We start from the raw sequence: 71,210 nt of genomic DNA, 5'->3' as shown, positions 1-71,210 counted from the left end.
TTTACACCTTCAGTGTACATCCATATTCACAACTCCAAACTGATAACCCAACACCCACCATATCTACAGGGGAAGGAAGAGGGGTGGCGACATAAAAGTGCTTGGACGTGCATGTGTCCTCCTGAAAAGAGGGAATAACGGTCCAGTGAAGAACCAGCACAATATAGAGTCTAGGTTACTATGATACAGGGTCATACAGGATCTACAAATGTACCTTTCAGTAATGATAATGGCGATGGCCTTGCACAAATGTCAAGGGTGGGTTTTTATCTTTTTGATTTGATGACTTGACTCTGGCTGAGTGAAGGGCCACTCTCAGAACCCTGGGGTGTATTCATTATGCAGATTCTGTTGCAAAACGTTTTGTCTGTTGCAAAATGTTTTCTAACAGAAACCGTTTACTTCAAACGGAAAACATTTTGCCCACGAAAGAGAGAGTTTCTATCGGACAAATTCAGGCAGGTCCCTGAACTGACATCTAGTTACAAAATGGTGCCAACATGGTGGCTGGGCAACTAATTGTGTTTGGTGTGTAATCACCAATGCCACCAACCAGCGACGTCTTCTGCAGGCAATGTTGACTCTTTCAAAGCCCACAGCTTGAGTACATCGTTTCCAACATCTGCCAACATCTTATGTTATCTTTGGTAATCCTGAATAGTGAATACACCTCAGATCAGATCTTAGTATCACTGTGATGAAATACTCAGTACATTCTTGGAAGAAGAATGCAATTCTAAAGCTTCTTTATGGATGAAGAGGGAAACACCATTTGGAAAGAGGTACAGAAGCTGTGCAAAACAGCCACAAAACCACAAGAAAACATAGCATCAATACAGAAAGAAGATATTACAATACAGTCATGTTTGACAGATTTATATATTATGGTAGCATTATCTTAGTACAAACAATAAAGAGAATTCCATGACTAAACCTTGATAAAGCACAACTAAAAGTACACTTGAAATTATCTTGAATTATTATCATATAGTTATAAATCAGACCTAAATTTAAATATTTACAGTAATTCGTCTCAGGTAGGGGATATAATAAATGATGACCTATCAGAACACCCTCAACAGGTGCAAAGGACAAACTTTGGTCTAGAACACACACACCGTTCTGTCTCTCTCTGACTAACTCCTTAGGGCTTAGGCTAATGTTGGCTGTGTCTGAGAGGAAAGTGACAGATTACCTGGCTCCAATGTGGGCTGTGTATGAGAGTGCAAGACTAGTTGTTCTGTTGAGGCAGGAATCTGAGAAGGAACTCTCCCACTCCCAGGAAGTAGACCACCTGTGCGATGCCAAAGAGGGGAGCAATGACCAGAGCACGGCAGTACGCCCCCTTCAGGAAAGCAGAGGGACCCTCTTGGCGCAGAATCTTCCTGTTAAACAAGAGGGTCGTGATATAGTGGTGTATCTACAGTACCAGTCAAAAGTTTGGATACACCTACTCATTCAAGGGTTTTTCTTTATTTTTTACTATTTTCTTAATTGTAAAATAATAGTGAAGACATCAAAACTATTAAATAACACATGTAATCATGTAGTATCCAGAAAAGTGTTAAACAAATGAAAATAGATTTTATATTTGAGATTCTTCAAAATAGCGACCCTTTGCCTTTATTAAAGCTTTGCACACGCTTGGCATTCTCTCAACCAGCTTCACCTGGAATGCTTTTTTGAAGGAGTTCCCACATATACTGTGCACTTGTTGGTTGCTTTTCCTTCACTCTGCAGTCCAACTCATCCCAAACCATCTCAATTGGGTTGAGGTCAGGCAAAGGGTGGCTACTTTGAAGAATCTAATATATAAAATATATTTTAATTTGTTTAACACTTTTTTGTTTATTACAAGATTCAATAGGTATCACGTTTCAGGTAAGACCCAGATGCAGGCAACGTCGAAGTAACAACAGTTTATTAATTCGAACAGGGGCAGGTCAAGGGCAGGCAGAGGTCAGTAATCCAGATAGGTGGGGCAAAGGTAAAGGATGGCAGGCAGGCTCAGGTCAGGCAAAGGTCAGTAATCCAGAAAGGTGGGGCAAAGGTACAGGACGGCAGGCAGGCTCAGGGTCAGAGCAGGCAGAATGGTCAACACCGGGAAAACTAGGAAACAGGAACAATCGAAAGACAGGCTCTGCAAGAAAAACGCTGGTAGGCTTGACGAAACAAAACGAACTGGCAACAAACACACAGAGAACACAGGTATAAATACACAGGGGATAATGGGGAAGATGGGTGACACCTGGAGGGGGTGGAGACAATCACAAAGACAGGTGAAACAGATCAGGGTGTGACAATAGGTGTTATTTCATAGTTTTGATGTCTTCACCATTATTACTATTAAAATAGTAAAATTTAAGAAAAAACCTTGAATGAGTAGGTGTGTCGAAACCTTTGACTGGTACTGTATATTCTGGTACTGTATATTCTAGCCTAAAATGCCTTCTCCGTTTATTTCATAGTACCAGTAGATGTTGTAATGTTCTACCATCAGATAATATGGATATAATTGATCAGAAAGGGCCTGTCAAAACCAGGAGGGAAGCAGTGGAAGAGTTAGAGTGAGAAGGAGAGGTTACCTGATGCAGTCTGTCACTCCGCCGTAGGTGTCCTCCTGACTTCCCCGTGTCATGGTCTGAATTCTGGTCTTAATCACTGTAATACACATACTGTATCAATTGGCTTACAGGGCACATGGCAGGCATAATCAAATCACATTTTATTTGTCACATGCGCTGAATACAACAGGTAGACCTTACCATGAAATGCTTACTTACAAGCCCTTAACCAACAATGCAGTTGTAAGAAAAATAAGAGTTAGGGCCTTTCTATGACACTGACTGGTATATAGCTCCTGGATGACAGGAAGCTTGGCCCCAGTGATGTACTGGGCCATACGTACTACCCTTTGTAGCCCCTTGCGATCGGAGGCCGAGTAGTTGCAATACCAGGCAGTGATGTAACCAGTCAAGATGCTCTCGATGGTGCAGCCGTAGAACTTTTTGAAAATCTGAGGACCCATGCCAAATCTTTGGGGGAATAGGCATTGTCCTGCCCTCTTCACGACTGTCTTGGTGTGTTTGGACCATGATAGTGTGTTGGTGATGTGGACACTATGGAACTTGAAGCTCTCAGCCTGCTCCAGTACAGCCCTGTCGATGTGAATGGGGACATGCTCGGCCCTCCTTTTCGTGTAGTCCACAATCATCTCCTTTGTCTTAATCACATTGAGGGAGAGGTTGTTGCTCTGGCAACACACTTTCAGGTCTCTGACCTCCTCCCTATAGGCTGTCTCATTGTTGACGGTGATCAGGCCTACCACCGCTGTGTCGTCTGCAAACTTAATGATTGTGTTAGAGTCGTGCGTGGCCACACAGTCATGGGTGAGCAGGGAGTACAGGAGGGGACTAAGTATGTGCCCCGTGTTAAGGATCAGCGTGGCGAATGTGTTGTTGCCTACCCTTACCACCTAGGGGCGGCCAGTGAGGAAGTCCAGGATCCAGTTACAGAGGGAGGTGTTTAGTCCCAGGGTCCTTAGCTTAGTGATGAGCTTTGAGGTCACTATGGTGTTGAACGCTGAGCTGTAGTCAATGAACAGCATTCTCACGTAATTGTTCATTTTGTACAGGATGGAAAGGGCAGTGTTGAGTGCAGTAGAGATTGCGTCATCTGTGGATATGTTGGGGCGGTATGCAAATTGTAGTGGATCTAGGGTTTCTGAGCTGATGGTGTTGATGTGAGCCATGACCAGCCTTTCAAAGCACTTCATGGCTACAGACGTGAGTGCTATGGGTTGGTAGTCATTTAGGCAGGTTACCTTGGTGTTCTTTGGCACAGGGACTATGGTGGTCTACTTGAAACATGTAGGTATTACAGACTCGGCCAGGGACAGTTTTAAAATGTCAGTGAAGGCACTTGCCAGTAGGTCAGCGCATGCTCGGAGTACACGTCCTGGTAACCATCTGGCCCTGCGGCCTTGTGAATGTTTACCTGTTTAAAGATATTACTCATGGGCCTCCCGAGTGGCACAGTGGTCTAAGGCACTGCATCGCAGTGCTAGAGTCGTCACTACGGACTCATGTTCAATCCCGGGCTGTATCAGAACTGGCCATGATCGGGAGTCCCATAGGGCGGCGCACAATTGGCAATGTTTCCTCCAACACATTGGTGCGGATGGTTTCCGGGTTAAGTGGGTGGGTGTTAAGAAGCACAGTTTGGTGGGTCATGTTTTGAAGGATACATGACTCGACCTTCGCCTCCCAAGCCATGTGGGGAGTTGCACCGATGAGACAAGATCGAAAAGGGGGTAAACATTTTTTTTTAAAGGTCTTAGTCACATCGACTGCGGCAAGTGTGATCATACTGTCATCTGGAACAGTTGGTGCTCTCATCCATGCTTCAGTGTTGCTTGCCTTGAAGCACGCATAGAAGTCATTTAGTTCATCTGGTAGGCTTGTGTCACTGGTCAGCTCCCCTTTGTAGTCCGTAATAGTATGCAAGCCTTGCCACATCCAACGAGCGTTGGAGCCGGTGTAATAGGACTCAATCTTAGTACTGTATTAACACATTGCCTGTTTGATGGTTCGTCTGAGGGCATAGCAGGATTTCTTATTAGCGTCCGGGTTAGAGTCTCGCTCCTTGAAAGCGGCAGCTCTACCTTTTAGCTTAGTGCAGATGTTGCCTGCAATCCATGTCTTCTGGTTGGGGTATGTACGTAATATTCCTCAATGAAATCGGATGAGTCTCGGAACATGTAACAGTCTTTGCTAGCAAAATAGTCCTGTAGCTTAGCCTGTTGAGGACAGAGGGCGCTGTTTTCACTTTGGGGGAAAATCGTGCCCAATTTAAACGGCCTCGTACTCAATTCTTGCTCGTACAATATGCATATTATTATTACTATTGGATAGAAAACACTCCCTAGTTTCTAAAACCGTTTGAATTATATCTGTGAGTAAAACAGAACTCCTTTTGCAGCAAACTTCCTGACAGGAAGTGGAAAATCTGAAATCGATGCACTGTTCTAGGACCTGACTATTAAAGTCCTTGATATTTATTAGTTTAGATGCACTTCATACGTCTTCCACTAGATGTCGACAGGCAGTGAGAGAAGAAATGGAGTGTGTAACTTTTTTTTATTTTTTTTTATTTTATTTTTAAAATAAATCAAATCCAGGTCCCTTCACGCGCTCTCCAGAAAACAGGAAATTGGTGACACGTCTTGCCGAGAGCTATTATTCGACCCCAGATCAAGTTACACACTCCGGCCTCCCGGGTGGCGCAGTGGTCTAGGGCACTGCATCGCAGTGCTAACTGCGCCACCCGGGAGGCCGGAGTGTGTAACTTGATCTGGGGTCGAATAATAGCTCTCGGCAAGACGTGTCACCAGTTTCCTGTTTTCTGGAGAACGCGTGAAGGGACCTGGATTTGCCTTTTGAAAAGCTGTCGTTATGGACGACTAATATCTCCGGCTTTGATTTTATTTGATACATGTGACAATATCATCGTAAAGTATGTTTTTTCAATATAGTTTAATCAGATTACTGAAATTTTTTCGGGAGTTTTGCCGTGTTCCGTTCTCTGAGTTTGTTGACGATGGAGAGTTCGCGCCACTTGGCAAGTGTGCTTGCTAAATCGAGAGGGAAAAAGGCCGTTCTAAAAACCAAACAACGATTGTTCTGGACAAAGGACCCCTTGTACAACATTCTGATGGAAGATCAGCAAAAGTAGGACCCATTTTATGATGTTATTTCATATATCTGTCATACATGTTAACTAGTAGTTGGCGGCCAGGTTTTGGGCACGCTCTCGCCATAATGTAAACTGCATATCGTAATGAAGCTATTTTTAGAATTCTAACACGCCGATTGCATTAAGAACTAGTGTATCTATCATTTCCTATACAACATGTATTTTTTTGTTATGTTTATGAATAGTTATTTGGTCAGAATATGTGTGTCAGAAAAAGTGTCAGAAAAATATATAGATGTTCACAGAATGTTGGTTCTGTGAGGAGCTGAGGATTTAACCTCCAGACCCTCTCGTTTGGTACGATGTCACCCAATCTCAGGGAGAAGGTGAGTGGACTGTGGTCCGAGATTATAATATCATGATACTTCACATTATAGGTATAGGGGAGTAGTTTAGCATCAACCAAAAAGTAGTCAATTCGAGTATAAACATTGTGAACATGAGAGTAAAAGGAGTATTCCCTACCCGTAGGGTTAGTGATCCTCCATATATCAAATAAGTTAGAATTCTTTATGTAGGTATTCAAGAATTCACTTGAATAGGAGGTGGGGGTTCGCCGGGTAGAGGATCTGTCCAAATATTGGTCTAGCACACAGTTAAGGTCCCCTCCAATGACCAGGTTAGTATGGGAGATATCTGGAATCAGGGCAAGGACTCTTTTGAAAAAAGAGGGGATATCAATGTTTGGCCCATAGATATTTAGTAGAGTTACAGAAGTAGAGTGGATCTCTCCTATTACGATCACATAACGACCTTCTTTATCCACAATAGTGGTTTTATGTAGAAAGGGAATTCCTTTCCGTACCAGAATCTCTGTGCCTCTCGTTTTGGCAGAGAAGTTAGAGTGATACACTTGCCCCACCCACCTACATTTAAGTCTGCTATGAGAATTATTTTTCAGATGGGTTTATTGCAAAAATATAATATCAGACGAGAGTGCTTTCAAGTGGGCTAGGACCTTGCCTCTCTTAATTGGTTCGTTTAAACCCTTGACATTCCAGGAAGTGAATGTGAGCCCCGCCCCCCTCTCAGTTGTAGTTCCTATGGTGGTCTGCATAACATGTAACTCAATAAAAAGGTAAGAAAGCGCACCAAACCATCACGATCAGCATATGTAGCAGCTACACCCGAGCAGTATCCAACCAGCCCCCCCCCCCTGCTAACACCTTTACTTCCCACCCTGTTCCCCTACTTTCCCCACTATTTACCCCCCCCCGATCAACCCACCTTTAACAGGCATACACAAATAGGAGAGAAAAAAAATAGAAAAAAATAAATAAACACATTGTCTGGCCGATGCCAAAAAAGCACGGCGCGACCTCGAACAAGAGGTGAAACAAAAATAAAATCCCAACTATACGTTCACCTCTCACTATCCTAGAACTTCTACTAACATATGAACTGAGGAGGCTCCCGCGAATAAAGTGTTCAATTAGCATCTAATAAACCTAAAGAGAATAAGTTGCAACTTAAACGTATTGCGCACTTAAGCGTCATCTTGGGTCAATCCCTGAGATAAGCAAGATATAGCATCACAAGATTATATTGCTAAGCAATGCCGGTCTAAACATGAACCATCCGCAACCGACTTAGACAGCCGTACATTTACATATTGTGGGTTAGATCGGAAACAAGAATTTTTCTAACTTAAACGTACCCCCCAGTCAGAAAAGAAATAAATAAAAAGGTTATATATATATAGATATATATATACATATATATACATACATACATATATATACATACATATATACATACATATACACACACACATACATACATACATACACATACATACACACATACATACAAACACATATACATACACACATACACACACATACATACACACACACACATCCCCAAAAAATACATATAAAAGTATATATTTAAAAAAACATATACATATACACACACACACCCATACATATATACATATGCATATATACACATACTTACACATACATACAGAAACATTCATGCCCCAGAGTAATAATCTACACTAATTTAAAATATACACATACATAATAGTAAAATGCTAAGAGAAAATAATTATAAAGTACAAATAATAATTATATGTACGCACACCTACACAGACACTACAGAGGGCTGGTGGGGATCTAATCGGGAGAGCGGCCCTCGGCTAAAACAAAGGCAGAACGGCACAAAACATCAACTTGCTATCCGGGTGTCTGTGTCTGCCCCTTCCCAACCATCACCCCCAGTCCCCTGCAAGCAATAAATAAATGGTATTGTAATAACAATAAATGTAAGAATTGAAAAATAAATAACGAAACAAAACAAAAAATGGGGGAATATAAGTATATTCATCCGAAAGTGTCAATGATCAAACCTGGAAGGCATCCCAAATAGGCATCGCTCTGAACACAGCCAGAATGAAAGTGACTTTAACTGAGAGCTCAGACCGCCCTCCACAGCATCTTACATGTTCGGTAGCCCTTGTTGAGAACATTCAATACGGTTTCACCCGTTATGGTATAGTATGGATTCGATTCCATGAGCAGACCCTAACACACAATGACAAGGCACTCTAACCTGTACGGGGGATTGGCGTATGTTCCCGGATAAACTTCTCTGCGTCCAAAACCGAGGAGAGCCAAATCTTCTCACCGGAAGGCGGGGTAATTCTTAGTCTTGCAGGGAAGAGCAAGGCTGGGCGAAGATGGAGTTTGTAGAGTTTGGTCATGACATCTCTGTAGCCGCCGCGGTGCTTTGCCACATCGGGCGCATAATCATCATAGACACGGAAGGGGTGCCCTTTATGTAACAGGTTGCCCCTCATTCGGGCCTCGCGCAGGATAAGATCCTTGGTCTTGAAACTGTGACAACAGATGATTACTGGGCGAGGACGTTGGCCCGGTCCAGGCACTGGGACAAGGGCGCGATGTGCACGGTCCAGCTGGGGGTCCGAAGCCAAAACATCCGATCCCATTGCATCCTTCAATAGCTTGGCGAAGAAGTCGGTGGGGCGAGAGCCCGCCTCTACCCCCTCTGCCAGACCAACAACGCGAAGGTTATTACGTCTGGAACGGCCCTCCAGGTCGACCACTTTCACAGAAAGCCTCTGCACACTACCCTGCAGTGTACCCATAGCTTCTCTAACTTGTCGATCCTACCAGCGTTGAATTCAGAAGCCCTCTCAAGGTCCACAATACTCTGGCCCTGCGAAGCGGTCGTTCGAATGGTGCTCTCGATTTTGGTGTCCAGTTCAGCAATAGTAGCCTTAAGATCCTCAGCTAAAGCAACACATAGTTCTCACAAAGCCTGGGTAAGTTCTTTAAGTGTCACGTTGTTGCCTGTGCCTTCCGCCATGTCTGTCTCGTTGTTTGGTGTGGAGTAGGCCTCCGATGTGGATTTATTGTCCTTTGGTCGCTTATTACTCGGCATTTTTACACAGAAAGTTACAATGTTGTATTAGAAAGAAACGTTTGTTGTAAAAAGTATCATAAAGTAGGTTAAGTTAGATTATTTCGCAAAAAAGTTGCAGGAGCCTCTCACACACCGCCGTTCACTCCAACATGCTAGCTCCGCCCCTCTAAATATGCACATTTCCGAACAAAACATAAGTGTAGGTATAACCTGATGTTATAGGACTGTCATCTGATGAAGCTTATCAAGGTTAGTCAAAAATTATATATCTTGCTGGTTTATTCGCTATCACTAACGTGCCTATTGCTATCGCTAACGTGCCTTGATGAATGAATGCGGTAGTGTGGTAGGCTATTGTAGTAAGCTAATATAATGCTATATTGTGTTTTCGCTGTAAAACACTTAAAAAATAGGAAATATTGGCTGGATTCACAAGATGTTTGTCTTTAATTTGCTGTACACCATCAATTTTTCAGAAATGTTTTATGATGAGTATTCAGGTATTTGACGTTGGTGTCTGTAATTACTCTGGCTGCTTTGGTTCTATTTCTGACGGTAGCTGTGATTGTAGCTGCAATGTAAAACTGATTTATACCTCAAATATGCACATTTTTCGAACAAAACATAGATTTATTGTATAACATGTTATAAGACTGTCATCTGATGAAGTTGTTTCTTGGTTAGTTTGGTTGGTTCTTGGTTAGTTAGGTTGGCTTTGTGCATGCTACCTGTGCTGTGAAAAATGTCTGTCCTTTTTTGTATTTGGTGGTGAGCTAACATAAATATATGTGGTGTTTTCGCTGTAAAACATTTTAAAAATCGGACATGTTGACTGGATTCACAAGATGTGTATCTTTCATTTGCCGTATTGGACTTGTTAATGTGTGAAAGTTAAATATTTCAAAAAAATATATTTTGAATTTCGCGCTCTGCCTTTTCAGTGGAATGTGGGAGGAGTTCCGCTAGCGGAACACCAGAGCCAGACAGGTTAGCATCTGCGTCATCTGACCACCTCTGTATTGAGCGAGTCACTGGTACTTCCTCCTTTAGTTTTTGCTTGTAAGCAGGAATCAGGAGGATAGAATTATAGTCTGATTTGCAAAATGGAGGGTGAGGGAGAACTTTGTATGCGTCTTTGTGTTTGGAGTAAAGGTAGTCTAGAGTTTTCCCCCCTCTTTTTGCACATGTAACAGGTAAAAACGGATTTTAGTTTCTCTGCATTAAAGTCCCCGGTCACTAGGAGCACCGCCTCTGGATGAGCATTTTCTTGTTTGCTTATGGCTTTATACAGCTCATTGAGTGTGGTCTTAGTGCCAGCATCGGTTTGTAGTGGTAAATAGACAGCTACGAAAAATATAGATGAAAACTCTCTTGGTAAATTGTGGGGTCTACAGCTTATCATGAGATACTCTACCTCAGGTGAGCAAAACCTTGAGACTTCCTTAATATTATGATTTTGCGCACCAGCTGTTATTGACAAAGAGACATAGACCTCCACCCCTTGTCTTACCGGAGGCAGCTGTTCTGTCTTGCCGAAGCACGGAAAAACCACACAACTGTATACACACTCATACCTGTATACACACACACGACTGTCCTTACCATCCACAGGATTAACTGCCACAGCAGCTGTACTGCCAGCGATGCAGCCTGATGCAAAGGACACATAAAAGGGAGCGGGGCCATCAGCTCCACGGCCACCAAGCCTGTTCAGATTGGCAAACAGGGGGAAGTAGATTATGGAGAATGGCACGTCCCTAAGAGAACAGAGGAATGGGCCATCAAATGTGAATCATCTTAATTTGTGTGTGTTCTTGTTAGGTTTCCATTGTGTCTTCGTGCAGATGTACCTCAGGAGTGTGGCCCCCAGGCCCTTGTAGAGCCCTGCAATGCCCTGGCTCCTCAGCAGCTCCCGGGTGAGCTGCATTGCTGTATGGGACCTCAACTCCACTGGGCCCCCAGGGGCCCCAACTGCAGCCTGGGACATCAGCTTCCTCTGAGCCTCTACATGTGTCATAACACACACAACATCATCAGTATCATCAGTGTGACATCATCAATCAGGGACAGAGAAGCAGGAATGCACCAGGAGAAGTTGACAAACAAAAATACATTTGAGGAGTCACAGGAACACAAGGAAGAGTCACAAATGTGGTCAAGCAATAAAATAACTATTGTGCATTGATATAATAACAATGCTGGCTGTTACTGGTTCTAACTGATCAGATCTCTGTGATCTGTTTGTGTTTGTTTGGCTGACAAGACACTGGTTAGTCATGAAACCCTGACTGGGAACAAGGGAACATACAACCTCCTCTCTCCTTCTTCTACCCATTTCTCACCTATCCGCCCTGCATCCTGTAACTGGATCTTTAGCATCTCCATGGGAGTGGTGATGATGACCTGCACCAAGAGATGGAGAAATGGAGAGACAAAGAGATGGAGACACAGAGATGGAGAGACAGAGAGATGGAGAGACAGAGAGATGGAGAGACAGAGATGGAGAGACGGAGATGGAGAGACAGAGAGATGGAGAGACAGAGATGGAGAGACAGAGAGACAGAGAGATAAAGAGATGGAGACACAGAGATGGAGAGACAGAGAGATGGAGAGGCAGAGAGATGGAGAGACAGAGAGATGGAGAGACAAAGAGACAGAGAGATGGAGAGACATGGAGATGGAGAGGCAGAGAGATGGAGAGACATAGAGATGGCGAGACAGAGAGACAGAGAGATGGAGAGACAGAGAGATGGAGAGGCAGAGAGATGGAGAGACATAGAGATGGCGAGACAGAGAGACAGAGAGATGGAGAGACAGAGAGATGGAGAGACATAGAGATGGCGAGACAGAGAGACAGAGAGATGGAGAGACATAGAGGTGGAGAGACAAAGAGATGGAGAGACAGTGTGACTGTGTTTCAGAAGAGTTCAAATACCCAGGCAGACACACAACTATTGTGCATAATTACTGTTGAGCCACAAGATGGTAGTAGAAAGCTGTCTGAGGCTGATACCCAAACTGATCTTACCTGACATGTACCAGCACCACAACCCGCCAGCATCTCCCTCAGCAGGGTGAGCTTCTGACTGAGAGAGAGAACAAATGTCATAATCATTTTGGTTCAATGACTTTGCTAATTTCTCTGGATGGTCTGGTGCTATCTCAAGTGATTTACATACATTAAACAAAATGCATACAACATAAAACTCTCTGTTTCTATACACATAGGACATGACCATAAACATGCATAAAATAATAAACATACCATTAGTGATACACATAAACAAACATACATAAACAAACACATACACACACAGACACACACACACGGATTCACACAGTCTTAGAAACTTGTTAATAATTCACCAGTTCACTAGCGCAGGTCACTCAATAATTTATCAGCCATGTTGTTGGTCCCCATGGAAATGTTGAGGGACGCTAAAGATAGCCCAGGTATGTCATGCGGATAATGTTGCAGGGGCCTGTGGGATTGGTCCTATCAACCATGCTGTATGTTTACAAAATATTTATACTTCTAACGTATTACCACTAGATCCCAGCACATAGTGAAGATATTATTAAAATCCTATTTGTGATATGTATATCAAATCCAAACAAGAAGTTAGTTAAAGCTGATATAGTATACACTACATCTTTCAAGTACATCTATTCAAAGAGATCAGAGTGGGCAAGAGGTTGGTGTACCAGTCAGTTACGACTGGTGTAGGATTGTATTTGACAGACAGGTGTTTGAAAGAGGTCTCTGAGCACTACTCACCCATCCTTGGACAGGTGCTGTCTAAAGAAGTCATTGGCAGCTAGTTTGATGGCCTTCTCTGGAGTGACCAGAGTCAGGTTCACAGCAGCACCTAATGGTCAAAGAAATATAGAGACACAGAGTCATAAACAAAGAACATGCTCAAACCTGTGTGCACACACACGCACGCATGAACACACACATGCACGCACGCACACACACACACATACGCACAAGCACACACACACACATAATTTTGTTCTACCTCTGTACATGCCAAAGTACCCCTCTGATTGGATGGTCTTGATAAGGCAATCTGACCTGTGTAGTGAACACAAAGGATTACTGTGCAAAGACCTCAGAGAATCAACCAGAGGTAAGCAGATACTACAAGCAAACTGCAAGTTCGTTTTAGATTTTGTTTACATTTTTTGACTGGTTAAAAGAGTGTGTTGACCAGCATTGTACATACATGCTGGTGTAGAGACGGGAACCATTTTGCTGGTTCTGGAGACGGGTCTTGGCTAGGTCAATAGGAAATACACATGTCACACCAATCAGTCCAGCAATTCCCCCATTGATCAATTTGGCAGGTAAACTGAGAGGGAGAGAAAGAGAGAAGGGTGAGACGGGATCAAAAAGGTGACAATGACCAATCAATAACAAAAAAAACAAGAACGAGAGAGCGGGAAAATGGTGGAGGAATTAGTTCAAGACTCAAACTAGAACATCAATTAAAACATGTGATAAAATCCTCTCAGATTCTTCTGTTTCCATCAATATCCTTATCCGCACTTACCTGATCTGCTTGTCAGCCATCTGTCTGTATATCTGTAAACGTGATCAGCAAGGAAAACAATGGATTAGTGGACGATAGATGGAGAATACCTCAGTCGACCAGCCAATGTTCAACCGTCAGTTTCAGTCAGTCAGTCAAGTAATTGGCCAGCTGTGGAGGAGAACTGGAAAAGAACAGAGTACAAATCCATATCAGAACAGTAGTCAGACACTCAGTTAAAGCTTTGAGAAACATCTGTGCATGGAACATACTTGGCTTATCCCTGGGCATAGTAGCATTTACCTCAATGTTGTGTTGGCTGGCTACCTGAAATGAAGAGTGTTCATTCATTGAGCCATGCTTTCAGAAGAATATGATTGTACAGCCACCCTCCTTCTGGACCAATCACATCAATCCTTCCCCTCCACTCCTCCCTCAACCCTAATTCTATCCCCAACTCTTCTATTTCCTCTACTCCTACTCCTCCCAAATCTCTCCTGATTTGTGTGTGTGTATTGTATTTGAATGGAACAAGAGAAAGCAGAGAAAGAGAGAGGGAGATGGGACATCCAATACTGGGATTAGAAATATGGGTGTATATCTCTTTGAAGTCTAGTCTGTGAAGCTCACAGCACTCCTTCTCTTTTTGCAGGTTTGTAACAATATATCTTTGACCGAATATTTCGCTTTGTTGTCTTTATAAAAGGATCTACTGTGTTGTGTTGTGCTGTGCTGTGCTGTGCTGTGCTGTGTGTGTGTGTGTGTGTGTGTGTGTGTGTGTGTGTGTGTGTGTGTGTGTGTGTGTGTGTGTGTGTGTGTGTGTGTGTGTGTGTGTGTGTGTGTGTGGACCTTGGTCGTAGAATAGTACCTAAGAGAAGGCACAGGAGTGGTCTGTCTACTCAATGTCTGCTTTTCATTTATATGTACAGTATGAGCTCATGTATTTTTCATTGCCAGGAATGGGTTACATGTGGTAATGGAGAGACTTACCACTTCTAGTTTGTTAATACATCATGAATAAATACTTTCACGTAACACTATACCCATTCCACCACCTATCTGCCTTGCACATTCAGATTTAAGTGTTATGATTGTTAGGTAAACCTGACTTAACATAATTCACCCACGTTAGCTACACATCATTGCTCACCGGGTGAACCTTCCACATAAATGTATACACAGATCAGGTATTCAATACATGATGCTTATGTTTTCCTCGCTGCATTTCAGGGCTCATCACATAGATGCTGAGTGCAACTGCTGAGGCTACTTATTTCCACTTGGTGAAGCTGAACCCTGTTGCTACCCATTTCACATCTCAGGTGAAGTTAATCATGATATAGCAAAATCTATGATATTTGATATTGCAAAATCTATTACTATTGACCTCACTTTGAGCCCTAAAGTACATATTTTCAACTTAAGAGTGACAAAAAAGAGAAAATCTAGGAAAACCATATACCTGAGTTACAATTCCTCTGTGTTACAATTTCTTAGCTCGTCTCTCTGTCTCTCTCTCTCTCTCTCTCTCTCTCTCTCTCTCTCTCTCTCTCTCTCTCTCTCTCTCTCTCTCTCTCTCTCTCACACTCACTCACTCACTCACTCACTCACTCACTCACTCACTCACTCACTCACTCACTCACTCACTCACTCACTCACTCACTCACTCACTCACTCACTCACTCACTCTGTTCAAAGTCTGTTCCAAAGAAGCTGGTACAGTACTTTGGACCATACTCTCATTGGTTGCTTGTGTGGAGGTGTGGTCAGGCTCATCAAAACATTGTATGTCTGTGCATATTTTACAGTACGCCTGTAATTCTGCATTCTGTAATAATGAGTGGTTATGTTCAAAAGCCTAGCTGTATGCTAATTGTATGCATATTATCTATCTGTGTTAACTTATACATAGCCTACTCATCTAACCTCCGGTCTCAATAGAGTTGCATAGTATGTTGAATTGAAACTCAATTCAAATTGTCATGTTCCATTGATTAACAGCAGGGGCATCCATCCTCTACCCTTTGCCCTCTCTCCCCATGCTTCTCTTGTGATGTCACAACAAGGATAGCCTGGCACCAGCTTTGTTCCAGAGCATGTCTCTATTTTCACAAAGATTTCATCAATGACACTCAATGATTAACAAATATACTGAAATGGACGTGGCAGATACCAATATTATAATTGTAATTTGTCATGAACTGACCTACGACTTTTTATCCTCCTGGACCAGCTGTTCAAGCCTATATGGTACCTGCAGGCCTCCTTACTTCCCCTGCACCACTAATAACAGGATTCCCTGCTATATCGTTACACTCAACAAATTGCCCTGGTGGATCGGTGGTCAATTAAACCAGCATCTATTGGTTGTAAGTGAGAAGGGGAGGACACGGTGTGTGTTGTGTTGGAGAGAGGGAGCTTAGGGATGGGTAGAGGCAAAGAATTGTTGTTGCACCCTCAAAGTTCACATCACCTCGTCATCTGCATTAATCTTAGCCTCTTGTCTCCTATGTTTTTCTCAGCTTCTTCTATGTCTCCTATGTTTTTCTCAGCTTCTTCTATGTCTATCGTATGAAGAACATGTACTATGTACGGCTACCCCACTGTCCAAAGTCCCTCTTTCTAGTTGTAAAGGGCTGACCGGTTGCCAGTTGGAGGCTGGGAAAATGTCAACACCAGATCATTTGAGTGTACATTTCAGGATTTCAACATTTCTTTCCAACCAGTCATATCATACTGAATACAGAAAGACATTCGGTCTCTAGTTGTGTAATCACTTTATTTTTGCAACACTTTTGAAATATATTGTATACTAAGTTTCAGTACCATGTACCTGTCTATTAGCAGAACATTTGGGCAAAATCATTTTTGAGAATATGACATTTTTACCAAAAGCAGTAATTAAGTGCAATATGTTTGTTTGGAATGTGGTCCTTCAGTTTGGCTAGTAACCTCCTTTTTTTTAGGTTCAGTATTTCCTTGGGAGTCCATTGGGTCTGTAGCGGTTGGGGTCCCCTCCATTACGTCCCCAGCGGTTAGCCTCCTGGTCAGCGGCTGAGTCCTCGTGTCCTCGACCACTGGAACCCTGAACCATCTCCCGGCCATCACTGAGAGAGGAGAAATATTACATAAGTAACTCGCCAACCACAGTAAACCAATAATGGTAAAATTGTCTTTCTGACCACTTTTTTTTAATTTTTACAAAAAGTGGCATAAAGAACTAATTAGAGAAAGGAGAAAGTTTTTATGAGATAATTTGATGACCAACTGAACCACATTATAAGCATCTCACAGATATTTGAGAATCACCCACCTGATGACTGTTGCTGCCCACCTGCCCCCTGGTCCTCTCCTGGCAGCATCATAGTTGCCCCGAGCGTGAAAGTACTTGTCTGAGTTTTTCCAGTTGGCGTCCTTCATGTCGTCATATGCACGCCACATGTCTTTAGCACCTGCAGGGTCAGGATGACACAGATGACGAGTTTGACACTTTCAAGGAACTTTACAACTTTTCAAACCACTAGCCTCAAGAAATAACAATGACTTTAAGGGAGTCCTCAAATACAGTACATGTTGCTCTTGAATGATTTGTCCTCTTGATAGATTTGTCCTCTTGATAGATTTGTTGCTATTGGTTTCTGTATCTATTTCTGTCAACAATGAAGAAACAATGATTAAAGTGTATAAACGGACCTTGAACAGCTTCACCAGGGAAGTGGTACCACTGAGCTTGAGCCCCCACAATAAGGGTCAGAACAAGTCCAGCTAGAAGCAGCTTCATACTTGCAGATGCGACAAACTGAAGGAAACATGAGGGTGAGAGAGAGCATAGGCTACTTTATGAATTGCTAACATATTTACAGATAATTTATTCAACTTAAATTCTGACTGCCTCATATAACAGAGTTATTGCTTACCTTCTAGCTCCTTAGTTAGTTAGTCAGTCAGGCAGTTTGAACTCCCTTGTGTTTCGTGTTGGTTTGTGGTCTGCAGCTTGTTCTTATATTCCACTCAGACCAGGGAGGAGTTCTGTTTTTCCAAAAGCTGGAATTCCCTAACTTTGTCCTCCCAAGCTATTACGATCAGAAGTGTATGTCCGGGAACACAAGATGAGAAATTTCCAGGTCATGACAAGATGAATTAGAGGACCTGCTCTGAAGCCTTGGGCAATAAGGAGGATACTCCTCAATTGTGTAACTAGGCCTACAGCTTAAAAAACAAGGCATCAAAATGTGATGTGTCTGCATTAATAAGACTAATGGGGGCAATGCAGTTTGTTTTTCTGCTTTTAATGTCGTAATTGTTATGATGGATGAGGTTCCAAAAGTTTGCCTCTCACCTAATATGAGAGAATGATTCCTTATGATATGCTTCATTATAGACTACTATAGTAGGGTAGAATACAGGTATTTAATAGACATAGACATGAAAGGCAATTTGCATGTCCACAACTTACGGGTTACACAATTACTGCTCCCCCCCACACCTATGCTGCTGTTCATTGATTATTGATTGCCATTACCATTAGAATCTATCTTTTTATCCTACTACTGGTCACTATTACTCTTGTTTACAAATCAAATCAAAATGTATTGGTTTTGATTGGAACAAGAGAAAGCAGAGAAAGAGAGAGGGAGATGGGACATCCAATACTGTGATTAGAAATATGGGTGTATATCTGTTTGAGGTCTAGTCTGTCACAATGTCTGCTTTTCATTTATATGTACAGTATGAGCTCATGTATTTTTCATTGCCAGGAATGGATTACATGTGGTAATGGAGAGACTTACCACATCTAGTTTGTTAATACATCATGAATAAATACTTCCACGTAACACTATACCCATTCCACCACCTATCTGCCTTGCACATTCAGATTTGAGTATTGTGATTGTCAGGTAAACCTGACTTAACATAATTCACCTCCGTTAACTACACATCATTGCTCACCGGGTGAACCTTCCACATAAATGTATACACAGATCGGGTATTCAATACATGATGCTTATGTTTTCCTCGCTGCATTTCAGGGCTCATCACATAGATGCTGAGTGCAACTGCTGAGGCTACTTATTTCCACTTGGTGAAGCTGAACTCTGTTGCTACCCATTTCACATCTCAGGTGAAGTTAATCATGATATAGCGAAATCTATGATATTTGATATTGCAAAATCTATTGCTATTGACCACACTTTGAGCCCTAAAGTACATATTTTCAAATTAAGAGTGACAAAAAAGAGAAAATCTAGGAAAGCCATATACCTGAGTTACAATTCCTCTGTGTTACAATTCCTTAGCTCGTCTCTCTCTCTCTCTCTCTCTCTCTCTCTCTCTCTCTCTCTCTCTCATTCATTCACTCACTCACTCACTCACTCACTCACTCTGTTCAAAGTCTGTTCCAAAGAAGCTGGTACAGTACTTTGGACCATACTCTCATTGGTTGCTTGTGTGGAGGTGTGGTCAGGCTCATCAAAACATTGTATGTCTGTGCATATTTTATAGTACGCCTGTAATTTTGCATTCTGCAATAATGAGTGGTTATGTTCAAAAGCCTAGCTGTATGATAATTGTATGCATATTATCTGTGTTAACTTATACATAGCCTACTCATCTAACCTCCGGTCTCAATAGAGTTGCATAGTATGTTGAATTGAATCGTCATTCAAACTGTCATGTTCCATTGATTAACAGCAGGGGCATCCATCCTCTACCCTTTGCCCTCTCTCCCCATGCTTCTCTTGTGATGTCACAACAAGGATAGCCTGGCACCAGCTTTGTTCCAGAGCATGTCTCTATTTTCACAAAGATTTCATCAGTGACACTCAATGATTAACAAATATACTGAAATGGACGTGGCAGATACCAATATTATAATTGTAATTTGTCATGAACTGACCAACCACTTTTTATCCTCCTGGACCAGCTGTTCAAGCCTATATGGTACCTGCAGGCCTCCTTACTTCCCCTGCACCACTAATAACAGGATTCCCTGCTATATCGTTACACTCAACAAATTGCCCTGGTGGATCGGTGGTCAATTAAACCAGCATCTATTGGTTGTAAGTGAGAAGGGGAGGACACGGTGTGTGTTGTGTTGGAGAGAGGGAGCTTAGGGATGGGTAGAGGCAAAGAATTGTTGTTGCACCCTCAAAGTTCACATCACCTCGTCATCTGCATTAATCTTAGCCTCTTGTCTCCTATGTTTTTCTCAGCTTCTTCTATGTCTCCTATGTTTTTCTCAGCTTCTTCTATGTCTATCGTATGAAGAACATGTACTATGTACGGCTACCCCACTGTCCAAAAGTCCCTCTTTCTAGTTGTAAAGGGCTGACCGGTTGCCAGTTGGAGGCTGGGAAAATGTCAACACCAGATCATTTGAGTGTACATTTCAGGATTTCAAAATTTCTTTCCAACCAGTCATATCATACTGAATACAGAAAGACATTCGGTCTCTAGTTGTGTAATCACTTTATTTTTGCAACACTTTTGAAATATGTTGTATACTAAGTTTCAGTACCATGTACTGAAATGTACCAATACATACCAAGCCGTCATACCGCTCAGGAAGGAGACGCCTTCTGTCTCCTAGAGATGAACGTACTTTGTTGCGAAAAGTGCAAATCAATCCCAGAACAACAGCAAAGGACCTTGTGAAGATGCTGGAGGAAACAGGTACAATAATATCTATATCCACAGTAAAACGAGTCCTATATCGACCTAACCTGAAAGGCCGCTCAGCAAGGAAGAAGCCACTGCTCCAAAACCGCCATAAAAAAGCCAGACTCCGGTTTGCAACTGCACATGGGGACAAGGATCGTACTTTTTGGAGAAATGTCCTCTGGTCTGATGAAACAAAAATAGAACTGTTTGGCCTTAATGACCATCGTTATGTTTGGAGGTAAAAGGGGAAGGTTTGCAAGCCCGAAAAACACCATCCCAAACGTGAAGCACAGGGGTGGCAGCATCATGTTGTGGAGGTGCTTTGTTGCAGGAGGGACGGTGCATTTCACAAAATAGTTGGCATCATGAGGAAGGAAAATTATGTGGATATATTGAAGCAACATCTCAAGACATCAGTCAGGAAGTTAAAGCTTGGTCGCAAATAGGTCTTCCAAATGGACAATGACCCCAAGCATACTTCCAAAGTTGTGGCAAAATGGCTTAAGGACAACAAAGTCAAGGTATTGGAGTGGCCATCACAAAGCCCTGACCTCATTCCTATAGACATTTTGTGGGCAGAACTGAAAAAGCATGCGCGAGCAAGGAGGCCTACAAACCTGGCTCAGTTACACCAGCTCTGTCAGGACGAATGGGCCAAAATTCACCCAACTTATTGCGGGAAGCTTGTGGAAGGCTACCCAAAACATTTGACCCAAGTTAAACAATTTAAAGGCAATGCTACCAAATACTAATTGAGTGTATGTAAACTTCTGACCCACTGGGAATGTGAGGAAATAAATAAAAGTGTAAATAAATCATTCTCTCTACTATTATTCTGACATTTCACATTCTTAAAATAAAGACCTAAACTGTTATACATATGCACATTTGTGGCCTACTGGAGGTCATTTTGCAGGGCTCTCGTAGTACTCCTCCTTGCACAAAGGCGGAGGTAGCGGTCCTGCTGCTGGGTTGTTGCCCTCCTACGGCCTCCTCCACGTCTCCTGATGTACTGGCCTGTCTCCTGGTAGCGCCTCCATGCTCTGGACACTACGCTGACAGTCACAGCAAACATTCTTGCCACAGCTCGCATTGATGTGCCATCCTGGATGAGCTGCACTACCTGAGCCACTTGTGTGGGTTGTAGACTCTGTCTCATGCTACCACTAGTGAGAGCACCGCCAGCATTCAAAAGTGACCAAAACATCAGCCAGGAAGCATAGGAACTGAGAAGTGGTCTGTGGTCACCACCTGCAGAATCACTCCTTTATTGGGGGTGTCTTGCTAATTGCCTATAATTTCCACCTTTTGTCTATTCCATTTGCACAACAGCATGTGAAATTTATTGTCAATCAGTGTTGCTCCCTAAGTGGACAGTTTGATTTTACAGAAGTGTGATTGACTTGGAGTTACATTGTGTTGTTTAAGTGTTCCCTTTATTTTTTTGAGCAGTGTATAAGGTGATGGGTCAGGTCATAGGTTAGCCCTTCTCATGACTCCAATTTTACATTGGTGTCACATATACTCCCTCTCTGGCCTCTAGGTCATCAGGCTGCTGAGTATCTAGCACACCTGTCACCCTCGCCTCACGCACCTGCACCTCATGACACTCACCTGGACTCCATCACCTCCTTGATTATCTTCCCTATATCTGTCACTCCCCTTGGTTCTTTCCTCAGGTGTTATTGACGCTGTTTTCATGTTGGTGTGTTGCGTGGTCATTGTTCCTTTTATTTATTAAAACAATCATTCCTTGAACTTGCTTAATGACTCTCAGGCCACTCGTTACAATTGGAGTCATTCCATTTTTCCTTTTTATTAGCTGAAGTTATTTGGTCAAGTGTGAAACCCTCTATCTAGAAATAATTGATCCCTGATTGGAACATGGTTTTGGAAACCTTGAACACTCAACTTATCCATAAATAACTTTACAAATACAAAAGATACACTTACTGTTTTACAACAGATCTCCACTGAGGTTTTCTGTGTAACAGCTTCAAGTCAACGTTTTTTGTTGTTCCCTCATGAGTTTCCATTAGTTCGGGAAGTGCAATGCAAAACACCTCAGTGGGAATCTTTGTATTTGTAAAATAATTTGAGTGATATGAAAATAGAATTTCTGAGGTTTCCAAAACTAGATTGCACGCAGTGATTATTAACAGTACCACAAAACATTGACCCCGCTGTTATTGTTCAAATGAGAACCCATGGCTGGATGGCCTTGGGTTCTCAAGAGCTAAAGTTAGGTTAGGTTTAAATTATGAAGTCAATCTCAATCTGACTTGGAATTAAAAGGAATAGTGTCCAGACTGGTGTAAAAAATATGGTGGAACTCTTTCACCCATGTTTACACCAATCTAATGCTTTTCAAATTTAGTAGTACAAGTAAGCCATCTAGGCATTTTTTCCCCCTGTTAGCTAGTGACAGTGATACTTAATCGACACATTTTATCTCCTGGATGCATTTACCTGCCAGATTCAGCAGCTTGAAAACCACATGAGACGTTTGGCCAAAGTTTAGGAAAAAAATACTAAAACCGAACATAATTCATATAGACATATTACCAGTAATGTTTTGTTGATAGTGAAAGCCAGCTGAGATGCCAGTTCTCCGTTCCTGACTAATAGAAACAGTTCTGACTGGAAATGAAACTTCGGAATTTCCTCAGCATCACATCCTGTTTTTGACAGTGTTACTATGGTCCTGTCCAAAACAAACCGTAGCCCCAAATAGACAGTTGACATGATGAAATAGACAGAGATGGGTGTGTTTTCCCCCATCTAATCAGGGCATGGTAATTAAATGTATTTGTTTGAAATCTATCATTAGATTGTTTCATTTCAGAGAGATTATCATATGTTGTTGCAAAATGCCATATATCCACCTCACTCAGAGAAAACAGTAGCACTGCAAGGTTTTACAGTCAAATGTATATATATATATATATATATATATATATATATATATATATATATATATATATATATGAACTGTACAAATGACATATTGGTGATCATAGATATAGAACCCTAAATAGGATGATGTCATAGACCCACTACACTAAGGGCAGGGTTGGGGAGTAACAGATTACATGTAATCTATTACACCCGTTTCGAGGGCATTATCACTTAAATGAATACCTGCTCTTTCCGTGACAGACTGACCAGGTAAAATATGACCCCTCATTGATGTCACTTGTTAAATCCACTTCAATCAGTGTAGATGATTAAGAGGAAACCGGTTAAACAAGTATTTTTAAGTCTTGAGACAATTGAAACAAGACAAAAGATTTAAGTGCCATTGAACAGGGTATGGCAGAAGGTGCCAGGCACACCGTTTTGTGTCAAGAACTACAACGCTACTGGGTTTTTCAAGCTTAACACTTTCCCGTGTGTATCAAGAATTCTCCACCACCCAAAGGACATCCAACCAACTTGAAACAACTGAGGGAAGCATTGGTGTCAACATGGGCCGGTATCCCTGTGGAACACTTTCAACACCTTGTAGAGTCCGTGCCCCGACGAATTAAGGCTGTTCTGAGGGCAAGGGTGGGTGTTCTTAATGTTTTGTACACTCAGTGGAGGGTGCTTGGGGGTCGGAGGCTCACAGTAATGGCTGGAATGGAGTCAATGGAAACCACATTTGGTACCATTCCATTTACTCCATTCCAGCCATTATGAGCCGTCCGCCCCTCAGTCTCCACTAGCCTACAAACTAGATATCATTAGAATTCCGGTCTACCGATATGTCTGTGACAATATAAAAAAATACATATTTACAAAATGATCAATAAAATATATCTGTATGTCAAATCTGCAGGATACAAACATTCCATTCCAGCTAAATAATGGATATATAGCATTTTGCCACAAAACCTTTTAATATACATCTCAAATCTTAATCCATAGTGAGGTTTCCATCAAATTTTCACCTGATTTACCTCAAGTCAAATCCGCATGAATAAAATCTGAGCATTTTCCCACCAGATAAGCGTTTCAATCAAATTAACTTTTTGCAGATAAGTCTGTTTGTGATGACATAACGCACATTTAAAAAAAAAAAATTACATTAGTTTCCATCACATTTTCAACTGATGGTTTTGTTACAAAAAATATTGAGTTAATATAGCGAATGTGCCCACTCTGGTATTGGCACATGCACTCTAGCCAGCAGCTCGTAGATACAGTGCGAATATAGCCTACATCAGGGATGGGCAACTTAAATGATTGTGGGGGCCACAACAAATCCAATTGAGTTCATGGACAGTGAGAGATCATTTTTAATTGTCAAATGGCAGCCAAGCACTGGGTGTTAATTTTGTCACCAGAATAAGACCCTCACTATTTTTGGGAAAGGAGCATCAAGCTCATCACTTTGCAATTTCACCATGCTGTAAAGTTCATAGTTTGTCATTTGTAGCCTAAACTGTATGCTTTCCAAAGTCGGAGGGGGAGGACCACACGTCATCTTGTGACTGCAAGATTACTTCGATATGGTTATTAAATCAATACGGTCACTTAAGCCTTTCCGCCACCACCTCTCGGGGGGGCTGAGTAGCCTAGTGGTTAGAGCGTTGGACTAGTAACTTAAAGGTTGCGAGATTGAATCCCTAAGCTGACAAGGTAAAAATCTGTTGTTCTGCCCCCTGAACAAGGCAGTTAACCCACTGTTCCTAGGCCATCATTGAAAATAATTTGTTCTTAACCTACTTAAAAAGGTAAAAAATAAAAATAAAACATTTTACAGACAAATAGAGCCCACCTTGTCTATTGTGTTTAGTTTATTCAATATTTGTAAAGTTTACGACAAATCTGGTGAAATTTTTTATCCGACATGTATTTCACATGCATCGAAAGGTTGGCTGGAAACCTGAGAACAGTAACATTTTACTGAAAAGGTATCCATAAGCATGAAAGAAAATTGGTGTATAAAGCATTTCAGAATGAAACCCTTCAATATACAGAACTCAATATTAGTAACGTGTTCCTAATGTTTGGTAAACTCAGTGTGATATATACACACACAGTATATATCAAATATTTTCATATCTACTCAGGTGATGAGGTTTCTTAAGAGCATTGAATCACTGGAGCTCTGCACATGCATTATTGCAGTGTGATCAACTGAGTTTAGTAGTTTTAATATTTCATCTTATATCAGTGTGCTATTTTATAGTCAGTCTCAATTCTCTAGCTACTGTAGTTTCCACTATATCTTCCAACTTCTTGAATTGTCTTTATTCCATCCATTTTGTATCAGATTAGTTTTGATCAGTCTTTAACCACGTCTGAATGAGACCATTTAGACAAATCTTTAAACACACGCGCACACCTCTGCAGAAATATGACAAAGAGGCACATCAGAATCCAGAGGGTTTCATTTATTTTGTTTGATGACAACTGCAGTCAAAACAAGCAGGCTAGACAGGCAATTGGAAGAGAGGAAAAGGGCTACTGGCTTATAGGAACGGGAGGGAATAGCATAGCGCAAACTAAGGATTCAAGGATAAACTTGATTGATGCCAGTCCTATAGATATATCAAGCAAGACAGAAATACAGCTATAGGATATAGCAAGAAAATGGAGGGTCTATGCGCTCTCTTTCCCCAAAGTGTGTTTGTCAAACAGGTACTCGGCCATGCCGTTCTGGGGGGCACCCATGCGGCGGAGGTTGGTCACCCAGTCACCCAGCTCCTTTATGGACTTCACCTGCTCGTCCAGGTAGTGTGTCTCAATGAAGTCACACATCTGAGAGCGAAAGAGCGACGGACAAACAGGTAAGCAAAACTCAGTGGAGTGATGCCTCAAACAGAACAGGGATGAATAATCTCTAGTGTTCTTCTAGACCCTAGAGGAAAAGGGTTTTTACAACCCCAGAGTAGAAAACCTTTCATGTGACCCACTGGACTTGGCACTGATAAAAGTGTACACTGCAAAGACCTGAAGTCCATCAGGTTTTTCATTTTTGGCACCCTGTTTATGATATCCTGAATTACATGTGAAATATGGGTGCATTAGATTCTGATTTTAAATCTTCAGACATTCTTAAAAACATCTTGCAGTTAAAATAACATGGTGTTTTGCCTGTGTATAGTTCATGACTCCATATACTCACGTGTGGGTCGTTGTGTTCAGAGCAGACCTTGTGCAGGTCCAGCAGGGACTGGTTCACACTCTTCTCCAGCTGCAGGGCACTCTCAAGGGCCTCCACACCGCTACCCCACTCATCCTTCTCTGGTTTCTGGAACAAGCCATACATGCGCTGTTAGGAAGAGCAGCAGTAGTGCTTCTACACAAGCCACTATTCCCCCCCAGTGGCTTATGTCAGACAAACTGGAGTACACATTGGCTACCTAGCTGCTTAATAACCATTTAGTCAAGTTTAAATATCACCTGTTGTCCGTTTTCTTAACCCCTCATTGCTTTATTCTGTCTAAGCAAAGTCAGTCTTTCTCTAGGATTCAGTATGGCTGCTGTTTAACATTCTCTCCATGCCCATTGCAACAGTACATTTATCCCTGACAGTTTCAATGACACTCGCAGCGGTTTAAATGTCTGTGAAAGATAAGTGGTCCACACCCTTAATCTCCTCCCTCTGTCGGCCCTCCCTAGATGGGAACTATCATATCCCCACACTAAACTCCCGCTGAAAGCATGCATTTGCACACAGGCGAAACATGGACATGCACTTCGCACACACCTTGATGTCCTGCAGGAAGATTCTCCCTCCCCTCTGGTTCTGAACTTTCATCAGCTTCTCAGCGTGCTCACGTTCTTCGTGGGACTGGTTCTTGAAAAACTTGGCAAAGTTGTGCAGGGCCTGGTCATCACGATCAAAGTAATACGCCTGAGACAGGAGAAGGTAAAGAAAGACTGAGTTCAAAGATACCTGGCTGGTTCCAGTTCTATCATAAAAAGCTGATCACAAGACCTTAACTTTGTTTGCCGAATCAAAAGCCCAATAAAGTGATTCTTGACATTAGTGGCTATCAGTAGAATCAATGTGCAGCTACAATGATCACTGCTATCAGTAAGCAGATAAAATGAGCTCCACAAGTGTTGGGACAATGACATTGTTGTCGTTTTGGATCTGTATCCAGCACTTGAAATGATACAATGACTATAAGGTTCAATTACAGACAGCTTTAATTGGAGGGTATTTTGATCCATATCGGGTCAACCGTTTAGAAAGTACAGCACTTTTATACATTGTCCAACCATTTTAGGAGACCAAAAGTACTTCAGTGTATTAAAGTTAGAATATTTGGTCCCATATTCCTAACACGCAATGACTACATCAAGCTTGTGACTCCAAACTCATTGGATACATTTGCATCCAATAGAAATGGTAAATAATGCATCGTCTTTTTGGAGTCACTAAATAAGAACAGAATGTTACTAAACACATCTACATTAATATGGATGCTACCATGATTACAGACAGTGCTGAATGAATTGTGAATAATAAGTGAGAAAGTTGAGGCATAAACATGCTAGCCTCCTGTTAACAGCTATTACCGCAAAAAAGCACTTAACTATTTTGATTAGATAATTAAATTAGTGGGTCTTATGGTTGTGGAAGGCTTATATTTGGCCTAGATATCATTTCATGAGCCCTGAATTCTTTAGATTATTGCTGACTGTTTGAAATGCAGTGAATTGTACAACAAAAGTGATTCAGAGTGTGATCTCACTAAATAGAATAGTGCATCACACAAGGTTGAAAACAATGACAATTTAGGCTATACCGCCCAGCCCTAGTATTAAATGGGATGCAAGAGGCCAGTGTGTTGAAAACACACCCATCTGCACTGTCATGGGGTGTTACCTTTTCTTACACCTCATGACTCAGTGTTCCTGTAATTTAATCAGTCATACTAGTATCCTTGACTACACTTGCCACACCCTTCCCCTTCCAGTCTTACCATGGACAGATAGACATAGGAAGCGTACAGCTCCAGGTTGATCTGCCGGTTGATGGCAGCCTCACAGTCCTGATGGAAGTTCTGTCTAATCGGAGAAGGCATGTTTCTGAAATGGAAATAGATTAACTGTCAAAAAGAAAGGAGGGCACACTTTGTTTCAATGAATTCAGGCACTTTTAAAACAGCATGAGAGCCCTGATGCCAAAGTGAAGATTATCCAACTCGTCAAACTCATTGTCTAACATTACAGAAAGTTGGTGCTATCCAGTCATTCCATTCTATAGATAAGCGGTTTGTTTGGTTATGAGAGATGCATCACTGTAGCCCTTCAGTTGGCTAGTAGAGCACAAGTATTTGGACTTTAATGAAGCATGCATATCTCCACACACGCAGTGTCAGCATGCAAGTAACAGCAAAACATGACCCAAAATACCACAGTGACGCATTTAAACACGATGGGCAGGTCGTTGTCATTGCAAATCCGGCTGCCACCAAATAGTAAAACAGATATATTCTTCTATTTAGCTAGCTACTCGGACCTTATCTAAACACATCACACCCAGAGAGGTAGCAAGAGGGTCGACACCGCCCAAAATATGTACACGCAGATTAAGCAGACTGTCTGCTTTAAGGGCGACTGCTCTTCCTGATATAGCCTTGTTTTAGATATGGTTCATTAAGAAATGCTAGCGGCTATGACTGAACTCAAACAATAATTGGTGTGACACCAAAGCAAATGTGGTTGGCTTTCAGTAGCACCAGAGGCTTATCTTCGGGACCGTCAATAAATTAGTGTAAGTGGGGACAATATTTTCATTTTACACACCTTTAAGTTCTCATGAAATGCTTTCAATATATGTAAACATTTCTACAATTTAGTTAGAGGTTAATTCATTGAAATGTGGAAACAGTCACATATTCAGTACACTAATTCACCGAAAACTCAGTTTGACCCAACTGACAAATTCTTATTTACACTTGTCAATTTTGACAGTAGAATAAATGTTTGACATATGACCTATGTGGCATCAATTTATTTGAAATTGTGCAGCAGTCTAAGGAACTGCATGAGGCTTCACAACAAGTCCCTGGTTCGAATCCAGGCTGTATCACATCTGCCCTTGATCGAGAGTCCTCTAGGGTGGTGAACAATTGGCCCAGCGTCGTCCGAGTTTGTCCTTAACTGACTTATCCAATAAAATAAGGGTAAAAAAACTGAATTGCTATTTTTATAAGTGAAGTTTATTTGATCGAACATAATGTTTAAGTTGTTACGAGGGAATTCCTCTATTCTACAATAGATTGGCTAGATTTGCCGCCTTGAGGCATGTACTTCCATTGTTAATCGACTATCTTGTCAATAAAATAGATCGTCGCACTTCACCGACCAAGGCCATCAGTGTTGACAATTTATATTTAGCGAGTTCTGACTCCTCCCCAAACGAGTGTTTAGTTGATAGCGTTTAACGACTTTCCCCACTTAATTCTGCCGCAAACGAGAAACTGTCAGTGCAACAGAAGTCACAGCAACGTCGCGCATACAGGCAGAGAAGAACAAAGGTTGCAGTGTGCGTAAGAGAGCGGACGAAAACGCTACGTCTTGGACCGCAGCAAGTTAAATTGGTGCTGTGACGTCGACGTAACGGCAAATCAAGGAACCGATCACTGAAAAAAACGTAGTTGCCAAAACTGGACGCCAGACGCCATTATTTGGCAACACAATGTCATATGAAGTAAACCACCACAATTATAACATTGACGATTGTTAGCTAGATACTAGTACCTAGCGTTATTGTAACAACGTTGAGTTATTTTACAATGCTAACGTTACAACGCATTTGACATCGTCGCAAGCTTGTTAACGTTAACTAGCTTGTTACATAACGTAGCTAGTTAGCCACCCTCAGTAGTACGGCCTTGGGCGGTAGTGGCTATCTAGTTACGTTACATCATCCAACTAATTATGTCAACCAGCTAGTTTAGTAACTTATTTATTCTTAACTAGATATGTTATTTGTCTTACCTTGTGTCTTTTCTGTTCCGATGAGGGTGTGTGAGTGATTCGAATTGTTCGTTTCAACGATGTTATGGATAGCTTGATCTAATTTGGTTTTCAAAAGGGATGAATTCAATCAAAGAGAAATTGCTTCAAAAGAGTAGAAGGTTGCCGTTCAAGCACTGTTGAAGCAGGTAACCTTTACTCTCGTCTGCAAACTGATATGCGTGAGTGGTGAGGGTTGCGCAGTGGTTAAATAGGGAAGGACGTCGTCAAAAGCAGTAAGGGGAGGAGACGCAAGGAGGAACTGTCAAAGCTCATCATTTTTAAATGTATATAAAATATTTCTCTATTTGGTCAAACTATATGGTAAAGCAAGACACTTGTTTGAAATCCTTTTTTTACTCAGTGAGACATAGCAAACAGATGGAAATGGTATCACGTGAGTAGAGCCTAGATCAGGGTTCCTCGGGGGCAAATGGTGGTTTTATTTGTTCCCCCAGGTTCTGTTGAGTTTTCATTGTTGTACATAAATTAAAATAAATCTAAAAACACCAGGAAAACAGCTCCAAGTGATTTTTTTTGAGGAATCTGGGTGGCAGGTAGCCTAGCAGTTGAGTGCTGGGCCATTAACCACTGGGTCAGTAACTGAAAGGTTGCTGGTTTGAATCCCTGAGCCAACTAGGTGAAAAATCTGTCTGTGCCTTTGAGCAAGGCACTTAACTCTAATTACTCCTGTAAGTCGCTCTGGATAAGAGTGTCTGCTGAATTACTAAAATGTCAAATGTATAATCACACATAATAGAGAGATCATGTTCAAGCAAGGTTTTAAATTATTTTGTATTAGTCAAATATTATATCTGTTTGGGCTTCTTGCAGTCAATTTGCAGTCTATGTTCCGGCCCCCGCTCAAGAAGAAATCCCGCGGCTAAATCTAGTTGATGATCCCTGGTCTAGAGTTTTTCCAGACCACCAGTCATAACCTAAAAAAATACTAGGCTAAGGCTCCCAAGGATGGACCCAGAGTTTTCCCCTGGTCAGGTCACACTAAAAACAAAGGCCTTACACAAAAAACATGATTAATCAAATAAGGAACTTAATACACTAAACAGTCACGTAGACCACATTTTCTTAGCAGAATGCTGACAATTCATGATATTGCGTAACGGGTATTTTTAAAGGGGGAATTGAATTTCCCAGAAGTGACAACAGCAGAACTGATGTCATAGTCTGATCGACACAAAAGATCTCAGAATCCCAAGCACAATGGGTGCCACACATTAAAATCACATTGAAATAGGTTCTGAGAGTCTAACTGTGGCCATATGAATGAGATACCATCAGTGAAATGACTTATTTATGGTGTAGTCCTACTTAGTTGATTGGCATTATCATGGTGGAAAAATAGGGCAAATTAGGATAAGTACACAAAACCATTATGAATTATTTGATTACAGTTGTGTGGCTATAAGTTTCAGGCTAGGCTTGATTTTTAATAATGGGAAGAACCGTCGCCATGTGACTAAATACTGACACTGAACAGCTGTAGCAGATAAACAGTACTATCATCACCACAGTTCTGTCTGGTATGCTACAAAGTTAATAACCACTGTGTGTACCCAACAGTCAGCCATCCAGAGCAGAGGACTGCCGGGTCATTGTCATTCAGTGTATCATATAATCACAACAGAAAATGCTGTAACAATGCCATAGACACTGGTTGAAAATCCAACCCATGAATAAAACTCTCGTTTCCTTTGCCACTAGGTCTCACAAGCTCTCATTTGCATCTTCCAAGTAATCTCATTCAGACACTTCCTCCCAATGCTAGGAAACATAATGTGCTATATATTAGTCTGGGGACAAGGTATTAATTAAGATATGCCTTTCATCTCCACTTGTTTTTATATACAGGATTGATGATGAATTAAGGCATGGATACAAATACAATTATTTGAACTGGCTATCTGCTGCGTCACCCACATCTGATTACATTGTTACAAAGAAGTGCAGCATATTTTACTGCAGCATATGGATGACTGTTGATGGCTCAGCAGCACTCCCCATACACTGAGTGTTCAAAACATTAGGAACACCTTCCTAATATTGAGTTGCACCCTCTTTTGCACTCTACAAGGTGTCAAAAACATTCCACAGGGATGTAGGCCCATGTTGACTCCAATGATTCCCACAGTTGTGTCAAGTTGGCTGGATGTCCTTTGGGTGGTGGACCATTCTTGATACACACGAGAAACTGTTGTGTGTGGAAAAACCCAGCAGCGTTGCAGTTCTTGACACTCAAACCGGCGTGCCTGGCATCTACTACCATACCCTGTTCAAAGGCACTTAAATCTTTTGTCTGGCCCATTCACCCTCTGAATGGCACACATACCCATTCCATGTCTCAAGACTTAACAATCCTTTAATCTGTCTCCTTCCCTTCATCTACACTGATTGAAGCAGATTTAACCAGTTAAATGTAACAAAATGTAATCCAAGTAATTGTTTATCATGAGGGCCATAAACAATAACTAGTAATGCTACATACGCCAAGAAAGCTTAACATCAACTTTCTGGTAAAAATAATTGTAAATTGCTGAGGTGTAGTCACTTTTAAAGACAAAAGCTCAAGTACAGTACAAATATGATAAAAATATAAAATATTTAATGCATTTCCTATTCAAAAAAACTAAGAATAAGGCTTGACTTATATGCTTTATGTAATGAACACAATGGGAGACAGAGCTGGTGTGAAGCGGAGGGCGCAGCGGGTGTTTATTGTAAGGGACCACAGGAGGAGGCAGGTAGTTGGGTCCAGGCAGAAGGTCATACACAGGGGGCCCAACAGGGCAACAGTACTGGCAAGGAAAAGGCTAGCAATGTCATTCGGGAGATCAGGCAATAGGTTGATTACAGGAAATCCAATAGGCTAAGGTACAGGCAGGGTATAGGCATCGTTAGTGAGGTAGGCAAAAACTATCATACACAGAGAGGCGTACATTATGGGAACACCAGAACTCTGAATAGAAGCATGTCACAAAACAAACATTAACTCAGTGATGGGGTGCAAAGAACTAAACTAAATAGTGTGTGATATGACATACAGGTGTGTGAACAGGTGATCAGAATTCAGGTGATTGGATCTGAAGAGTGAGCTGCGTTCAGGGGATCTATGTGTTTGAGAGTGAGCTGCAGAGTGGGCTGGAAAGTGAGCTGCGTTCAGGGGATCTACGTGTTTGAGAGTGTGACTTGGAAGCAGACGTTACACTTTGCATAATCACATAAAAACACCTAATTATAAGATTTCACCTTTATAACTGTTACGAATCCCTTTGGCCCGACAATCTAGGGGGGGATGGTAATGGGACCCGTAACTACTCACGCAAATAACAGTACGCAAATTATAACAGTGACAAAGTAACAGTGAGAACGAAATAACAGACAACTTAATTACCGTCAAACACTCAGGGTTTATTTCTAAACACACGGTAAAGGGGGGCAGAAAAGGGGCTGAGCTAGACCCAAGGAAATAAATAATAAGTATTCAAAAATACCCCTAAGTTAGACTAGCGTACTTCACCAACAGCTAACTAACCAAAAACACAGTGGGTGGACCGCCCAGTTCTAACTAGTGTATTTAACAAAGTTTATCTACAGGTAGTGTATGCCCATGGGCGAACTGTCTGGTTACCCCCTTTTCCCACCATCAAACAAACACTCAAACACCATAACCAAAAACAATACTCACAGGTGGTGACAAAGTGACATGTAGACGCAAAACCACACAATGGATCTACAGACATATGGCATTTACAGAGAGATTGAGCTCTAGAGAATACAACTGACAGGGTTTTTAAACCAAGGGAAAGGGACTGTGATTGGGTAGGAGAAAAGGAGCAGGTGTCTTCCGATTAGCGACTGATTGATGACTGATTGGGGAATGATGATTGTCACCTGTGAGTAGGGGAGAAGGAGAACAAAAATACACACAGGATACACACAGAATACTTGTATCCGTAACAATAACTGTATAATAGAGATTTGTATTGTGAGTGTTAGAGAAAATGTGCATATTTTCAAAAGGTCTCTCTTGATCAAAACGTCTGGTCCCATTTAGCTTGGCTTCCTGAACTCATTAAATCTTGTCCATTAATGACAAACAGAAAGTGTTTTTTGTTTAAAACAACTTCCTTGACAACAGCTCTGGTCTGCTCAGCAAAGGCAAGAAGTATAAATGCAGTATAGCCACTGCAAACACTGGATGGACCATGCAAAGCCTTGTAAGATGCAGACATGTGCTTTGCCAGTGGCTGAGGTAGGGTTCAGCCAGGAGTTGCTGGACTGTCAGAAGAGTTTCAAGTGGTTTCAGATTTCAAATCCTATGTCATACAGGCTCAATAAATAGCCCTGGTTCCCACGGACACTGTAGGATATCAATCAATGCAAGCCATTTCGATCTATCGTGTCCACAGATCGATTATTTTGCTAAAATGTCGGTCGGAACCGGTACCAGAACCAGGGACTTTACATTTAAAGGTGACATCAATAAGGGATCATAGCTTTCACCTGGTCAGTCTATGTCATGGAAAAAGCAGGTGTTGTTTTGTACACTCCGTGTATATTTGCGGGTTAAAGGCTCTGCATGGTCAATCTGCCATCTGAAGTGACCATACAGCATTTACTGCGATGCAGCCGCCGCAGACGTCAGGACTTTCATTCTTCTTGCGCTTAGCGGAGCAGAGCTATTGTGATGGAAGTTGTCAAGGAAGTGAGTTTGTGTTTATACTGGACCTCCCGCCCCCACCTACGGTCAACCAATTATGTCAATGCGGAGCTATACGGAACCCTCCGCATTGTTACAAAATTTGAGAGGCGCACGACAATGTGGTATGGATTTTTATTTGGCCTCTGCATGCCTCCGGCGGCTCCGCAATTGCGTCACACCCTCCTTACAAAGCCTATGACCACATTCTTGGATCAAGCATAAGGGGTCGGTGGCGGGCCTCAGGTTTTCACTTTATCACACACAGTCGGGGGCGGGTGGGTTATTAGCAATTGCGGGTGGGTGAACCAACAGCTGAGACGTGCACCACTAACGCACACATTCTTTTCAATGAGGCCACAATGTCATGTGGTGGCACTCCCAACTTCACCAGTGGTATTGAAGCACACACTCATGACCATGTGTCAACACACACATATTTTTGTACACTCAGTGTATATTGATGTCATGGGCTAACAGTAAATGAGGGCATTGTAACATAGGTTATAAAATGTAATTGGGTGTAAAGTCCACCTTATGTTTCATTCCTTCCTGTGTCCTAGATAGAAACATTGCATTGTTCGGACTCAGCAAATTGTGTTTACTGGGGCTAGTGCAAGCACAAACAACTTCAATGATTATTTGGCACAGCCAATTTACCACCTGCCCAACAACCAGTAGCTGCTGACAAAGTACATCAATGCTGACAGCTGCATATGATATGATACTCAGTTCAGCTCTCTGACTACTCACTGGGCACACACTGGTTGAATAAACGTTGTTTCCCATGTCATTTCGATGAAATTATGTTGAACCAATGTTGAATAGAAATTGAATTGACGTCTGTGCCCAGTGGGTGACTGATGTTGTGAGAATCTCTCAAGATATTTAAAGAACATTGCCTTTAGGATACCAGGGCCTGTCGCAGTAGAGAAAAGTATTATTGATGTTTGGAATGTTAGGCATAAGCGTATAAAGTGTATATAATTATTTTAAATCTAGTTCTGTCCATGATACCGAAGTATGTACTGATATGTGTGTGACTGGTGGAAGCTGCTGGGTGTGGATGTGGTGTAGGGGAATGAAGGTGGAAATCATTAAGTTAACTTTAGAGGGAGGAAACTCCACATGATTCAAGGTTGCTGCTTTCACGTCCGTTAACTCTGATCACGGTGGCTGAGGTGAAAGCCTCAGCAGAGCCAAGGACCTTAGGTGAAACTCCCATCTGATTCTGGTTAATTTTATATGAGCAGAAGCATAATAACAACTGATTCACAGGGACCGTGTTCATTTTATGGGCAGGTCCAAAGCCCAGCACAATACCTCAGCAAACCCTTCATGGGTGGTAGACTAACACATGACACTATACCTCAGCTAACCCTTCATGGGTGGTAGACTGTAACACATGACACTATCTCAGCTAGCCCTTTTTAAAAAGCGGCAATAGTACTATTTGTCCATTTTGAGACGCTGTAGCCAGTATACACTTCCTCAAAATAGTCAGAATTAATCTAAGATAACATAAGACATATGTCATTAATTTTGCCATTTTTTGCAGAGGAGAATGTTTGGTGCAGTATTTCTCAAGAGAAAAAATTTGCATGAGAAGGAGTCGTCTCCCTTTGAATGACAACAGGCACTTCATTGTAGAATCCCTACTGTTGACCAATCACAGACGAGTCGACTACCGACTTCGGTTTGCCTCGAGAAAAAATGTTGTGTGCCTGAACAACCGAAAAAACCCTTGCCGAAGTCCAAAACGAACCAAAATGTCGTCATAATATATGCACAAACTGTTTTGGCTGGGAAGCATGCAGACGCCTTTAGTCAGTGTGGAGGAGGTGCCAATGTTGTATTTTACCTAATGAAACCCATAGCGGGTGGTAGCTGTAACAAAAGTCCTACAAATTTAAAAGCCCAGTGCAGTCAAAAACGTGATTTTCTGTGTTTTATATATTTCCACACTATGAGGTAGAATAATACTGTGAAATTGTAGAAAATGATGATACTGCCCTTTTAGTGTAAGAGTTGTTTGAAATACACCTGAAATTTCTGCCTGTTTTGGTGGGATGGAGTTTTGGCTTACCTGTTGACAAATTAGTTAATAAACCAATAAGAAAGCATTCCAAACCTCTCTGCCAATAACAGCTAGTTTTCTGTTTTCCCCTCCCCACTCAGACCACCCCCAGACAGTCCTAGCAAAATTATTGCTTGAGGAATTGCTCTTAATTCTTATGGCTGCAGTCCCGTTAATGGGATCGATATGACAACAGCCAGTGGAAGTGCAGGGCGCCAAATTCAAAAAACAGAAATCTCATAATTAAAATTCCTTAGACATTCATGTGTCTTATATAATTTTAAAGGTAATCTTGTTGTTAATCCCACCAAAGTGTCCGATTTCAAATAGGCTTTTCAGCGAAAGCACTACAAACGATTATGTTAGGTCACCACAAAACCACAATAATCACAGCCATTTTCCAGTTAGATAGCTTCACAACAACCAGTATAGAGATAAAATTAATCACTAACCTTCGATTATTTTCATCAGATGACACTCATAGGACTTCATGTTACACAATACATGCATGTTTTGTTTGATTAAATTCATATTTATATAAAAAAATCTGAGTTTACATTGAGGCGACTAGATTCACTAGTTGCAAAAACATCAAGACTTTGCATTGCCACATCGTTTCAACAGAAATACTCATCATAAATATAGATGATAATACAAGTTATACAAATGTAATTATAGATATACCTCTCCTTAATGCAACCGCTGTGTCAGATTTAAAAAAAACTTTACGGAAAAAGAAACCCACGCTATAATCTGAGACGGCGCTCAAAAGTAAAACACCACAGCCACAAAGATGGCGTCAACATAAACAAGAAAATATATAAATATTCCCTTACCTTTGATGATCTACATCAGAAAGCACACCAGGAATCCCAGGTCCACAATAAATGTTTGTTTTGTTCGAAAAAATCCGTTATTTATGTCCGAATACCTTCTTTTGTTAGCGCGTCTGGTTTACATATCCAAAAGGTAATTCTGGTCAGCGTTATATCGGACAAAAACTTCAAAAAGTTATATTACCGGTTGAAGAAACATTTCAAACTAAGTACACAATCAATCACTAGGATGTTTTTAACATATGGCTTCAATAAAGTTCCAACCGGAGTATTCCTTCTTGTCTTCGTGAGCAATGGAACGTAAGTGACTTCCACGAGGAAAAAGCATTGACAGGGCTTGTAAGCATTTCACTGTAAGGGCTACACATGTTGTATTCGGCACATGTGACAAATAAAATGGGATTTGAAATGTGTGTACATAGTTCTGTCCTTGTCTATTACTGTTATGTATTAGCCAGTCATTTTATGTGGACCTTAGGAAGAGTAGCTGCAGACTCATGAGCTCAACATTTCTTATAGTACCCATTCAAGACTTTCAGACGTGTCTAGTGAGACTGGGGTTGTTTCTGGACGGTGCCAGTAGCAGAAGGGTAAATGGCGCTACCTGCTGTTGTATCCATGAATTTAACCTTTTTCCTACTACTACACTAGTAACTCCCGAAAACATTGTCGTAGCAGTCAAATTAGTCAACAATCAATACCACCGTCACACACCTTGACTACAATTCCCAAAATAGAAGTAGATTTAAAGAAATGTACAGTAGCAAGCAAATGACTACTTGCACCTTCACCCCTACATGGCTGCACTGCAGCACCAAGTCCAAACATTGACTAAAGGTTGCTAACATTGCTCCTTATAGTCCAAGGACCTCACATGTTGTTTAAAGGCGATATGGCTCTGGAAGCCTAAACAGCCAAATACTTCACCTAAACCAATTCTCAATTGTTGCACAATTCTAAACATAATCCCTACTTTCTTATCCCAAAATAATTTCACAAATGCAAAATACACTTGCTGTACAGTTAAGTTGCAGCCAATAGTATTTTTCCATTGACAACCCGTTTGTAGCATCCATTTACACACGTTAGGAGACGCAGATGGCCAATTAGCACAGGTAGTACGTAGACTAACTTCAATTTCTGTTTTCCGTAAACACACGCTGTAACGCGGAGATACTGCATGTTGGTGTGGGAACACTAATACTATACTGTACACAGTACTAGCTATTTAGATCACAGAAAACATGCAATCATCCATGTAGTTATTATACTTCTAGCATAACATTTATTTTCAATGACACAGACCATCTTGGATTATTGCCTGAGCGCAACAGTGCTCAGGCAACAGTGCTCTCAACAGTGCTCTCATTTAATCCTTTATTACATTTATCTAATTTGAAAGGTCCTTTTGCTTCCAAAACACTACCGCAAGTGATGCGTGTTAATGATCAAACTGAGCATCCATGGCTCTTACCAAAATCCCCCAGTACAGAAGACGCCCTCGTCCAATGACTTGTGTAATGTAATGGAACAGTCATCAAGGGCTATGCAGCACCCAACTGCTTCAGTGGCTGTGTCCAGATGGAAACAAAAAAAGTTTTCATTAAGCAAAATACCCAAAGAAGAAAATACACGGAATATTTAGCCTTTTCTACAAAGTTTATTTCAGATTTTGAACAAGTTTAGTCAAACAGGCCGAATCCCATGTCATCATCAGATCCCTCTTCAGACTCCTCCTTCTCTTCCTTCTTCTCCTCAGCTGTAAAGAGATAAGTAATCAATTAACCATACAAATTGTCTGAAAACACAGCCAGCTCTAGTGAAAGTAATATAACAGTTAACCAAAATAACTACCCTTTATGTACTAGTAATGCGCTTATCAGCCATTTATCAATATGAAACTGACCTGCTGTTTTTAAAATGGCCCCATTCTACCAGCCTTGATGTAATAAAAATAATGACACCCACCAATTTAAAAAAAAACATGCATTTAGCAATGAAACTGTTTTAATAATGTTTGCATTGAGACTGTTCTGTACTATAACATTTCCCATGTATTTAGTAAAGGCAAATAAGCTTTAGCTTGCCTGACCAAGTGCCACATCAATAGAGCTGACCCACACATCAATATCTATAAATTTAACACCTCATAAGATAGCATTGCGCCCAGTTTGGCATGGAAAATGATGGACATCCAAAAGGTCAACTTGACAAGGATCTAGAACACTCATGTGGGCTCTGATGTATGCTCACCTGCAGTGGGGGCAGCTGCTCCAGCAGCAGCGGCTCCACCTGAGCTGGCCACTGCCACAGCACCACCTGCTGGCATACTGGCCAGTTTACCATAGCCTGTGAGAGAAATTACAGTTAACTGATTTAATTACAACTATATTGTTCTTAGTCCAGACTGACTATTTCAGGTTCTAATTTTAAGTAGATGTGTTCTCTTCAGTGACTTTTCATTATGCATTGGCAACTCACCCTGGGCAATCACCTCTTCCACATTTTTGCCACCAAGTTCAGTGACAACCTGAAGGGGAAGAGAAAAAGGGGTCAGAAATTAGTGGCCCAGAGATTGCAAGCATGTTGTTTTCTGATATAGCTCCACTTTCAGAACACACAAATCATGCATTTCCTTTACTCAATACTGAGATAAAGTAAAACATGTGATATTAAACATACTTTCTCCATGCGTGTCTTGTCAGCCTCAATGCCAACACTTTCCAGGATCTTCTTTATGTCAGCAGCCTGTGGGCTGGCATTACCACCAAGGGCAGAGAGTAGGTATGCAGCAACGTAACGCATTCTGCAATACAGATCATGATGCAGTTACAACAACAAAAAACAAGGCATTAAAAAAAAATACCAATACAGTTATATTACTTTAGACAAATAAAAGTACACATGCGTCTCAAAGGGAACTTCGCAGTATAACCCTATAACATAGAAACAATTAAGACTTTTCCATGTCATACCCACAGAGCATCAAGTAGCTAGGCCTACAAACACCTATTATACATTTGTTTCAAGAGTGATATTTAGACACCTTCTCCATAATCTAAGTGAGAAAAAAATAGGTTGGTTGAGCATCTTTACCAAAGACTAGGACTCACTGCCTTACTCAAATCATCTGATTGATTAGCTAACTAGGTAACGTTAGCTAAATAACTGAGGTTAGCAAATTAGCTAGCTAGTCGAGCTTGCTAGCGCACTGTCCACAAAGTTCCAGTTGGTGAGTTTGTCACTGAGAACTGTTATTTCTTCAATCAGAATATGAAGATGTGGCATTGAAAAACTCCCTCGCAAATAATGTTACCAATCAGCTAGCTACAGTTTTGGGACTTGTTTCTTTGAGGCAACAGTGAGAGCGAGTACACATGGTGACATGTCATGGCTGTTAGGTAGCAAGCGAACTGGCTAGCATGCTCCTCTCCAATACATTATTTGCTGTCCAATTTTAGGTTAAGACAAATATTTGAAGGGAATGCCTACGTTATGGTGCCGTGTTGGACTTATTTTCACAGGGTGTATATGTACTAAATTTCCTTTAGAAGACACTCACTTGACACGGAGAAAGCAGATGCGTGTTCACGACGAGATTTGCACAGGCGGAAAGGAAGTTCCAAAGCAGGGGGGAAACGGAAAAACGCTTGATGGGCGGGGAAATCGAATGAATTTTGATTGGAGGAGAAAATTCACAATAGGGTGCACTTGATTTGCAAGGCGAAGTGAGGAGGCCGGGCGGCGGCAACACAATGAAAAATGTCAGATTTTTTTTTTTTTTAGGGAAACTGGAATCACTACATGGTGATAATGATACGCCCCATGTAAGTGATTGGGCCACTGTTCAGTCCAGCAAAGTGCCATTGACTCTCAGTGGTCAATAACTGGACGGACGGAGCTGGGACTGTGCTGTGACCTTAGAACAGACACCTAATTTGGACTACATTAGTACCAACATAGTGCCATACTCTATGAAATGGTACATAACCCTTACTATAGTACCATTCTTGCCTCTGGCAATATGACATAATATGGCATCTTCAAAAGTTATCAAACAAAAAATGTGGGTCTCCTAAACAAAAAGGATGTTAAAACTACATGTGTTAAAGGAATTACACAATAAAATTTATGGTAGTATTATTTAAGTTGAGAATAAAAATAAGGAAATTAAAACATTTTTCATGGTATAATTTATTTTGTGCAGTTTTTGTAACACAATAAACAATACAAATGGACAGAATAAACTGAGAGCAGCACATTTTGTAAGTAGACCTAACAGTCCAGAACAAGCAAACATTCAATCAAATAGTTCTCATAAATGTTGCAAGTTTGGTCTTGGTACTCAAAACAAGAATAGAACACGGTCAGAAAAGGAATACAAATAATTTCAGGATTTTTTCTCTCTCATGAAAATCCCTTGTAAAAAATGTAAATATCAAAAGAAAACACTTAGAAAAATATTCTATTGACCCTTACAAAATATAAGAGGGTAGAAACCTGAGGGGTGTTTCACAAAGCTCTAGGAATTGGCAAGGTAACTGTCCTGAACATTCGGTTGAAACCATTCATGTCAGTCACAAGGACAACATTTCAGTAATCATACTAAGGGGCAAGCTGACATGTAACCAACTTGCTATGGGGTGCCAAATCGGTTAAGCCTTTGCTTAATTTACACATCTTTTTAAAAGAATGAATAGAACATAGAATAATTTGTTTATGAAGTGAAGAAAACTTTAGAGTGAAGGAAATACAAAATGTTTCATGATTTAGAAGAATACATTTTATTCAATTCAGCAAAAAAAACATTAAATCTAATTTTATCAATATAACTGGAATTGCACAGTACATTCACGAGTGACCATCATAAGATAAAATACAAACTATGCTATTCAGGTGAAAATTAACATAATATCTGGAATTGAAATCAAATTAAGTTCACATCTTAAAGGGATAGGTCACCCAAATGGGACATGTACCTAATTTTATAGCTCCACAAGTAGTTATTCGAACCTGTAAGTCAGCAACCAAAAATATGGCTTTGTTAACTCAACCACAGCTTAGCAACAGCATAGCAACGTTATTGGTCTTTATTATGAACTGTATTAATGAAGGTGGGTTTCACATACCAGTAGATTACATGCATGTTTTAATGCATGCCATTCAATAATGCGTTTACTCACGTTGAAAGATAGCAGGTAGCACCCTATTTCAAACAATCATGCTGGTGGTAGTGCAATACTGTCTTTTTCTCGTTTATACTTTCTGGAAACATCAGTTGATGTTGGACAACAATGGCATGTTTTCGTCGTTGCTGCGACAAGTTGGCCGACCTATTGTAAACCCACCTTGAATGAGTTGGCCACACCGTTGAAGTGTGAATAAAGCAAAGTAACTCAAAGAAATTAAAAACTAAAATTACTATGGGAAAGCAGCATTCTTGGGGAATCTCAAAATCCACTGACCCTGTTTGTGAAATACCCCTCTGGTTTCAAAAGGTTCTGACTTATTGCTCTTTTGAAATATTTAAAATGTCAGGTTTGCCTCAGGTCTAAAAATTGTATACTGTCCCCCCCTTACAGTCATAAGGGGGAAAGGTTATCTGAATTTTAAAAGAGAGCACAGCATCTTAGAAAGCCTTCTCCCAGCCCACTGAAAACCTACGCATTTGAATAATATAAATGATTCATGGTAAGCAAAAGCTAGAAGTTGCTGAATATTTTATGAGACAGCAAAATCTTTTTTTAAAGTTTGTAAGACAGTGAAAACATCAGCACGAGGTTAAAAATAAATTCAGAGAATGTATTATTTAATTCCTTAACAATTTAGAATTTAGATTAGAATACTAAACACAGATCTACCAAAACGATCACACCTGTTATTTTCAGGAGGAAAAAAACAAAACAGAGACAATGGTAAAAGATAGTCTCCATTTAGCCTTCATATACTGGTAAACACAAAATGTCTATATCAATTTACACACAATGCCTTCAATAATATTTATTCTATACCGCTTATATCCCAAATGTATTCTATTACTACCAGTTTCTTCTCGCTCTCAAAAATAGCAGGTGTGACGTTTGCGTTCCTGCAAATGCTTGGTAAACATGGCATTGAAGTGTTGAATCATCTGAGCTTAGTTTTGTAATTTGAATGACAGTACAAGTTCAAATACATTTGTATTGCCCTGAGGCACTTTATAAAGGCTGTACTAAAATAAAAAAATACCACCTCTTCAATCAATGAACCTCTGTGGTGGGTCTCACAGGTCCTCAAACGGCATCCAATATGTCAGTCCAAAATGTAATGCATATGTAAAGCGTGAATGACCAACTACTTGTAGAAATATGATAAATCTAGTGTTTGCCTTGAGTCGAGGTGTGGAGGACAGTGTCAGAAGTTGAAGGGGTAGGTTGTAGAAAAGGTAGAAATATAATATATGTGGATACAAACTAAACGTAGTCTGCTAAGTTTTAGATGAAGGTTAAAATTGTGACTGGGACAAATGGCTGGAAGAGGGTAAAAGACAAGGGAATTGTGTGCCAGTGATGAAAAAACACTATTGGGGATAGCTGTTCTGTTGCCGGCGCTTTGCAGACCTCATCTTCTCAAAGCGGGATTCCATTTCCTCAAGGACTTTAGGAGTGTACCTGACCACCAGCTTCACAGTGCCCTGGGCAGCTTTGAGAAGCTCCACAGCTTTCTCATGGTGCTCCCCCTCCACACTCTGGAAAGAAAGAGATAAAAGGAGGATTAATTAAAATAACAAACAAAATTAGGTGACTGAATATGATAAATGTATATTGATAGTGGCCATGTCCGAAATCTGGTTTGCTTGCTATTTACTTACACTGCATACTGTGTACTTATCATACTACTTAGAACTTTGGGTTTAGTAAAAACAAATGCAGTAAGCAAAATATAACAGCATACTAGGCTCAGCCTACATCATCTAATGCGCAATTGCGTTGATTCCCTACATTCATTCATTTCGGTACAGCTCGTCTCCTCAGCTGTTTATCAACTGTTGTCAGACACACGTGGGCCTCGAAATACGATTCTCTTCCTCAAGCGTGCAGCAAATTCTACTAGTTAAAATCCAAAATGAGTAGGAGATCCTGGAATTTTTAAAGCATACTCAATTTTCAAAATTTCACATACCACTACAACAACAAAAAAATCTGCCTTCCCAAAATGCCTACTATTTAGAACGCAAGTACGGGTATTCGGACACAGCCAGAGACTGCATAAACAACACGTACCACCCCATTGACAGAAAGAAGCTGGTCGCCTCTCTTGAGGCCCCCGTGGCGGTCGGCGATTCCCCCAGGAATGATGCGTGAGATGTAAATAGGAGAGTTCTGTTCCTTCCCTCCCATTATATTGAAGCCAAGTCCTTCCTCCGTCTTAGGCAGCTCCACCACGCGAGGGTGTGAGTGCCCCTCACTGGCCGCAAACGCTGCAACAGTGGCCTACAAGGCAAGAGAGAAAAAAGTTGTTAACCCAGAGTTGCCTACAGAGTTGTTGTTTAATATTGGTTGTTGTTGTTGTGACATACCTTGGCTGTGGCATTGGCCCTGACTTCAGGGCTACTATTAATGTCCACTGTCTCATACACATGTTCATACACCTAAGGAGTTGTTTAGAAAAGGCAGAAAGAAGGTTAGTCAAATGCAAACTGCTAAGCTAAATGACTTCCTTCAAAAAGTCTGGCATGTTAAAAATGGTAATCCTGGTAGTTCTTGCTGTCCAGGGTTCCAAGCTATTAATTAATCCTCAAACTGGATAGCTCATTTTATAATCACAAAACTACATTGAAAATAATGCTTTATGATACACTGAAGGAATGACAAATCTTACATCAGAAGTCAACTAACTAGTCCATAGGCAGCAATCAAACATGTCATGTTTTATAGGCCTGTCTGTGTCAGCCCCATCTCACACAAGTACACAAATCAGAGCCTGGAGGTCCAGAGTACTGCTGGCTATTTTTTTCCACTCACCTGGTACCCCAGGTCTGAATCAATCACACTGATTGGAGGGTGAGAATGAAAATCAGCAGTACTTCTGGCCTTCAGGTCCAGATTTGGCCAAATGAGTTGAATTTTGAAGGGTGTGATGGGCATTTAATGGCATAGTCTCAGCTCACCTCTCGCACAGCATTACAGAACTCGCTCTGCAAGACCCTTTGCAGTGCCTGCAGTTTCTGGGGTGGCACTTCCCCCGTCCTCTGGAGCTTGTCAAGCAATTCAATGGCTCGAGAAATGTCTGCGGGGAGAAAACATGGAGACCACCCCCCGTCAGAGATCTTACCAATAATTTACATTGATTTAAAGACTTTGGTTTGGGAAATAATTGCTTGAGGCAGAGGATCTAACACTCCAGCACAAGAGTAATGGAGTCTGTTGGTTTTGATTTTGTAGATTGATGCAGTAAATCTGTCTATGCACAGGGTATTACAATACAGGCATTGCTGATCATTACCAAATCTTCATCACACTGCTTGTAAACACATGGTAGAATTCAACATAGTAACAGTCTGGGCTTTAGGGCGCAACATTTTCAAATTAACCTAGCAAGCTACTGAGCTACATACTAGACGCTGAACTTTTGTTTGGGTGCAACTGCTAACATTACTAGGAAGCTACAAACTACCAGTGGTGGGAAAAGTACCCATTTGTCATACTTGAGTAAAAGTAAAGATACCTTAATAGAAAACGACAAGTAAAAGTCACCCAGTAAAATAGTACTTGAGTAAAAGTATCTGGTTTTAACTATACTTAAGTATAACAAGTAAATTGAATTGCTAAAATATACGTATCAAAAGTAAAAGTATTAATAATTTCAAATGACTTACATTATGCAAACCAGATGACACAATTTTTGTATTTATGGATAGCCAGGGGCACACTACAACACTCACACATTAACTTACAAACAAAGCATTTGTGTTTAGTGAGTCCGCCAGATTAGAGGCAGTAGGGATGACCAGTGTATGTTCTCTTGATAAACGTGTGAATTTGACCTTTTCCTGTCAAAATGCAACCAGTACTTTTGGGTGTCAGGGAAAATGTATGGGGTAAAAAGTACATTATTTTCTTTAGAAATATAGTGAAGTAAAAAAAATGTGGCAAAAATATGAATAGTAAAGTACAGATAGCCCCAAAAACGACTTAAAATACTTTTAAGTAGTACTTTAAAGTATTTGTACTTAAGTACCACTGCAAACTACCTACTACCAGCCTTGAGGATGGCTATCTTGTTAGCTAAATTAGCTAACCTTAGCTGTCTACAACATTAGCAACTCAGCCATCTGTCTTTCTGAAAACTAAAGCGGATTATATTGGAATAATCTATTTTTCTTTCGACTTTTGAGAAATGATTGTACATGGGCTAGTTATTTCTAAATTAAATGACTTGCGCTAACGTTAGTTAGCTAACTAAATTAAATTCCAGATTAGCTACCGTTAACTAGCTAGCCATCTGTTAAGCTTGTGTGTGTATTTTCATAATTTTAACTATTATTATTGATCAAGCAATCTGTGTAATTTGACGTTTTACCTCTTTCCAGTCGAACAGGTTCCCCCAAAGACGCCATAATAGCCTAAATCCGGCACTGTTCGGGAGAAATTATCAGGCTAGCAAAATATCCACTCGGCGATAAACAGATTTGAGCTGTATTGACGGGGATTGTTGTTGCGCCAAGGACACGCAATCCGCGCAATATACGGTCGATGTGCCAAATCCAAGATGGGGGAAAAACTGAGAAGTCATATATCACTGAAGTTTTGTTTGATATTTTAGAAAATGTGGTGTCCTAAATGTATAACCTGCAATGTTTATGTTTTTGTTGTGATAGGAAACTTGTAAACACATTATGTAGGCCTATACTTTGGTAGGATACCTCAAATGATGTTTAGAAAAGTGATTTTTCTCTCATAAAATGCAATTTCATGAGTACTATAGATATATACAAGAATTGAAGTGCTATTTGTGTGTGAAAATCTTACGGAATATACCTTGAATGCACTTTTATTGTTATATTTTATTATCACAATTAGGCAAATTTTGGTATCCTTTGTGAGAGAATGTTGACCATCCATTTCTAGGCATGGGACACCTACCTGTGTTGATGGGATAGGGTTGAGATGGCCCATCCAAGGAATTCACCAGTCAAGGATCCTGTCTTCAGGGTTGAAAACTTTGAATGTACTCATCATTAAGCTCTCATAGGCCATCAAGGATCAGCTTGTAGCCTAGGCTATATACGACGTAGACTTATGGGCCTTCTATATGTTCGGATTCTTTGTGTTGTTGATTGAGTATATATTGAGGCTTTTATAACCAAGCCAATGCTGATGAAAATAAAATCTATCTGGTCTGTCTGTCTGTCTGTCTTTCTGTCTGTCTGCTTTAGGAGGACGGGCTCATTGTAATGGCTGTAATGGTATAAATGGAACATAGTCAAACATGTGGTTTCCATATGTTTTGATACCATTCCATTTATTCCATTCCAGCCATTACAATGAGCCTGTCCCCCTCTAGCTCTTCCCACCAGCCTCATCTGGTCTGCATGCATGCAGGCAGACAGGCAGGTACGTAGGTAGGTAGGATGGTAGGTATGCATGTAGGAAGGTAGGTATTTATGTATCTGTCTGCTGATCTGTCTGGCCGTCCATTCGTCCATGTTTTCCTCTAATGTTTATGCAGTGTAACTAGAAATGTAGGGTTCAAACTTTATTGACATTGGTTTTGTTTTTCAGTTGCCTATAGTCATTTTTATTTCTTCAAATATTTCAATTTAATATTGCAAACAACTTCACAACATACAAAATGAATTATATTAATCCAGAAACATATGTCAATGAATAAATTTTATATATATATATATATATTCTTATATTTTGTCCTCTGGTGGGGATAAAAAAATAAACAGCAAAGCTTTGACAACAGCACCTTGACATAGTATGTAATTCCAACATTACCTTGAGAAGTTTAGAACAGTAAACAGATAAAGTACTGAGGAGGAACCCCTTACTGTTGAGTATGTAAACGGAATGTTTTGGTCGGTATCATATCCTTTTTTCTTAGGTGGACAAATTCTCAATTCACAATTGAAGCAGCATGCAAGTTTTTTTTATGGAACTCGTCCTCACCCTCTCCCTCATCCTCATCACTCTTTTCCTTCTTTCTCACATTCTTGGCAACGTAAACAAACCACAATGTCTTGAGGAATGTGATATAGTAATTTAAACTGGGCGCAAATGACTGATCAGATCTTTTTTTAATTGTTTACAAGGTCATGAATATGTTCAATAAATAGACTGTAGTATCACTTTTACTGTATAAACGTCATCTTTTTTTACATGCAGTCCATAAAATTTTCATTTGACGGAATAATTTACCCTGTTATGTATATATACAAATAGATATTTTCTCTTTACTCTCTTTTTTAAACTCTCAATAAAATCTATACATTATATACACTATCTTCCTCTTTTAATGGTCAATGTGCATACACATGATGTGTCTATCCTTATAAACCGCCAGCCAATCTTCTTTTTGCTATCCATGGTGAGCGCTCGCACGTAGGACTGGGTTGTCCTGCATTGGGAGTTATAATGCCTCTTGTCTATTCCACGGCAGCCCTCCTTTGTGTACCCCATAGGGTTACATTTGGTCTCATAAAAGTATTGCTTCAGTTGGCCATTGGGGACAGGGACCTTTTCCAGGACGGTAACGGTCTGCCCAGACATGTCTATTGCTGTCTTTTTGTCCACAGCTGTCACCCACTGGCTAATACTATCACACACACTCAGCTCTCCACGCCGCGACGGGTCAGAATGCCGCCGTACCCTCATGGACATGTTAGCGGCGTCCAGGTAGTTTTTGTATTCCTCCAGGAGAAAAAGCAGCGGTGGCTCTAAAGGCACTTGGTTGCTGATCATCACCCGCGATGCATACAGGTCGACATCCTTGGTCTCCGTGGTGACCAGAGAGGAAGGACCCCCTCCTCCCTGGCCCTTGTCAGCCCCAGGCCCCAGTTGAGATGCTTCTCCTTCCACCTCCAAGAGCTCCTCAATAACCTGCTCAAACGTGTCTGTGAGCGAGGGCAGTCCCCCATGCTGGCCCGGCCCACCCCCGCTCTGTGGAGTCCCGTGGCCCTGGCCGACCGTCACTGCAGCACCCAAGTAGCCTTCCGTTCGGTGGCCCCTTATACCCGGGGCGTCTCTCATGGGAGCAGCTCTCATGCAACTGAAGTACGAAATAACCATAGTAAGGAACAGGATGGTCATCACTCTTCTAACCTGGTGGAACTAGAGAGTGAGAGAAAGAGAGAGCAGAGAGAAGGATGAGAGGGGAGAGAGAATGAAATTAAGTGCAATTCATATGTATATAATCTTATGTAGCTACATTAAGTATTATATAATATATCAACAGTTTTCTTCAATTGAGTTATCAGAGTTGTGTGCTTATACAATATACTGTTTATAATACACTCATTATTACAGTATTCCATAATATCTCAAGGTTGGATCACAATCTAATTGTGTTCCTTTCAGTTATTACTAAGCACCATTAGATGATGCACGCCTACCATCTCCCCCCATTACTACCAAAGTATCACATTTCTCCTCCAGCTGCAAAGAAAGCCAACAGTCTGACACCACCATGAGTGCCCACTACTACTTGGCCAACTTGCAAATAACAGTATAAGTAATTACCATACATTCTTGTGAATTCCATTTTTTCTGTTTCCTCATACAACGTTACAATATTTCCCACAAAGGCCCCAGAAGCAACATTAAGGGCTGCTGACACCAGCGTTTTCAACTGAGGCCAAGTTTTTTCAGACTGGGAGTGGATGTGGCTAGGCATCATGTTTTAAGTGTCAAAGCATTAGATTGCTAATTATCTCCTAATGGTCCATCCTATTATGAAGTGCAACCCAATATATCATTATTTTCTCTTCTTCAACAACAACAAACAACAACAATTTTTTAAACAATTATGTTAAACTAATAATGAAACTACAGTATGTCTTCATCATAATCATCATCATCACTATTATCATCATCATTATCTTTCTTATATTTGATGTTGTAATCCAAGGTTGGCATGTACTGTATCATAAACGCTATGTGGCCTGAATACTTTTTTTCAGTGTAGCTATAGAACAGGCAAGTTATATCATGTTTCTGTCATGTTTTGTCATTTGATTATCATGTCTTGTCCCTGTGCTTCCCTTCCATTTGTCTCCCTCTGCTGGTCTTAGTAGGTTCTTTCCCTCTTTCTATCCCTCTCTCTTCCCCTCCCTCTCTTCCTCTCTCGCTCTCTCTCTATCGTTCCGTTCCTGCTCCCAGCTGTTCCTCATTCTCCTAACTACCTCATTTAATCTTTCACACCTGTCCCCTATTTTGCCCTCTGATTAGAGTTCCTATTTCTCCCTCTGTTTTCCGCTTCTGTCCTTGTCGGATCTTTGTTTGATGTTTGCTGTTCTGTGTCCTGGTTCCGCCCTGTCGTGTTTTTGCCTTCAACAGATGCTGCGTGTGAGCAGGTGTCATCTAAGATATATCCTGGAGTACCGTTTTGTTTAAGACTGGAATAAAGACTCTGTTTTTGTTAAGTCGCTTTTGGGTCCTCATTCACCAGCATAACAGTTTCCAATACAATGCCATGTATTGTAGCCTAACACGTTTCATGTGTTATCCTGACTTCACACCACATTTCCCACAGGGTTAATAGAGACTTATTGATCGATTGATTGGTTGAATACATGAGTGTTTCTGACTAGGTTCAGATAAGTGACTGTTCATTTTGTGTGATTTTGCAAAAGGCAACCAATCTTTGATGCAATATTACCATTAATATGCTAAACTTGATAGGGTCAAATTGGGAGCAGGATTTATTAAGGGACATAGAGATGTATAAATAAAGGAATGCTGAGAGTGACCAGTAGCGCTAGCAGAGACTGAGAGAGAGTCAGTAAAGTACTGGTTAGAAAAGTGAAGAGAGGTAATGTGCTTGCATCCTGACACACTCACGTACCCCTTCTATCAGATGCATACTCTGTACAGCTGCTCACATAAATTTGGTAAACAGACATTGCAAGGGAAAGAATGCCACAAGGGCCCAACAGAGCCAAAATACATCAATATACACACACACCCTCATCCTTCACCCCTAGCTCACAATAGCATCTCTTACCTTTATGCCCTATGAGTCACAGCAATTCAACATATCCACGGACATCCCAGACCCAGAGTCAAACATATGAAAACAACCACATTATAAGAAACCTAGCTCTTGCTCTCCAGAGGGGTGCATTTAAAAATAGCCACGGCAGGGCTTTGACTGCACTCTGCATGCTGCCCTCCTTGTATCCCGACCTGATGCAGGAATACGTTCCAAGCAGATCCGCTCCCCCACCAGGCATTGTGGCGGACGGAAGGACCTTAGCAGAAGGGAGGGGCAGATCCCACCTAAAAAGCATTTGTTTCATTCTTAATTGGCGTCTGGGGCCACGGCTGCGATTAGCCAACGCCACAGTGACTGCCATAGAGATATTGCATCTATAAATAGGCGTGCTGGGAGTCTCACAGTCTCGATTGAGAATATCACATCCTTCTCCTTAATGAGCCGCTGAGTCCCCAAGCTCAGTGACGTGTTTCTCCAGAGTGTGAGTGTGTGTTAGAGGGAAGGGAGGGAATGGAGGAGGAGAGGAAAGGAGGGCTTGGTTTGTACGTGTTTGCAGGGGGATGGGGACATCTTTCCTCCTACTGACAAGACAACCTTGGAGACAAAACATAGCCAAGCAAACATAGATGAGCAGGAAATCATTCCAACATTTTCTCAATATTGAAATTTGAAAATAATTATTCATAAGAGGTAATCCTTTATCATCCTATAAAGTGTTCCTGTGACCTGTCAAATCCCGTCATTAGGCTGCCCCAATGATCAAGGAAAACAAATCCATGGACTGAAATCCCATCCCACTGCTTATTGATACATGAACTGATTGGGGGTCCATCTTCATGTAGAATATGCTGCAGCAGAGGTAGTAGTCCTTCTTCCCTGATGGATCACTGGAGCTAAGTTGCAGTAACAGGGGGTGGGGAGTCAGCGCAGGCGTCATTTCGCGGCATAACAACCACAGATGACGTCTCTCCCAGGTCTCCATAGGGGACAGGATGGAGGGGAGGTGTTTTGGGGGCAGTGCCACTCATCAGTGTGCAATTGCCTGCCAGTCCTCTGGGCCTCCTCACACCGGGAACAACAAATAATTTTATTTCTAACTCGGCTATTTCCTGTTTCCATCAGGAAAATCAATATGGCTTATGCTCTCAATCAACATCCTGTTAAAATGCAATCTAGCCGATGAATCACTTTATTGCTGTGGGACTGGCTCAGAATAACAGTACTCTCTGAGACCTATCTAATTCAAACCAAAGTAAAAGTGATTCTCACCATGGCTGGTATGTTCTCATTTACTATATCAGATTTGAGAATATCTTCAGCTCTGAATTGGATTTTACGGTCCAATTTCTTTTTATCTCCAGGTAATCAGTACACTGATATTTAATTATCATGTACTGGATATGTACAGTATGGTGTGGAAGAGAACAATCAAACTTCCACACTCTATCCAGCCATAACATATTCCGTAAAATCAAGATATGCATCAATAAAATCAGTCCTTTACAGTTGCATTTGGTGCATTCAGAACGTTCATAGATAAAAGTTGACGGATTTCCACGTAGTGGCAGGGCTTTACGATGACACATTCAGATGAGCACCTGTTCAATTGTTGTGAGAGAGGCCGGCACGGCTATACGGTTGGGTTTAGAGATAGCTTGGTGCCTTGCAGTGTTTGTACTTCGTGCCAGGTGGGGATTATAATGAAAAATCTCCCTTTGACAGATGCTGGAGTGGATTCACAAACACAATGGTGTTTCAACCATGTACAAAACTCAGCACATATGACTTCACATTTCACTTACACTTAACTTACAGTCATGTATGTGGGCAAAATGTCTGTGGCAATACATACTAACTTTCTTTTTCAAAGACACATTTTCTCAACATTTTTGTCTTAACACTCCTCTCTTTTCCAGTGAAAAGTTAACAAACGTTTTCACTTTGAAAACACATTGTCAAGTAAGTCACTACGAGGAGGAAAATACCCTTTCTCCACATGATCCAAGATCCCTGTACATCAGCTTGTGCTATGGCTACACCAATCAACATGTTTTCCTATCCAGTCCATTAAAATATGACCTTTGTATGTGCTCCAAATAAACCTACTTAAAAGATAGTGCTTCATTTATATGAACTATATATTTTGGAAACATACTAGAGGACTCAGTCACAATATACAAATGTAACGCCATTATCCTTTTTCCCAGTAATAGCTAACAGATGGAACCAAGAAACCACGTGGAAGCCTGTTTTGAAGAGATCTGCTCCCTATCTGACACTCGCAAATAGCATCTTCAAATGGATAAGTATCATTTACTGTAGCTTTTCCTCTAGGCAAACTCTGATATAAAATAAATGTAATGACCACTTAAAACAAGACATGTTAAGACTGTTGGAATATGTTCCAGTAGATCATGAATTGCATATTTTCCATTGACAGACACTGTGGGCGTTGTCCTCCACCACTTCCTCTGGAAAGAACCAGTAAGTGTCATTAATGTGCCAGTTTACAAAAGACAGGTCCAATAGCCTATATATAACAATATCATAATATTCAAAGGTTACCGACTTCATACTTAAGCCGCCTCCTGATAAACGTAGTACGCTAATAAGTGCAACATTTCCTGTATGTCTATCCGCAAGTTGCACTTACAACTAATTAGTGGTGCAACATGTTAACCTGTCAACGTGACCGCAAACCAGGTAACACAGGTAAAATGATAACTGCTTCAAAACTGCAGCCTAACAATATTTTTTATGTGTAAATTGGCTGTTAAAATGACAAGTTTCCAATTGATAGCCTGTAATACCAGTGTAGGCCATTTTAATTCATAAATAAACATAAGGTCTGCATTACATGTCAATTAATCTATTGACACTGTCAGACAGTGTCCCCACATAGGTCGACAATCCCAGTACTCTGTACTCTCCTTTAGATTTTTACAACCCTTAAATAGCCCTTATAAACCCTTAGGATAATTACATTTAGCAATGTGATGAAAGGCATGTCTTGAAGATAATGACTTTCATCGACAGTGCTCAAGTTAGCTTATTAGTCTACTGCCCATATTTATATCTGAATAAATCAGTTGTATCTTAAAACGATGTTTATTGCAAGTTGATTGCAAGTGGGCTATACGAACAATAATAAGATAAAGGCTCAACAGCAGCACATTAGACCTAGACCAAGTCCTACTTTAAAACGGGTGTCAAGTAGTTTCCATATATTTGCGCTAGATGGCGTATTAGACCACGAGATGTTCCCTAATCCTCTCTCGCTCTCTCTCTCTCTCTCTCTCTCTCTCTCTCTCTCTCTCTCTCTCTCTCTCTCTCTCTCTCTCTCACGAACACACAAACACACACACACACACAAACTTTAAGGCGATAACAGTCAAATAGGAAAACATGAACACTTATAGACTGAAAAAGCAAAAGGTTACTAAACAAAAAGAAAATCGTGTTCACGGAATGTCATTAATGCATATGTAGTTAGTTTTCCAAGTCTGTGTCAAATTGGAGGCTACTTTCAGAGCTATTTGATGCAAGGTCTCGAGACAAACTAGCCTACACTAAAATACAGCAATAATCTCAGACAGAATGCAATAAAAAAAAATCTCTACACCAAATATTAACAAGGTTTACTTGGTAAACAGCAGTATCGCGGCGGCGCTGGGTTGTTCTCGCGCTAGAGCGCATAAAACGTAATATTTGTGGTATTATCCGCGCGCTCCTTGATAATTGCGCGACTGCTCCATGTAGGGATCCGTTTTATAATCTGTATATTCATCCTCGCCTTGTGAGGTTATCCGGTTTAAGAGAGAGCTAGACCAACCTTGCAGGGTATAGCTGTTTCCTATAAAGTCTTAATGAGTGCATCAAACTTTTTTAAATAATTTGCTTACAAACCTTTCTGGTTTTTGAGAAAAGAAAGTCCGTTTACAGATAGTTAAAACAATTGTTATCTGAATTACGATGCTATATTATTTAACATTACATTTAGATGCATTGTATTCATGGATTATGGGTTAAAATGAATAGGCTACAATAGGCATACAGCCTATGTGGGTAGACAATGTAGTCTACTCGTCTATTTCTTACAGTGGCAATAGCTAACATGGCTAAATGTACAACTCTTCGCATTAATTAATCAGCTAAACACATCAGAAAACGAAATGATTACCTCCACTGACCCCTTTCGTGGTCCCTATTAGAAATTCAATCAGCATAATAACGCCGTTTTTTATTAATGAACAAGAGGATAGAGTTACACGTATCCTCTCTCAAACTGCGACCGAGTCGGTGCGCCTGCATGATCCCCAACTTGATTACAATACTTTTAAACATCTCCCCACTCACAAAAAGAGCGAGCATCGACACAGCAGAGCGAAAATGATCAAACAAGTTAAGAAAAACATACCTTTTACTGCCCAGTCGTAAAGGAGACCATTCAACAGGACAGTGTCATCTGTGATGTTTTGGACAACCCCCTGTGTAATTACTTAAGCTATATTTTCCCTGTACTGTCCGACAGCTTCGGGATATCTCTTCAGCTTTGCAGCAAATAGATTAAATTATTGATGGTGGAAATTGCATGGTTGAGGTAATGGACTCCCATGGCTGCGCGGCTCCTTTGGAGATCGCTTAAAACCGAAGGGGTTGCATGCTATAAACTGCGCCGCGACAGCACTACGCGATGAGAGACCTCTTGAGCTTGAAATGACGCCTGTATCCCTTGCAACTACAGTAACTTACTACATAATGACGTTGCAACATGTGACTCGCCACTGGCTGACTGGTTGCTTGCCACCAAACACGGTTACCAGAGTACCAAAGCAGGCCTAGCTCTCATACATGTTTTTTATACGCCTTTGGTCAACAGATGGGAGTGGGATAAAGAAGGGATTGGCCATGGATCTTTCTTCCGTGTTTCACTGACATCAGATGTGATATTTTTGTAGCTGTACTGTACATAAAAAACAAATAACCCATTTGATTCTGTGTCATGTGGCTACATTGCGTGTAATGATACGATGTGATTAGATCTGATAAGATGTCCAAGGCTTATAGCATATATATATATGGTCTTAAAAAATCCCAAATAAATCATGAAAATAAGAACCAATACCCTACCCAAAAAGAGATTCTTATTCCATGCATTTTACCAGAAATATGGCATTTCTTTAGAGAGCACTGTTACTTCAATTGTGGAATTGAACAGAAACACACATTCACTGCTACATAATTATGTAATTAACGTGTTATAACTAAGTGTATATTCTGTATGGGATTGATTAAGTCTACAGAAGATTTACGACTAACAGTGGATACATTGAAATGTTCCTGTATAGACCAGGAGATGTGTTATAAATGCAAAAGGTAAGCCTGCCTAGCTAGACCTCGTTTTCCTAAACCTTTGAAATGGTTCATCGTCAGATCCCATAGGTAGGCTATGCCATGTATGTTATACTAACAAAAACTATGGGTTACAAGTAGATATAACCATCTCAGGCAATGTCCAAATTTATGACAAAGAAGCATTCGAATAGGCTAGCTCTTGAAATTGTTGTAACTTAAATTGAAGAAGCCGCAGATTTTAAAAAAAAAATAGCCTTTTACCAGACGCTTTTATCCAAAGTGACATGCAATCATGCGTGCACCTATAATTTATATGTGGTAATCCCTCGTTGTGACATTATACCAGCGCACAAATATTCAGCAACACGGACAGCGCCGCGATCAGCGCGAGAAAAACAACAACACCATTGACAGTGTTGTGGTAAGCGCGCCCACGAACTAAACATTCAGCACCGTGAACAGCGCCTCTAGTAACGCGCCGCATACTAAACATTTAGAACCGCAGACAGCACCACGATTTGCGCGAGGTGAATGCCTGATTGAGAACCAGAGCTACTGAACAGCGCCGCTTCCAGGCAGCCTATATAATGAGAAGATTCCATGTCCTAGTTGTTGGGATCTATGCAGGCGGAAAGCCTACTGGTAGACACTTTTTACCATGATACCAATTGTCTCCATTCCCTTTACCCCTAACATAAAATTGTAAACTTCTCATAACACATAGCTTAATCATATGAAAGCAAAAGTATTATCATTAAATACAAGGCTTCACAATATTAAAGGTATATTCTCAAGAAAATGTACACTTTATTCTGAAGATCCCACCAGTGTTCAATAAGGCTTGAATCAATAAACTTGGAAAAGGAAAGAAAATGTCTCACTTAAATTAATAAATCTTTTGACTTTAGCATCCAGTGGGTGTTTAGAGAAGTCAAGTGATGAAGAGAAAAGGTTCTGGGCTCAACCTCAGTCAAATGAAGGAAACAGCTCATTATCCTTGTGGCTTGGACCTCCTCCAATTAAAGATTTATTGTGATGTGTTTGCTATATGGCCATCGTGATTCTTCTCTGTACAAGTTAATGAGGTGGAGGGTTATTACTTGGCATATGGCAGTATGAGATTGAATGCTCACACCTGCTTTGTGATTCACTCCACCTCCAACACACGCGGGGACATGCCAAGAGGAATATAGCCCTCCCTGAAGGATCACAGTAGGCGAGGGCAAACTCTGGATGACAAAGAGTTGCATCAGCAATCGCTGAGCGACATGACTCCAACAAAAAAGAAGCTTGCACAGGGGCTGTTCCAACAAGGTAATTTATTAATAAATAACTTGGCATCTCATGAGAAGAACAACAACATGGTCTCTCTCATATCTGCAAATACAGCACAATGCAAGGTGACGTTCTAAGTAGTGGAAAATTCAGGAGACTTGTTACCTAAGAGAGTTTGTTTGAGGAGATTATTTAGCATTTTGTGTAGAACTTCAAAATGAAGTTTAGCGTGTCTGAAATAAAGTGCATCGCAACTGAATTTAAAATGCATAGTTGGGTCACGCTTAAGCAAAGTCAGAAAGAGCTAGCCAATACCGAGTACCATGCTGTGCTATGCTATACTATACGTGTCAGTGCTAATTATCAGCCCTTGCACCTACAGTACAGTATGTGTCTGATGAAGTTTACATTGGGTGCCTAATCAGAACTTACTGCCCCTAAACTGAAACTCAGACACACTCACTCATGCTAACATAAGACCATTATGTTATGTTGAGCAGTGAACTAAACTGGCTTTCAGCATGCCACTTTCAGAATAAAAGTTAATTTCAGACAATCACCAATCGTTTTTCAGAAAATAGACATAATTCTTGAAGTTAACTGTGGGACATCTCCCACTAGGGTTATCTTTGTCAAAAAGTGTCATTGCTATGCAAAAAGAGTTCTCAAGCGTGATGGGCGCTTTACCATGGATGGTGTGGCAAACCAACATTTCCTTGTTTCACGTCTTTCATAACATTACAATCCTTGGACAGAAGCGGCATACTCATGCTTTATTTTACCCATTGAACAATTTTCTACTCAGAAAAGGGCAGCATGATGAATTTGATTTTTTTATATAATCACATAAAGTTAGGCTACTTGAAGGTGGTTTGAGCATGCCATTTAGAGCATGGTGATGGAGCCCTGTTCACTCCCATAGGTTCTCTTAGGGGTTGGTGGCAGTAACCAGAAATCTGAAGCATGGGATGAACTAAACCTTTAAAAACTAAAACAGACATAAACTTTTAAACAGATGGTTCCGAAGTCCATAAACAAACCATTTAGAAATATTGAATAACATTTTGGAGTTAAAGTGTGGTTCACACAACATGATAGTCTTCTCTTATCGAACACAAGAAGCACACACTGTGGCACCCTATACCTGCTCTTCACTGACCAGATGCCCAAAACAACACTGATGACACTACACACAGGCATACATCTTTTCACATCTTCTCTTGCCAATTGTGACATAATTCTGACAAGTCAGCGATGTCAAGATCCACACTGTGACAGACACCTTCAGAAGATACCTCTTGGAAGTAATCAGATGATAGAATAACAAGGCTCTGTGGCAGCATCAAAATGGGCATCATACGCATATCTGCTGAGAATTAGCTACTCTATATCAAAATTCACACTTCAGGGTACAATTAACCCTTTCTCTGCTTCCCATGAAACATAATGAATATCCGGCTATAGTGTTATTAAGAACCAGTGGAAAGTTTGAACTCTAGTCTGTCTATGTATATACTGCCCCAAACCCTGTGGGAACACCTGGATGAGAAAATGCATAAGGCATAACAAGCTCAGTTCAGGGGAATTTGCAAGAAGTCTCATATATCTGTTTGTCTCTCTCACTCTCTCTCACACACACACACACACACACACACACACACACACACACACACACACACACACACACACACACACACACACACACACACACACACACACACACACACACACACACACACACACACACACACAGACAACATGAACAAAAAAAACACTCTTTGTTTCATCAAATTGACTGCAGCATCAACTCACACAAATAAAATGTACATATAAGTCTGGGGGATCTAAGCGAAGCTCTTATTTGAGCACTACACCTAAGTATTTCAATAGGTAAGGTAAATGAGTCGCTCACCCCTGTCCATAACACAGGCATCCAACTTGATGTCAATATCAAAAGAGTGTGGAAAGCCAACCAGTGGTAGAGCTCAGCACCCCATTCCATATTCAAACACTCATGGCAGGTATCCTGAGTCCAACTCTACCAAAAGGCATCTCAAAGTTACGCTGAACAAAGATATTAATTAGGCTACTGTACAGACACATATGCGCAATGTGCATGCACAACAAATGCTTTTACAATTACATATATTTTTCTGAGCACATTCAGTACAATGCACTCCACTTTAATCAATTGCATGTAAGAACGGAATTGAGTTGATTGTAAATATGACAATTCCCTTATGCCTCTTTTCTGTTTTCTGAACAGACACAATTCATCGGACCTCATTGTTCCACACACACACACACACACACACACACACACACACACACACACACACACACACACACACACACACACACACACACACACACACACACACACACACACACACCGAATTGTCCTGCAGTGGCGTCATGCCAGCAGCCAGTCAGGTTGTCTGGTTGGTTACAATTACTGGACAAGCAGCACAGCAAGGTATTGGTTTTGGAAACAACAACCTCGACATATTGTGTTGGAACAGCTTTTGTAATCGTATATTCCCATGATTTAAACTAACCAAGATGTGTCTCGGCATCGTTGAATAGATAAATAGCTGGATTCAAACGTTTCAACCAGCCATAACTCATTATAATGACATGATAACTAGATGGATGGAGGTGCTGATGACGAAAATCATGACGAGGCAGCCGCTGATTATAATCCGATTATTCTAATATTATTATCATTAGCCTATTCATATTATGATAATCATTATCCTTTTGTTGGTTTTGTTTTTTACTGTTACGGAAATGTCAAACTATCCCCTATTCAATTACGCACGAAAAGGATGGAAAACTGATTTTTTTTTGGTAAAAACTTGTGTTGAGACTCAGAGTTCCAACTGGAGTGTTATCAACTGTTAGCCTACTTCAGATCCTACCATGTAAAATAATAAAATACTTCCGAGAGCTATAGGCTATAGCTATACATGTTCATAGACCTCACCATTTAAAGTTCATGAAAGGTTGACTCGGAAAACTAAACACCTTTATAGTAACGCAAACATAAATATCTCTCATCGCCCCTGTGAGTCATCTATAAAGAATGAAACACGCATATTCTGTCAAATATGATGCCACAATAGCATTTAATGTTATTTGGAATGAAACCTACCATCCTCAGATTTGTTACTGACGCCCACCCCAACTCTGCAGCGCTAGAGTGCGGAGAGGGGGGCCGGTTGAGGGAGATTCTCAGTAAGATAACACAACCCCATTTATGGACTGATCCGATGACGTACATTGCAGAAAGTTCTAAAAAAAACCTTCATACATACAAAGTGTGTCGTGCCACCCCACAGACCCCCCTTACCCCGCCTCCGCTCTCCCCTCCCTCCGCACGCCTACACATAAACCCACGTCTCCTCTCGCTACGACTTTCCTGAAGAAAATATGTTATTACTGAGAAAATGATTAAAAGAAAAACCTGACCAAATTAAGAAATATAACAGATAACCTAAAAATCTAACAAATAACAATATACATGTTGCTTTGTATGCAGCCAATTTGTCATATTGTCGCTGGTCTATTCATTCATAAACCCACTGCAACAAATACAACGAAAACGTTTTAGGCGATCGATTCGTTTAGCATAGCCCTAGTAATTATCATCTTATAATAAGGCCTATTATATAAAACATTGTATTAATAATATGAACATGATTCCTCTTGTTCTTATTATTACAGCTGATATATGTTACAACACACAGCGTCATCCTAACTAACGGGTCTCCTGCTTTCCTATAGGCAATAGCCTAATAAGTATACTCATTTCGTTAAATGATTAAGTAAATTATTTAATTAAATAATGAGTCACGCATGGACTATGTTTTAAAGAGCCTTATTTGGTTCTCTAAAGCAAGCTAGAATTGAACTTAAACATTTAAAAACACAATGAAGCTGTAATAATTCAGACGTAGCCTATAAATGAGGATAATGCATCAATAATGCATTGAAATGTAACCCCACTGGAAGCCTCTTGATTAAAACAGGGCTGCGAGCGCTTGTGGGCGTTGATATCTTAGTTTTTTTTTTGCAGCTGTTTGCCATTCAATAACATCGTCCTGAAATCAGAATCTTTGAACTGAAGCCGTACAAAGAGATAGATTGAATACAGACAATATCCACAGTTTCTTCGCTGGCACGCAAGACGAATTTCTAAAGTCCGTTGGCCGTTAAGTCAGCAAAAACATTGTCGCGGACTAATCAATTTGAAGATCAACGCAATCTTGCATGCCTAGTTTTCTACTGTCTTAAAAACCCACTGCTTTTTGGCAATTTCTTATCAAGCCATCTTATCTCGCACCACCTTTAGCCAGCCATAGCCTAACATCTGTCAATAGGCAGTTTGACCACGCCTATCTTTCTTGTAATTTCATATCTCTGATTGCATCTTTGAAATTCCTCTCATTTCTATGAGGTGATTTCTCGGTAATGTTTTTGTTCTTCATATTTCATTAAATCATTGTGTAATTTGTGGTTTTGCTATTTATTGTAAAGGTGGAAGTTGTCTCCGACAGGTCGAATGTGGGCTACACAGACTTGTGCGCGGACAAAGAGGGGTAGCAGGTGATGCTAGCACTAGAGTGAAAGCGCAGTATGAATGAAACCTAGGAGCGGCCGTAGTAAAAACACAAGTGATTTGATCGCGATGAAGGAGGATGGTAAGATGTTAAACAGATAAGAGTAGGCTATTTTTTGCCGCTTAGGGCTGAGAGAGGAATACAATAGTTTGATATGCGAGACAAACAAAAATACATATAGATAGATAGATAGATAGATAGATAGATAGATAGATAGATAGATAGATAGATAGATAGATATGCCCTAATATGAAGCGAGTCAGTAAGAAGGAGATAGCCTGGGTTGAGGCTAATATTTTATTTAGGATATGCACCATTATTCTGCTTAGTGCCGGATAGAACGATTCATGAATTGCGCATTCAAAAGTTCCATTTCGATTGGGAGACGGGATCCCGTAGCCTAGATTGTGTTGCAGTAAATGTAAAAAAATATATTTCAGTGATTCTAAAGGTTTTGTTTACGAGTTGCATTAAGCTTCCCTTCATGCATAGCCTTGGTAAGTCGCTCTGAACAAGAACGTTTGCTAAATGTCTACAGCATAAACCTAAACGAGTGCTTTGCGTGTTTAATTTAAGGCTCCGTCATGCACTCATAGTACTGAGAATTATTGTAATCTGTATAAAAATATACATCCTTCAAACGAAACTTTCATGAGGTGAAATAGCACCTTGTATAAATCCATAAACGCTGACTGTTATCAATCAAATCAAATCAAAATAGTAAATTGGAAAATAATTAGCTGGATATAATTTCACGCAAATCAATGCACAATACCATGACGGTGCATTTGATAGGATCCAAGTTCAATTTGAAACCACAAAACAATATAGGCGATAATGACAAGGATGGCGGATGAATAACAATGAATCACAATGGAGGGAACTCTTACCTTTTCAAGGGCTGACAACCACTATGAGTGGTTAGATCTCCAAGACCAAGACTTGCATTTCCCAAAGTTAACGCTGTATACCAAGACTGGAGCTTGAAAAGAACGCACGCCCTATACAGCGGCTCTAAGATTTCAACTTTCACATGCTCTAAGTGGCGAGACAAATCTCAAAGCGCAAGCCCTTCATTGACACGCGCTTTTCTCCTGTTTTCCGTTATAGATCACAGGGCTCCCTCAGCATACGCTTACCAAAAGTTGAAAAAAATTCCCCAGCTTTGGTAAGGGAACAGCAAAAGAGAGTTGATGTCCACTTGGTGTTTTAGTCCATGCAACGACTCCGGTGCCTCTGTCCAACGTGCTGAAAGCATAACACAGCGAGGGTAACTAAGGGGGCAAAAAAAATCTATAGTTTTGTTAAGTGCCATTTGATACTGCTTTACTCTACTGCTTCCCAACGCCTTGTCACGTGAACGTTTTTCTCCCCAAGACTGTCCTGTTAATATTTGATCACATGTTGGCCGGACCTTAAGAAAAACAGCACCTATACCAAAAGCCCCTAGTCACCACAAAGGCTCAATCAAATAGCGTCTCCAAATAGCTGTACACCTAACAATGCTGATCCTACTGCGTTATTGCCGCACTCTTCAAGTCATGTATAGGGCAGAACGACAGGTACACACATGTTGCTTTCATTGGCACCACACTTGAAAAAAGGATATTCAATACATACCATAAAACCCTGGTTAGCAATATACACAACCTTAAAGTCCTGAAAGACAATACAGCACACTCGCACATTTCGCGCACAGATGATACAATATATCCCAATACATAATTTACCTGCATTTATTGAGCTTAGAAATGACTTCCAATCTTTTTACAGAAGCTTTGCCAATATCATCCTTCTTAACAAACACATGGGTTTCTGTTGAGAGTTTCTTAAGTAGCCCACAGAGTCCATCCCATCATCCAGCTAGCCTAAATTAATTCCCGGATTAAATCGCAAGCATTGCTATTTCTTGGATACCATTCCTGTTTCGATTGTATTTCCATGTTACTTACCATTTTCCTCAACGCTGTCCTGGAGATAGAAGTGTCTTAATATCCACTCACTCCAACAGATGCTGGTAGGTAATGTGTCTTGTTTGAAGTCATCATATGAGAACTTCTGCTGTGCTCAGTAGATCGCCCACCACTTCGGTGACTTATCAATCTAATAACCCTTTGCAATCTCCGCGTGCTTAAACTCTGTAACACCTTGGTGGCTCTACAGTCAGGACAAACAACAACCAGCCGCGATTTTCACAAAAGCCTGTATAGATAGAAAGACAGATATACGCAATACCCTCTCCCGGACAACGCCATTAGAGGTCTTACGTGATTGAAATAAGCGAAGGCAGTCAAGTTTATGAGGGACCCCAAATGACCACTCAATTAATACAATCTCAGTTCTTTAAATTAGGCTATGTTTGCACAATAATATTGAGCCCCCCTAACAGTTGTACAATATAAGACATATGCACGAAGTAGCCTAGGTTATATCTTTCGCTGCCTATCTATTGTTACCACTCAGGCAATATTACGCAAAGCCGGCACAACTTTGAACATTTCGATTTTTTACAATCAGAGGTGGTATGATACCCGATAAGACAAACAATTCTCAATCGTTTATCGTTCCTCTCGCTATTCAGATGATGTTCTTTGAGAACTTGTTGCTGCTAAAAATAAAACTAGCGTTGAGGACGAAACAGAGCCAGACTCATATACTTACATTTGCAATACACTGTTATTTGCTTCGTTTTCAAATGCCTAGAAAAATCAGAAGTGAATCCACGTCTTCAAGTAGTCTAGGCTATGCCCTAAACTTCTAGATATGTTTAGGTATTTTGCTGTAGCCCACAACTCAATGGTTTAAATCCTAAATGTTTCAGTTTACAATCATTAATTCCAAGTTCAAACGCGATATCTGTTTTCAGTAAAATTCCATCAGTTGCACCGCGAACACTCAGCGATCTAATTGTTATGCAGTGACGAAGCGCTATGCTTGGGGTATTCGTCACACCTGTGACACTCGTATATGCGCTACAAATGTACTGGTAAGTAACATGAGTAATAGGAGATATTTGCCCAACTTTGAACCAGGATTCGAACTATCTAGGGAGTTGTAAAATAAGTGAAACAGAATGGTATTAATAATTCGTCGCTCATGGCAAATACTGTTGGAATGGTAGCCTATGGCTACATTAGATCTCTAGCACATGAACACACACAACAAATAGGCTACGTGGATTGTCGGACTAATTAGACAACTAGGTTTAACAATGTAACACACTACTCAATCAGATGGCTGTACCTGAAAACACGATACCACTGACACTTACATGCATGGTAACCCTCCCATAAGTCTAATTCTGTACATACTGTATGTCTATTTTAACTTCCAGTCCAAGGGACCACTTCTAGGGTAAAGAGAGATAGCATTCCCCAGGTACACATCCATAAACTCCATCAACCTGTGTGTGTGTGTGTGTGTGTTACTGTGTGTGTTTTTGGGGTGGGTTATGGAAGTCAAGAGAGCTTTGCAAGACTATGAAGTCCCTGAAATCCCCTCAATACCTTCAAAAACATCACTTGTGCACAATCAGATGCCACTTATTCTTTTTACAGAAAATGTTTTTTTTTACATAGCTCATCACATATCAACTAAAAGTGGATGTGGTTTCCATACCTGTTCTACAGCAAGGCTATTCCCTAAGACTGTTTTTGTTTGGCAAAAATAACAGCACCCAAAAAGAAGTCTCCCTCCATGGCAATGGATACTACATTTTCATTTTTAATTCTCACTTACTTTAGACGCCGATCAACTCCGTGCTAAATTAAGGCAAACTGTGGATGAACCACACATTATTAGATCACTAAATTTGATTAACAGTAGCCCTCCCACAAGCACATAGCATAGCTCTCTAGAAGGTGGTACACTTGAATGTACTTCACCCGTCACCTCTCCGTCTTCTACCGTCATCCTACTCTCAGTCCTCCATAGTCCTCCTCATAACATGGCAACTTGACTTACATCTACTTGTTATGTTGTTAACGCTTCTTCTGCTCCCACAGCTTTCACACACTCTGCCACTGACTCATGCTCGCCCCTTTTCCACTATCCATGCCCTCCCCCGCACTCTGCACCACAATATCTTATGGCTCACTCCGAGGTCACCAATTGATCACTTGATTCCTGGACTGCATGTTAGTTGGCATGGCATTCTCCCCTATGCCATGTGCCCTCCCCAACAATATCAGTCACCTCCTGTCTACAAAACATGCACATGACTTTAAGTGTTGTAGATGAACTGGTTTGTTAGGAAGAATCTCTTATCTTTCCAAGCTGTGATTGGACAGATCCAAGACGGATCAACACCAAGACCATTCCAGGAAGTGATTCCTACAATGGGGCCATGTACCAAGAACTTCATGTTTAAAGCAAAACAGGTCAGTGAACAGCAGGGACCGTACATTTAGCAATCTTGAAACAAAAGTCCCAAAGCAATTAAAACAGATCAGGCAATGTTTCATTACAGCATATTCACTATGCACACAAGAGGGAACTCAGTTTCAGTCAGCACAAAAACTCAGTATGAGCAAAAAACATTGTAACAAACATATGATAACTTGTTACTCCGAGTCAACACATTGATATGATACATTTCCAGTTCCTGAATCCTCAACGAACAGAAACTAGACCTACTCCTGTGATAACTACTCACAGGTCCCACCATTATGCATTCTTCACAGGGTCAGGGACGGACTGGGACCTGAAATCGGCCCAGGGATTTCTAACACACCGGCCCATTTTTTTCCTGCGAGGCTCATTATTAGCCAAGTAATGATAATTCTGTACAAAACCCCCTATTTAGACCTGTCCACTGCTAAAGCTGGACCAGACCATATGGCATTTGCCCTAACTGCCCTATGGCCAGTCTGTTTCTGCAGGGGGTGAGCAACTCTTCACCTGCAGCATCATCAACTAACTACCTGTAGGTTCTCTATCCAGGATTCTCTCGTCTCATACAATAGTCACTAAGGCTTTAGTTTTTTGTTCATTTTATAGCAACAGTACATAGTTTTGAGTTGCGATATCATTTTTACCCTGATTTGATCATCAAAATCAAACCAATAGATCCGCTGTCTTTAGTAGAATTCATTCATGTTTTAAAAATTGTTTGTGGGTTTGTAAGATCATTTCCTCAATAGATTCCTCATGCATTATTACTTATGCATGTAGTGCAGTCCTTAGAGATGTGTGATTACATTGGGTTTCTCTCAGTATGCTCCAACAGGTGAAATAGTGTTAGTATTGCAGGGCTAGCTTGGAAAATGCTAGGCCAAAATACAATCCTTAGCTTGTTAACCTGTAGCTATTTATTTAGAATGTGTGTTACTTTATAGTTTAACATGTGTTTTAGGTCATCCGGCTTTCTTGTTTACGTCTGTTAATTACATCTGGGCATAGCCTGGTCTCTGAAATCATTACTAAATGTAAAGTGCCCGCCTACATTTTATTTGTCCATCAGCATTTTCCTTCGTTGCCTGTAACGACAACTATTATGGGTGGATGGGTCCTAAGAGGACTGCGTATCATTACTCTGTCTTAATCTTTGTTCCATAAATATTGATAATGAGTGCCTCACGTCACGAGTTACTAGTACCTGCGCTAAAAATAGCGTACACACTGATGGCGGGATATCTCTAACCCTCAGATCCCAGTCCATCTCTTCAACTTCTCTCCCCGTGTCTCTGTTTACAGGATGTTAGGCTCTACAGATGAGCGCAGACTGAGCACATGGATTGCACAATTACTAGCATGACAGTGAAACTGTTTCACTCCCTTTTTATTTACCATTAAGAATCCAATTTGCAGAAAGAGTAAGTATTTTCCTGCCGAAAAAGAAGGTCCCGAGAGAATTGTTTTAAATTATGCTTTTGTAACTCAGACATCCCTCTCGTATTTCAACTGCCCTTTAGGAAGAGAACACTAGCAAAACCTATTTATCTTCTCATCACGGTGTGCTGAACTCTTTGTAGTTATTCTCTGTCATGCTGCACTGCAACATCAGAATCAATATAGGTTTATCAGATTACATGTCCCCTCCCCAGTCTACCTGCTAGTGTCATACCCAAGTCATATTCTGTTGGTCCAACTTGTAACATAAAGTGACTGGCCTTCATGGCCAAAACCCTAAGGTAACCACAATGATATGGGGTAAAATAAAATCTATCTAGATGAGGAACAGGAATGGTCGGCATAGTCATTAATGACTGTCAGTCATTTCCTTCATAACAATGTATGTTTTTAATCTGTCTTAACTCTCTTCCTTGTTGTTGTCGAATCCCACCGGGCACAGACGTCAGTTCCACTAACATTAATTCAATGTGGAATCAACAATAAATGTCACCATGACGTTGGATTTAGGTAAAAAGTTGGGTGAAAAAAAGTACTTTTTGAAAATCCAATCAGTTTTCAACATTGATTCAAAATCATCACATTTTTGTTGTTGTTGTTGAAATGACGTGTAAAGAACGTTGATTCAACCAGTTTTTTCCCAGTGGGGTGATGTGTGTTTGTTCATGGCTCTGCAAGGGCCTGTTGCATGCTGGCAGCTCTGAGCTTGTCATAAATCATACTCTGTCAGGTTTGCCTGAGCTCATCACTAAATAGCAGCATTTCAGAACCAACCATGTACATTTCAAAAGAAAGTAAATATGCATGTTGCTATTACTTTGGGGCTTTTGCAAGTCTGTAGAGCTGCTTGCCCTCTCCCTGAGCTGAGGGTAAGAATGAGCACACCCATTTCACTAGGGTAAGAGTTGCTCCTCTTAATGAACAACATATAAAGACAGATACAGTGATGGTATTGCTCAGTCCAAAAGCAGTAGTTCATTGGCCCATGTATGTGTACAAAGAGGTAGGTGTACATTTGAATAAGTACATTTGCATACTGTTCCTTAGCCAGGCCAAAGGCATTGCAGGCTTCCGTGGAGTGCTGACCTGATCATTTGCATTTATGACTAGCCTGACAACCCCCGCAGTCCATTACACCAATTGAAAAAAATAACTACCTGAAGTGCAATAGATTGACCCTCAATTCTTACAATATAATGATATTAGTCCAGTAGTCAGAGACACTGTCTTCCATACTCATGGAAGTTTCTGCTGGGGGGCAAGTTCAAAGCTAACTACTCCCATTACAAATAAGTGAGAGAAATAATGGTCATACTGTCACGCCCTGGCCTTAGTATTCTTTGTTTTTCTTTATTATTTTAGTTAGGTCAGGGTGTGACATGGGGAATGTTTATGTTTTGTTAGTTTTGGGTGTTTATATGGTAAAGGGGTTATGGGGTGTAGTATATGGGTTTGTGTTGAGTGTAGATGTCTAGCGTTGTCTATGTATGTTTAGTTGTCTAGGAGAGTCTATGGTTACCTGAATGAGTTCCCAATTAGAGACAGCTGATTTCGGTTGTCTCTGATTGGGAGCCTTATTTAGGGTAGCCATAGGCTCTCATTGGTTGTGAGTAATTGTCTATGTCAGAACGTTTGTAGCCTGTTGTATGTGCACGACGTTTATTAGCTTCACGATCGTTTGTTGTTTTGTTAGTTTGTATTAAGTGTTTCGTGTTTATTTTTCGTCATCTTTTAAAATAAAAGAAGATGGCTTACTTTCCAAAATGCTGCGTTTTGGTCCATCAATCCGCCACACGATCGTGACAGAATTACTCACCATAGGACCAAGCGGCATGGAAGGCGGCAACAGGACCTACCTACACAGGATTTCTGGAGTTGGGAGGACGAATTGGAAGGAGATGGACCTTGGGATCAACCTGGAGAATATCGCCTCCCTCGTGAAGAGCTGGAGGCAGCGAAAGCCGAGAGGAGGCG

At 40.8% G+C, this 71,210-nt stretch overlaps 6 protein-coding genes and 1 long non-coding RNA gene across 17 annotated transcripts; 1 reads left to right on the top strand and 6 right to left on the bottom strand.

Annotated features, from left to right (window-relative positions):
* Positions 1-860: 860 nt before the first annotated feature.
* On the bottom strand, positions 861-14,062 carry LOC129854385 (mitochondrial glutamate carrier 1-like). 5 transcript variants are annotated; one of them, XM_055921356.1, is made up of 11 exons: positions 13,983-14,062; positions 13,701-13,863; positions 13,374-13,499; positions 13,167-13,222; positions 12,923-13,013; positions 12,173-12,230; positions 11,487-11,547; positions 10,995-11,148; positions 10,747-10,901; positions 2,586-2,661; positions 861-1,385 (listed from the first exon to the last, which is right to left on the bottom strand). In XM_055921356.1, the coding sequence occupies exons 2-11, from the start codon at positions 13,718-13,720 to the stop codon at positions 1,232-1,234; spliced, it is 951 nt and encodes a 316-aa protein (XP_055777331.1). In that variant the 5' UTR covers positions 13,721-13,863; positions 13,983-14,062; the 3' UTR covers positions 861-1,231. The 5 variants fall into 5 exon arrangements, with proteins under 5 accessions (XP_055777331.1, XP_055777334.1, XP_055777335.1 ...); XM_055921359.1 differs by having other exon boundaries at positions 10,747-10,850; XM_055921360.1 differs by having other exon boundaries at positions 13,790-13,863.
* A 122-nt stretch (positions 14,063-14,184) lies between these two features.
* LOC129854387 (uncharacterized) lies at positions 14,185-18,521 on the top strand. Its single transcript, XR_008759296.1, has 3 exons — positions 14,185-14,331; positions 14,910-15,001; positions 16,646-18,521. It is a non-coding gene; the product is annotated as an uncharacterized LOC129854387 (long non-coding RNA).
* On the bottom strand, positions 16,440-17,460 carry LOC129854386 (serum amyloid A-5 protein-like). The gene is made up of 3 exons (XM_055921362.1): positions 17,373-17,460; positions 16,993-17,131; positions 16,440-16,786 (listed from the first exon to the last, which is right to left on the bottom strand). Exons 1-3 carry the CDS (start codon positions 17,458-17,460, stop codon positions 16,648-16,650), a joined length of 366 nt encoding a protein of 121 aa, XP_055777337.1. The 3' UTR covers positions 16,440-16,647.
* A 7,178-nt stretch (positions 18,522-25,699) lies between the features above and the next one.
* Positions 25,700-30,535, bottom strand: LOC129854384 (ferritin, heavy subunit). The gene is made up of 5 exons (XM_055921355.1): positions 30,288-30,535; positions 28,265-28,370; positions 27,040-27,186; positions 26,455-26,580; positions 25,700-26,087 (listed from the first exon to the last, which is right to left on the bottom strand). The coding sequence occupies exons 2-5, from the start codon at positions 28,364-28,366 to the stop codon at positions 25,929-25,931; spliced, it is 534 nt and encodes a 177-aa protein (XP_055777330.1). The 5' UTR covers positions 28,367-28,370; positions 30,288-30,535; the 3' UTR covers positions 25,700-25,928.
* A 9,040-nt stretch (positions 30,536-39,575) lies between these two features.
* LOC129854383 (60S acidic ribosomal protein P2-like) lies at positions 39,576-41,607 on the bottom strand. The gene is made up of 5 exons (XM_055921354.1): positions 41,498-41,607; positions 40,618-40,741; positions 40,417-40,465; positions 40,189-40,284; positions 39,576-39,694 (listed from the first exon to the last, which is right to left on the bottom strand). The coding sequence occupies exons 2-5, from the start codon at positions 40,738-40,740 to the stop codon at positions 39,618-39,620; spliced, it is 345 nt and encodes a 114-aa protein (XP_055777329.1). The 5' UTR covers position 40,741; positions 41,498-41,607; the 3' UTR covers positions 39,576-39,617.
* A 504-nt stretch (positions 41,608-42,111) lies between these two features.
* Positions 42,112-47,645, bottom strand: LOC129854382 (protein lin-7 homolog C). The gene is made up of 5 exons (XM_055921353.1): positions 47,497-47,645; positions 46,085-46,203; positions 45,494-45,565; positions 45,198-45,407; positions 42,112-44,662 (listed from the first exon to the last, which is right to left on the bottom strand). The coding sequence occupies exons 1-5, from the start codon at positions 47,531-47,533 to the stop codon at positions 44,495-44,497; spliced, it is 606 nt and encodes a 201-aa protein (XP_055777328.1). The 5' UTR covers positions 47,534-47,645; the 3' UTR covers positions 42,112-44,494.
* Positions 47,646-49,055: 1,410 nt separating this feature from the next.
* LOC129854381 (brain-derived neurotrophic factor-like) lies at positions 49,056-66,300 on the bottom strand. 7 transcript variants are annotated; one of them, XM_055921346.1, is made up of 3 exons: positions 66,048-66,300; positions 65,339-65,543; positions 49,056-50,252 (listed from the first exon to the last, which is right to left on the bottom strand). In XM_055921346.1, exons 2-3 carry the CDS (start codon positions 65,339-65,341, stop codon positions 49,422-49,424), a joined length of 834 nt encoding a protein of 277 aa, XP_055777321.1. In that variant the 5' UTR covers positions 65,342-65,543; positions 66,048-66,300; the 3' UTR covers positions 49,056-49,421. The 7 variants fall into 7 exon arrangements, with proteins under 7 accessions (XP_055777321.1, XP_055777325.1, XP_055777327.1 ...); XM_055921350.1 differs by lacking the exon at positions 66,048-66,300 and adding an exon at positions 64,526-64,634 and having other exon boundaries at positions 65,339-66,019; XM_055921352.1 differs by lacking the exon at positions 65,339-65,543.
* Positions 66,301-71,210: the final 4,910 nt, after the last annotated feature.

This window comes from Salvelinus fontinalis, chromosome 4 (genome assembly GCF_029448725.1).
Source record: "Salvelinus fontinalis isolate EN_2023a chromosome 4, ASM2944872v1, whole genome shotgun sequence".
In the NCBI taxonomy this organism is placed as follows: domain Eukaryota; kingdom Metazoa; phylum Chordata; class Actinopteri; order Salmoniformes; family Salmonidae; genus Salvelinus; species Salvelinus fontinalis.
This window is presented reverse-complemented; position numbering and strand designations above follow the sequence as displayed.

Bases quoted from the DNA above. Each gene is read 5' to 3' on its own strand.
- LOC129854385 (XM_055921356.1), bottom strand. From the start codon at position 13,720: ATGGCTGACAAGCAGATCAG. The intron at 12,231-12,922 runs GTGAGTAGTGCT...TCTCTCTCTCAG, and splicing joins CAGCACCTGTCCAAGGATGG to TCAGAAGCTCACCCTGCTGA. The intron at 1,386-2,585 runs GTAACCTCTCCT...CTTGTTTAACAG, and splicing joins GGAGTGACAGACTGCATCAG to GAAGATTCTGCGCCAAGAGG.
- LOC129854386 (XM_055921362.1), bottom strand. From the start codon at position 17,460: ATGAAGCTGCTTCTAGCTGGACTTGTTCTGACCCTTATTGTGGGGGCT. The intron at 17,132-17,372 runs GTCCGTTTATAC...CTGACCCTGCAG, and splicing joins CCCTGGTGAAGCTGTTCAAG to GTGCTAAAGACATGTGGCGT. The intron at 16,787-16,992 runs GTGGGTGATTCT...CTCCTCTCTCAG, and splicing joins TGGGCAGCAACAGTCATCAG to TGATGGCCGGGAGATGGTTC.
- LOC129854384 (XM_055921355.1), bottom strand. From the start codon at position 28,366: ATGCCTTCTCCGATTAGACAGAACTTCCATCAGGACTGTGAGGCTGCC. The intron at 26,581-27,039 runs GTGTGTGCGAAG...GGCTTGTTCCAG, and splicing joins TCTTCCTGCAGGACATCAAG to AAACCAGAGAAGGATGAGTG. The intron at 26,088-26,454 runs GTGAGTATATGG...TTTCGCTCTCAG, and splicing joins CTGAACACAACGACCCACAC to ATGTGTGACTTCATTGAGAC.
- LOC129854383 (XM_055921354.1), bottom strand. From the start codon at position 40,740: ATGCGTTACGTTGCTGCATACCTACTCTCTGCCCTTGGTGGTAATGCC. The intron at 40,466-40,617 runs GTATGTTTAATA...CTTCCCCTTCAG, and splicing joins ACAAGACACGCATGGAGAAA to GTTGTCACTGAACTTGGTGG. The intron at 39,695-40,188 runs GTGAGCATACAT...ATCTCTTTACAG, and splicing joins AGCAGCTGCCCCCACTGCAG to CTGAGGAGAAGAAGGAAGAG.
- LOC129854382 (XM_055921353.1), bottom strand. From the start codon at position 47,533: ATGGCGTCTTTGGGGGAACCTGTTCGACTGGAAAGAG. The intron at 46,204-47,496 runs GTAAAACGTCAA...TTCTCCCCGCAG, and splicing joins ACCTGTTCGACTGGAAAGAG to ACATTTCTCGAGCCATTGAA. The intron at 45,566-46,084 runs GTGAGCTGAGAC...ACAACTCCTTAG, and splicing joins TCTGTAATGCTGTGCGAGAG to GTGTATGAACATGTGTATGA.